This window comes from Corvus moneduloides, chromosome Z (genome assembly GCF_009650955.1).
Source record: "Corvus moneduloides isolate bCorMon1 chromosome Z, bCorMon1.pri, whole genome shotgun sequence".
NCBI lineage: Eukaryota > Metazoa > Chordata > Aves > Passeriformes > Corvidae > Corvus > Corvus moneduloides.
The window spans coordinates 74,648,484-74,709,431 of NC_045511.1; the positions used below are offsets into that span (position 1 = coordinate 74,648,484).

The 60,948-nt window shown below is 45.0% G+C and overlaps 1 protein-coding gene and 1 long non-coding RNA gene across 8 annotated transcripts in view; one reads left to right on the forward strand and one right to left on the reverse strand.

Moving 5' to 3' along the window:
- Positions 1–3,775, reverse strand: part of LOC116438571 — a 5,374-nt gene extending 1,599 nt beyond the window's left edge. For both annotated transcript variants that reach the window (XR_004237817.1, XR_004237816.1), the window contains exon 1: positions 104–3,775. This is a non-coding gene — a long non-coding RNA (uncharacterized LOC116438571). The remainder of the gene's footprint in view (positions 1–103) is intronic.
- Positions 3,776–27,333: 23,558 nt separating this feature from the next.
- MELK (maternal embryonic leucine zipper kinase) lies at positions 27,334–60,496 on the forward strand. Of its 6 annotated transcripts, none has more exons than XM_032097088.1 (18): positions 27,334–27,535; positions 27,854–27,955; positions 28,251–28,336; positions 28,759–28,875; positions 29,402–29,545; positions 31,061–31,129; positions 32,222–32,314; positions 33,384–33,482; positions 37,800–37,868; positions 38,411–38,509; positions 40,112–40,198; positions 41,569–41,697; positions 45,053–45,278; positions 46,948–47,041; positions 47,476–47,644; positions 52,077–52,180; positions 53,288–53,461; positions 58,576–60,494. In XM_032097088.1, exons 1-18 carry the CDS (start codon positions 27,448–27,450, stop codon positions 58,613–58,615), a joined length of 1,989 nt encoding a protein of 662 aa, XP_031952979.1. In that variant the 5' UTR covers positions 27,334–27,447; the 3' UTR covers positions 58,616–60,494. The 6 variants fall into 6 exon arrangements, with proteins under 6 accessions (XP_031952979.1, XP_031952981.1, XP_031952980.1 ...); XM_032097091.1 differs by having other exon boundaries at positions 27,528–27,586; positions 58,576–60,493; XM_032097090.1 differs by lacking the exon at positions 32,222–32,314 and having other exon boundaries at positions 58,576–60,495.
- Positions 60,497–60,948: the final 452 nt, after the last annotated feature.

The window sequence follows — 60,948 nt, forward strand, 5'->3', positions numbered from 1 at the left end:
ATAAATGTGGCTGCTGCGCTTATGGAAAAGCCTTAAGTGGCTCCCGAATAGACACCGTTTCCCACCGTGTCGCCTTCAAAACCCCCCCACCATAACTCCTAACCTGGTACTCCGCTCGCCCTCCCTCTCCCGGTCACGATCCTCGACTTCCGTAGCGGAAGCCTCAATCTCAGACACCATCTATGACATGGGGCAGATCCCTTTTTGGGCACAATGAACTTGCTGAAAAAATGTGAAGTACCCCACTCAACACAATCTGGAATGGCAGGAAGTTGCACTGCTCCTAAAAAAAAAGCACAGCACAAAACCAGAAATTATAAAAGCACCTTACCACTCCTAAACATGCAACCCAAATGAGTGAACTTAAATACTCCCTGTGTTCCATGGTATCTTCTTCCCGGTGTCTTCGAAGCCTCTGCTGCTTTAGATGCCAAAATAACCTGCTGAAAACAAGCTGAGATAAGCAGAAAGATCCCCATCACTGAAATGAGAGGAGAGCTCTTACCCCACTCAATCCCGGAGAGGGAATGACTCCCCTTGCAAAAGGCTGGGGTTAATATACCCCTGGCTGGGCCCACCTCTCGTTCCCATGATGCCCGGGGAAAAGGAAGGAGCCAAATACAGCAAGGTAGAAAAGCCCTCATAGGAGGTGCCACTGTTTGGCTCTTCTGACTTAAATTTGAGGTGAGTAAAGGGCTCGATAGAAAAGAAAACTCTTCAGGGAAATGACGCCGCTTTCTTTTTTTGCTTTTGCATCAAGCGAAAGAGCGGACAACCGGTAAGAAACAAAACTTTGTTGTAAAGGATTGGTTACGTAAGAAAGGGCATATAGATTCTTTGCAGCTTACTGATCTGAGGAGCTGGCTACGTGAGAACGGGCACATAGACCCTTGAAGTTAGCAGAGCAAGGTCTCACAGAACACTGCATCACACATTATGTGTAACAACTGAAGCTGCAGAATATCACATGTATCTTGCTCAATAACTGAACCACCATTGAGTCTTATTGCTGAGCTATGGGTTTATTTGCAGAGTTAGCAAGGATAGGTTTTGGCAGCAAAACAATAGACATCTGTGGTTAGAAGGCCAGAGAAAAAGGAGAACTGCTGACCACAGAAGGGGAACTATAGGAGGGGTTAGAGATCGGCTTAGATGACGTGAACCACTTAGAATGCGCCTTTTACGAATATGCATGAGCCTATTATTGATAGTATATAAGAAGTTCTGGTACAATCAATAAACGAATTCCTGTTGATCACTCATATTGAGCGTCTGGGTTTTCCCTCTATCACGACACTGTGTTTTGGGAATGCAGCTAGATAATTTGTTGTTAACTTGCTTAATTACTCCTTAGTGATTATTATGCACTACTCCACATGTGACTAAGTAGGGTGGAGAAGAATAGTAATTATATGAACAATGTAACTCTCCTTGGGACCTCTAATTAGGGCTATATACATTATAAATACAAATAAGAATTCTTAATACCCTCCTAGGTGCCATTAGGGTTACGTCCGTGCCAGGCTCGCTCCCATATGACGTTCAGTACCGGGGCTCAGGTAGGAGCGCCCTGAAATGCAGATTTAAATCCTTAAAATGCTCAAAAAGGGAGAGCTTCCTTCAACTGAACTCCTTAAAATGAGAGACCAGGCGGCAGTTGCCTCTGCTTGAACCAATACAATGGCAAATTAATGGCTTCTCCCCTTCAATTTAAGCCCCTAAACTATTGGGAAAAGAGGGGTTTTCCTCACTTTAAAATTCTCTGGTGCTGGAAAAAGGAGGATTTTTCCTCAATTCAAACCCTTAGAAAGGAGGGACATCTGGGCTTCCCCCTCAATTTAAACCTTACGATGATGAAAAAGGGGAAGATGAAAGGGACCTCGCGCACTGCCTCGCCCACTCGGATGCTGCCCCTTGGCACGAGAGCTTTTCCCTGGGCGTTTTCTTGAAGCGATGCTCTTTACCCGGGTGCATCTGGCCGCTCCTCGGCTCCTGCCAGGTTCCACGACCGTTGTTCCCGGAGCGTCTCTCAGGATGCCTCCATTGTCCCCTCTCGACCGGCAGCTCCCTGTGTAGGTGTGCCCGGGCAACCCTCTGAAAGTGACCTCCGGCAGGAGCCGCCCCCTCCTCATCCTCACCGCTCGCACCTGGGGCTGCTGCACCTCGGGGAGGGGGGATGAGGCGGAGAAAGGTCCTGCTGGTCGTTCCCTCCCCTACGCGGGCCGTCGTCCACCCCCGAAACACTGGGGTGCAGGGCTTTCTTTTTTGTGGAAAAGGACCGGCCTTCTCGTCCAGGTGCGCATGGCCAAAATTGGGATCCTGCCTCCAAAATTCCCTATATCCTAGGCTTGTACTTACTGAGGAAACTCCCCGCCGATCGCGATTACCGGTAATTGTTCTTCCGTAATAGTTACTGACTTGCGTTTCCTTTGAAGCGTTTGAAGCGTCTCTCGAGGGTGTCAAGGGTTTGGCCGGGTTGTTTACGGCCGATCTCGGTGGGCCCGGACCAAACCCAAGCGCCCCTGTCGCCGGTCCGCCCTGAATTTCAGTGACATATTGATATCGTTTATATATACTCCCTTTCCCTGCTCCTCGGTCTTTCCTTGTGCATCTGCACGGAGAGGGTTTACTCCGTCCTTCGATCCCACCCACAGCTCTCTGGCCCAAATGCTGATTCTCGCGGAGACGATCTAAGCAGAAAACTACTACTAGTGTTCGCTTTTAAAGTATAATTCTTATTGTACATCTGGCTGTACAATTAAAAAAAAGACATCTATTACTGCTCATTAGGGGAAAGCTTTTCAGAGGAGAAAATATCCATTTTGGTAGCACAGATCTCATTTTGACAATATTGCATTCTTGTGGGTTTGGGAATCTGAAAATTGGTATTTTTCAATTTGATATTTTGAAACGGGGTCATTTTCATATTTTGGAACTTGATATTCTGCTATTTTGAAATGGAATTAATTTGGTATTTTGGAACCTGGTATTCTGATATTTGGAAACTGGGTAACTGGTATTTTGGAACTTGGTAATTTGGAACTGGGTTACTTTGGTATTTTTGAACATATTCTGGGAATTTGAAACCGGGTTACTTTGCTACCTCTGAACGTGGTGTTCTGGTATTTTGAAACTGGGTTATTTTAATATTTTGGAACTTGGTGTTGTGGGCCCTCCTAGATAGCAGCTGAGGGAAGACACCGGGCTTTGGGAAGACGATCTCTTTTGGGACCATCTCTCAGGACCGGTCACAGCTTCCTTGGTCAGAGCTACTGACCCCTAACCAGCTGTCATAGGTACCCACCAATCTTTAGCCACTTTTGGCAAAGGAATCTTGTTTCAACACAAGATTGTGTTGGAACACAATATTCTACTTTAAAAATCCTACTTTAAAATTCTATTTTAAAATCCTACTTTACATTCCTCTGCAGTATGTATTTCTTTATATTTTTTGGTAACAAGGTTAATACTAGTGCGATACCATCTTGCATCACAAGTTAAACATACACACAATATCCACGGTTTACACTTCCCACAGTCTGAATCAGGACATTTGAGCTGTAGCTGAGGCATCAATTTTTGGCATCAGCACACAGGTTGGGATCGCTGTCTTTCTCAAGCCACGGTTTCACCCACTTCGCAGGAACCCAGCGTGATCCCATGTCTGTGGAAACACATGCATACCCCCTTCCCCAAGTTAGTAATTGCATCGGTCCTTCCCATTGCCATGTAGTCCCATTTTTTTCTCCATACTGTCTTGGTTTGAAAGACAGGTGTCTGCTAAGGAAGGCAGGAGCCTCCCTTGGAATGGCAAATGCAACTCCCCTTCCCTCTGAGTTATTACAATTTTGAAATTAAGGGGCTTTTAGGCAAAGATATGGGAAATAGGAATAACAGTTCTTTACTATGATATATCTATAGGTGTATAACAAGTCAAACAAACAACAATAACTATGGCAGTAACAGCAAACAATCACAAGCCCAGTGCCAGCCTTCTCGGCTGTCAGGCCCTTTCCCCTCGGGTGCAGTTTCACTCAGAGCCGGCACGGGCGCTGGCGGCTCCCGGTGAGCGGGGCAGGTGCAATGGTTCCCCCCCGACTGCAGGGGGCGCTCTGGAGCGAGCTCGGGGAGCACACGGCACTGGTGGCCTGGGATCCCAGGAAGGGATGGAACAAAAGCTTCACAAACCCCTGGGCAGCCGATCCCCGTGTCCGGCCGGACCCTCAGGAACAGCAGGCTGGAACAGCAGGGACAAGCACAAATCCCTGGTGGCAGACGAGATGTATCCAAACGGCAGAGCTGCGGTGGGAACCCTCCAGAGATCTCAGCAGGCAGGGTGAGCACGGCTACAATGCAGCGAAGGCTCGAAGCAATGGCGGGGGCAGGGCGGTCATGGCCCGGCTCCTAGCAGGGCAGGGAGGTGGGCTTGGGATCCCAGGGTTTCACTGGCAGAAGGAAAGCAACCAAAGAAGCAGCCTCCCTCTCCGTCCAAATGCCAGGGACTGACTGTCCACACACCCAGGTGAAACAAAAGAGTAGCAAGATGCACCTCTCCTCCACTGGCTAGGTCTTTTGTTTTTCTTAAGCACTCAGTAATTTGTTCCCCTAGCAACAAGTATGGGGAAAATTCCTTTAACAGAAAAAAACCCCAGAACTTCTAAAACCCCAACACATACTTTCCCGCTATCCCGTGGAATTTAATTTAAGTCCCCTTTTAGTCCTGCCCCATGTTTTACCCCAGGAGGAACAAGATTATCACTTGGGATATGTATATAATTCGTTACATAGACAGCTTTTTCCAAGCCGGCTTGGGGTGAAAGGGATAAATCTCCCCCTTTTTGTTTGTGAAGCAATTGCTTCAGGGTATGATGGATGTGTTCCACGATAGCTTGCCCTGTGGGAGAATGTGGAGTCCCAGTGATACAAACAATATCCCATAAATTGCAAAAGGTGGCAAAATTACAACTGGAATAATCCTGGCTGTTGTCAGTTTTCAAGGTACGTGGAACCCCAAGGGCGGCAACAGCCGTGCTTAAATATTTTAGAACATGTTTTTTGGTTTCTCCTGTTTATACAGTGGTCCATACTGCAAAAGAAAAACAGTCAACAGACACATGAATAAAATTGTCAGCCAAACTCTGGAAAATGCATTACATCTGTTTGCCATAATTCCAAGGGTCCAAGTCCTCTAGGATTCACTGCTGCTCCCAATGGATAATGAAGTTGTTGACACTGGAAGATGACACAAGAGCTCGTGCATCAGTCTGGGAAATGTGAAATTGTCGGTGCAGGACCTTTGCTGATTGATAAAAAAATTGATGCGACTGCTCTGCTTGTTGAAACTTATTTCCCGCAGGAGCAGCCCAGGCAGGAGAAACTAAGTAATCTGCTTGTGCATTGCCTCCAGCAAGGCTACCCTGTAACTTAGAATGACTATGAATATGAGTAACAAAATAAATCCAGTGTCTTTTTGATAAAGCAAAAAGCAACCAGTGAAAAAGAAAATATAGGTCATGGTTATTCAATTCCTTTAACAATGCATGTTCTAAGTGTTATGAATGCATTGTGATGTTCGCTTTTCGCATGTTACATAGTTGTTATGAATGTATTGTGATATTGGCTATTTTTTTCATGTCTCTTAATGTTATAAAAACTTTACCTAGGTTCTGTAATGTAATACATGATACAGAATGTCTACTGTTTATATAGTCAATTTAGAAAAGACAAGCAGAGAAAGTCTTCACATTCCTGGAGTATCTTATCAGAGAAGAAGAAAAACCAGAAACCAGAGAGAGAAGAATTTACGGAGGGAGCAGAGACGGAATGGAGCCAAGGAGGAAGATAAGGCTGATGGGATGATACACAGAAACTCCAAAGAATTTATGAATCATGCATGAGTTTGATGAATATGCAATAAGAGATGTACTTTTAAAGATGATCTTTTGGATGTAGAGGTGTGCCTTTGGATCTCTGCCAAAGCACCTGGCTGTAATACCCTTTTTTGCTGTTTTCTCCTAATGGTCCCTTTTATTAAACTTTTCTCTTAACATTTTACTAAGAGTGAACCTCATTTTTCACATAAGCGACAGGTTATTCCTACCACAAAAAGTGAATCACATAAAACATTAATTGGTTGATCATTCCATTTTTCAAATACGACTGCTGCTAACTCTAAGTACTGAGCAGAGTGGCCATTTGTTTCATGTAAAACTTCCTGTTTCCACTGCCCCTTCTCTCTCCAAACATAAGCAGCCTTTCCAGTTTTGCCACTGGCATCTGTGAAAATCGTTATTCCATGAAGCGGCTTAGAAGAACAAAGGGATTGTCCAAGGTTACAATGTAAGGTGTGCCCACAAGCATGTATTCTATCACCATCTTCATGAGCTGTTAAAACCAGATGGGGCAGTTCTCCCTGCCTCCTCCCTCAAGACTACGTCCTGTTAATGGCCCATCAGTGCCTTATCTCATGACTCATCATTCCACCGTGAGATGCTCCACCCAGAGGGAGAAACCAAGCATTCCATCCTGGATATAAACTGGGATTTTTGAAGACCACAGGCAGCTTTTCCCACTGGATTTCCAGAGGACAAGAGCTACATACCTACCACTGGACCTTCTGAGGAAGACCAGATCTTTCTACACAGGTTCATCACTTCAACAGAACCACATCCATTCACTTCAGGAGGACTGCAGCCACCACCTTATCGGACTGGTACTGCTACCCTGACTAACAGGGTCAGGTCGTATCTGACTCTCAGTTTAAATCAGTTTTTTCCCCGCCTTGTTTTATATATATATATAAGTAAGGAACTGTTATTCCTATTTCCCATATCTTTGCCTGAAAGCCCCTTGCTTTCAAAATTATAATAATTTGGAGGGAACGGGGGTTGCATCTGCCATTCCAAGGGAGGCTCCTGACTTCCTTAGCAGACACCTGTCTTTCAAACCAAGACAGGATTTTGAAATTATCTCAGTATTTGTTACAAATGTGAACATTTTATGTCCTGGCATATGAACACTGAGTCTGCCTGTAAACTCTAAAGTAGCAATTCGCAAGTCTCTGCAAATTGTCTTACCATCCAATTTAAATATACTCTAGTTGCTGGCACAATAACTTCTTCAGGCTCAGATCCAGGTATTTCTATTACCTGGTTTTGACTTCTCATTATAATATGAGCTAATAATTCCACACGTGTCATTATAGATTTCTTTGGTTGTGCTGGCAAAAAGATTCATTCCAATATACACAACAGATCTGGCTGCTGGGGCCATTGAAAAATAATTGCAAACACATGAGCTTTTTGGCTAAATACAGCTACTGCAATGTTGAGCTTTTGATGGGATACCCTTCCTTCTCGGACCAGGATAAGAGAGCAGAGAAGACTGCTGTTCTACTAAGTTCTTTATTTCATAGTCTCATAGCTTTCTTGAATGCAGAGTCCAAGAGGGTTACATGATAAGGCCAAGCAGCAACAGCAAACAGCAGGCTCCCACCGCAGTTTGAATACATCTCGTCTGCCACCAGGGATTTGTGCTTGTCCCTGCTGTTCCAGCCTGCTGTTCCTGAGGGTCCGGCCGGACACAGGGATCGGCTGCCCAGGGGTTTGTGAAGCTTTTGTTCCATCCCTTCCTGGGATCCCAGGCCACCAGTGCCGTGTGCTCCCCGAGCTCGCTCCAGAGCGCCCCCTGCAGTCGGGGGGGGGAACCATTGCACCTGCCCCGCTCACCGGGAGCCGCCAGCGCCCGTGCCGGCTCTGAGTGAAACTGCACCCGAGGGGAAAGGGCCTGACAGCCGAGAAGGCTGGCACTGGGCTTGTGATTGTTTGCTGTTACTGCCATAGTATTGTTGTTTGTTTGACTTGTTATACACCTATAGATATATCATAGTAAAGAACTGTTATTCCTATTTCCCATATCTTTGCCTAAAAGCCCCTTAATTTCAAAATTGTAATAACTCAGAGGGAAGGGGAGTTGCATTTGCCATTCCAAGGGAGGCTCCTGGCCTTCCTTAGCAAACACCTGTCTTTCAAACCAAGACAGGGATATTACCTAGAGACTCCCTGGGTCTATTCAGCCCTCTGATTAGTACCCACTGTTGATACTCCAGGCTGGCAGTGATGAGACTGAAATAAAGAGTACCAGGGCAATTAAAAGGGACTTCAGGGCACTGTGTTGACTGGTTGATAGGGCAGGAGCACAGATAGTGTTTTGCTCAGTCCCTTCGGTGGCAGAGACAAATGATGAAAGGAACAGGAGAGCCCACTTTATCAACAAGTGGCTCAAGGGTTGATGTCATCAGCAGAATTTTGGGTTCTCTGATCATGGGGCAATTTTCATGGCACCTAGCCTGCTGGAGCTAGACAGGCTCCATCTATCTGTTAAGGGCAAAAGGATTTTAACCCATTGTTATAAATATGAATAGAAAGTTGGCTTTTGTATCATGAGTTTGTTAATTGAATTATGAATTTATTGGGTTCATTTATAGGTTAATAAGGGTTTTGATTAGGCTGGAAGGTTATCGAGTTTATTGTAATGTCAGTTGACATTGTATGATGAGCATTGTTGTTTAATGGTGGGACTTATGTATTAAGGGGTTGATCACAGAAGTTTCTGGATTTTGCAGAAAGGGAGTGGTATGGGTGTCAATCACAATTAGCATAAGGGGAGAGAGTGGAAGACCCCATTGCACCATTACAAACCAATTAAAAGAACTCTGGATACAGACGAGCTAACCAGAATAGCCTAAGAGGGTGGAATCAAAGGAGGAGCCATAGTCAGCTCTGGGGTATAAAATGTATCTATCTCCCCAACTTTGTCGTGTGCCTCTGGCCACACCCGACCTGTGGCTAAGCACCTGGTGCTGCTCCTTTGCCTTGTAGTTTGGCGGATTGCCATCTTTTGGTCTCTAATTGTCCACAATTACTCTAATTAATAAATTTTCCTGTTTAAAATTTTAACTGGCAAGTTGTTTATTTCACCCATGAACTGGCAGAACTCATTGAGAGGGCTTTAAACTAGGTTTGAAGGGGGAAGAGGATACAACTGAGCTCTCCAGAAGCAAGCCCAAGGGTGGTAAGCCAGAGTCAGGGGTGAAATCAGCAGCCCAGCTGAAGTGCATGTATACTAATGCACGCAGCATGGGTAACAAAAAAGAAAAGCTGGAAGCCCAAGTGCAGCAGCAAAGCTACGATGTAGTCGCCATCACGGAAACATGGTGAGTTGACTTGCATAACTGGAGCGCTGCACTGGATGGCTACATGCTCTTCAGAAGAGACAGGAGAGGGAGAAGAGGGGTGGCCCTTTATATTAGGTAGGCTTTTGATGCCATGGAACTTGAAACTAATGACGATGAGGTTGAATGCCTATGGGTAAGAATTAAGGGGAAGGCCAACAAGGCTGACATCCTGCTAAGAGTCTGTTATCAACCACCGAACCAGGAAGAAGAGGTGGATAACTTATTCAACAAGCAGTTTGAGGATGTTTGAGGATCACCAGCCCTTGTTCTTGCAGGTGACTTTAACCTACCAGACATCTGCTGGGAACTTAACACAGCAGAGAAGTTGCAGTCCAGGAGGTTCTTAGATTGTGTGGAGGACACCTTCTTGTCACAGCTGCTGAGAGAGTCCACCAGGGGAGGGACTACACTAGACCTGCTGTTTGCAAATAGAGATGGGCTGGTGGGAGATGTGGTGGTTGCAGCCCATCTGGGGCATAGTGATCATGAAATTAGAGAGTTTTCAGTATTTGGTGAAATAAGGAGGAGCATCAATAAAACCTTCACACTAGATTTCTGAAGGGCAGACTTTGGCCTGTTCAGGAGACTTATTCGGAGAGTTCCTTGGGAAGCAGCCCTTAAAAACAAAGGAGTCCAGGAAGGGTGGGCATGCTTCAAAACAGAGATCTTGAGGGCACAGGAACAGACTGTCCCTGTGTGCCGAAAGATGAGTCAACGAGGCAAATGTCCAGCCTGGATGGGCAAGGAGCTTTTGAAGGAACTAAGGAATAAAAAGAGGATGCATCATCTTTGGAAGGAGGGCCAGGTATCTCAGGAGATATTTAACAGAGTTGTTAGGGCATGTAGAAAAAAAACTAGAGAGGCCAAAGCTCAGTTAGAACTTGATTTAGCAACTTTTGTGAGGGATAATAAAAAATGTTTTTACAAATATATGAATGGAAAAAGAAGGGTAAGAACAGCCTTGGTTCTCTACTGGATGCGGGAGGGAATTTAGTGACTGCAGATGGGGAGAAAGTGGAGGTGTTTAATGCCTTCTTTGCCTCGGTCTTTATTGGAAAGATGGTTTGTCCTCAGGACAACCATCTTCCTGGGCTGCTAGATGGTGTCAGGGAGCAGGATGGGCCCCCTGTTATCCAAGAGGAAGCAGTCAGAGAACTCCTGAGCTGCTTGGATGTTCATAAATCTATGGGACCAGATGGAATTCATCCCAGGGTGATGAAGGAGCTGGCAGATGAGCTTGCAAAGCTGCTCTCCATAGTTTACCAACAGTCCTGGCTCACTGCTGAGGTTCTAGATGACTGGAAGCTGGCCAATGTGACGCCCATTCACAAGAAGGGGAGGAAGGAGGATCCTGGAAATTATAGGTCAGAGTCAGTCTGACCTCGGTACCCAGTACGGTAATGGAACAGTTTATTTTGAGTGCCATCCCATAGCACCTACAGGATGGCCAGGAGATCAGACCCAGCCAGCATGCGTTTAGGAGGGGTAGGTTGTGTTTGACCAACCTGATCTCCTTTTATGACCATGTGAGCTGCCTGGTGGATGAGGGAAAGGCTGTGGATGCTATCTATTTGGACAGCCCTTTGACATGTCTCCCACAGTAAACTCCTGGAAAAGCTGGCAGCCCACAGCTTGGATAGGTGCACTCCTTGCTGGGTTAAGAACTGGCTGGATGGCTGGGCCAAGAGAGTGGTGGTGAACGGTGCTGCAGCCAGTTGGCAGCCAGTCACTAGTGGTGTCCCTCAGGGATCTGTGCTGGGGCCAGTTTTGTTTAATATTTTTATTGATGACATGGATGAGGGTATTGAGTCTACTATTAGTAAATTTGCAGATGACACTCGGCTAGGAGCATGTGTCAATCTATTGGAAGGTAGCAGGGTTCTTCAAAGAGACCTGCAAAGGTTGGATAGATGGGCAGTGTCCAATAAGATGAAGTTTAACAAGTCCAAGTGCCGAGTCCTGCATTTCGGCCACAATAACCTCCTGCAATGCTATAGGCTAGGGACAATGTGGCTGGCGAGTGCCCAGGCAGAAACGGACCCAGGGGTACTGGTCAACAGCTGATTGAACATGACCCAGCAGTGTGCCCTGGTGGCCAAGAAGGCCAACAGCATCCTGGCCTGCATCAGGAATAGTGTGGCCAGCAGGACCAGGGAAGTCATTGCTCCCCTGTACTTGGCACTGGTGAGACCATACCTCGATTACTGTGTCCAGTTCTGGGCCCTTCCGTTCAGGAAGGACATTGAGATGCTTGAACATGTCCAAAGGAGGGCAACAAGGCTAGTGAGGGGCTTGGAACACAAGCCCTATGAGGAACCACTGAGGCAGCTGGGGTTGTTTAGCCTGAAGAAGACTCACAGGTGACCTTACCACTCTCTACAACTCCCTGAAAGGTGGTTGTAGTCAGGTGGGGGTTGATCTCCCTTTCCAGGCAACAACTGACAGAACAAGAGGACACAGTCTTAAGCTGCACCAAGGGAAATTTAGGTTGGATGTTACAAAAAAGTTTTTACTGAAAGAGTGATAAAGTACTGGAATCATCTGCCCGGGAAGGTGGTGGAGTCACCATCCCTGGATGTGTTTAAAAAAGATTGGATATGGCACCCAGTGCCATGGTTTAGTTGAGGCAGTGTTACTGCTGCCATGATGATTTTTTGCCTTTTCTTTTATACACCTTTTATATACCCTTTTATATAGCTTTTATGTAGCCTCAGTGCTTTTAGCATGCATACTTGTAATTCCTTAAGTCTGATAACTTAGCATAGTCCTAATATTCCATTAATCCAGGAGACCAAACATCCCGGAGGCCTCGCAGTTGAGGCCAGAAAGTTCTATGCTATCCTGAGAAACCAAGGTCTTCTCTAGAACACATCCTGTAAACTAAGATAGGCCCATCCAGGGGGGAATTCCCTGGGATGGGGGGATATCACACTGTTCATTTAAGCTTCTCATTGGGGAATCTTTGATAGATATGATAATTTGCATGGTCTATAAATTGTATACGTGATCTATCATCTGTGTGCATTTTGGCGCATTCCACCTGGATGAAGTGGTGCACCTTAAGGATCCTTAAAATAAATACAGAGGTAAAAACCCCTTTTCCCTTAACTGTGTTTGGGTCTCAATTTAAAGACCAGGGAAAGGCAACATTAGGGCATGGGTTGAACTCAGTGATCTTGAAGATCTCTTCCAACCTGGAGATCCTGTGATTCAGGTTTAAGGGACTCTTGAAGGTGTGGAAGAGGGGTGTCATAGTGGAGGGTGGTGGTGACTGAACACGGACTTCGCCGGGTGCACGCAAAGCCAAATTTTATTGTACAAGGCATATCTTTATATACTGCTACAAACCAACAGTTCAGCAGCTAAAAACTTCAGCTTCTAGGGTTACATTTTTTACATCTCCAATGACTACAGATTACAATCTCCTCACCCAATCTCCCTTTAACTGTCCTACTCTTTGTCTCACCTCCTGCTCTTTGTCTTGCCTCTTGATCTTTGTCTCCCAAGGCCCCACATCAACCAAAGGCATTCTCCGTGGCACACTCTGAATCCCCATAGGGGGTTCCTTGGAGAAAGGCCAGATGGGTTGTGGGGTGGGGGCACAGGAGGGTGTATGGGCAGGCAAGTATTTGGGCTCACAGGCCCCTAGGAGCACCCTGGATGATTCAGGGGTGACAGGAGGTGGGAGATCCAGGGCTGGGTGACAGGAACTGATCAGATCCAGGTCTGGTTCTGGGCACTGGCATCATCTGAGGCTGGGTGATGGACACAGGAGTGTCTGGGGCTAGGTGAAAGAGTTGATCAGCTCCAGATCAAGCTGATGGCAACTGAAGGAGGGAATCACTTCACATTTTCTGCCCTTTTCCCCCCTCATGTTTCCAGCATTTCTCCCTTAATGTTTCTCAGACTAACAGCCTGGTGCAGTCTGTTACTGCCCCATCCATACCTGAGTGACACAGGAGGAGACAGCCCGTCTGCCAGCAATACAGGTGGCAGCACTCTGGCACACACAAGGGGCAGTGTACCTGTAAGCTGCCTCCTCCCCAGCAGCAGCTGCCAGCTGACTGCTTTCTGCCAGGGGCAGGAGAATGGCCATCACCATGGCCAGCAACAGCCACCTACTGCTTGGTCTCATTGCTCAGGGTACCCACAGTGAGCAGGGCACAGCCACAGGTGTTTGGAGCTTGAGGGTTGCACCACACCACCCTGAAGCCTATGTTGCAGGTCTGAAGGACGAGAGCCAGATCCCTGTGCATGACATCCCCCACAAGAACTACATGGGGAGCCAGAGACACAGCCAGCAGCCAGGAGAACAGTGGGACTGGGCACACAGCATGGCTACATCAGCTTCCCTGGGCAGAGATGCAGGGACATGGTGCTGGACAGAGAAGCGTTGTTAAGTGCAACTTCACCAGCAGGTCTCTGCTGCTGCACCACAAGACTGCAAAGGATCTGAGTGTTGTGTCCAAGACAGAGCCTTCGCAGGAACTGAATATGAAAATACTTTATGTCTGTGAATCCTTGCCCTGACAGCATGGAAATGGTTTCCAAAACCTCCTAGTTTTGCTACCTAATACAGTGAGTGGTTTGAAAGGAGTCTTAGCTGTCCAGAAACTCTTTTCCTTCTGTTTTAAGCAGTGTCCTCCAGAGTTTTTTGCAGAGTGCTCAGGGGTCTGTATTTATTTACTATTTATTTATTCATTTATTTGTTTATTTATTTAATTTTGTATTTCTTTTTTCATTCGCATTTCTTCCCCTCACATTTCCTGCCCTTTTTCTCCCCTCACATTTTTCACACTTTCCTCTTCACATTTCTTGCACTTTACCCCTCATTTTTCTCATACTGTCCTTTTCATTTTTCTCGTACTTTCCCATTAGTGTTTCTCATGCTTTCCCCTTAATTTTTCTCACACTCCCCCCTGACATTTCTTGCATTTCCCCCATCACATTTCCTTGCCCTTTTCTCTCCTCAGTTCCCCACTCTTTCCCCTCTCATGTTTCCAACACTGTCCTCTCACATTTGTCTCACATTGTTCCTCACAGTGGTACTCCTTTTCCTCCCTTTGCATTTCCAACCCTTTCCCCTTACATTTCTCAGACACTTCCCCTCATCTTTCTTTCCTGTGACACTTTGCATGCCACATTTCCTACCCTTTTCTCTCCTAAGGTTTCCTGCCCTTTTCCACCTCACATTTCCCACTCTTTTCCCTCTCTTTTCTCCCACTTTGCCCTTCACATTTCCTGCCCTTTTTTTCCTTCCTTTTTTATCCACTCACATTTCTCACTTCTTCCCTCATGTTTCTTTCATTTTGTATTTCATGTTTCCTTGCCCTTTCTTCTCCTCAGCTGTCCTGCTGTTTTCCCCCTCACATTGTCCACCATTTCCCTTCACCTTTCTCCCACTTTGCCTCTCACACTTCCTACCCTTTTTTCCCTCACGTTTCCTGCGCTCACGCTGTTGCGGCAGGGGCGGATGGTGAGGTGCCGCAACCTTCTGGAAGCGCCTCTGACAAAGGGAGCCGCTCAGCAGGCCACTTCTCACACACCCATGCGCACACACGCCAGATAGCTTATAATCCACAAAGAGGCCAATGACAAGGAGCAGGGAAGGGTCTTCGTGTGGGGTTCCACAAGGTAGTTTACTGCCACGCAGGTGAAGGGGTCCAGGGACGAAAACAAAGGAACAATGAAGGGTCCAAGGTTTAAATATGGGACTGGATAGAGGTGGAGAAAACACCAGGGACCAATGGTTGGGGGGTACAAGAGTGGAGTATAGACAGGGTTAAGGTAGGGGAGCCAGTAAGGCAGTAGCGAGGGAGGAGCAAGGGAACAAAAGCCAATGGGAGAACCAAATGCCTTTAGCAAGAAAAGGAGAACTTTCCAGAGGGAAGACATATAGGGTAAAAAGGGGGCAGGGAGGCCAACGGGCCAACCAGGAAAACAGATAATTATGTATATCAACATAATTAACATAATTAACGCAAAGCCTCATGGGAGAGACCCTTTTCTTTTGCCCTAACCTAATAGAACCCTAGGGCTCATCCATCCAGGGGGCCATTGTAGTTCCTCACCAGCCTCCACATCACGCCTCCCACACTTCTCGCCTCATGTTTCCCACATTTGTCCCCTCACACTTCTCAAAATTTTCCCCTCAAGTTTCTCAGACTTTCCTTGTCATGTTTCATGCCCTTTTCCTCTCCCATTTCCTGGCTATTTTTCTCCCCTCATGGTTCCTACACTTTCCCCCTCATGTTTCTCACACTTCCCCTCAAGTTTCTCACACTTTTTCCCCTCATGTTTCTCCCACTTTTCTCCTCACATTTCCAGGCCTTTTTGTCCTCTCAGATGTCTCACTCTTTTCTCCTCATGTTTCCTGCCCTTTTTTCCCCTCACGTTTTCTTGCCTTTTTACACTCCTGTGTCCTACCCTGTCCCACTCACACTTCCTGCCTTTTAAAATAACCGGCAGATGAGGTTACAAACTGCCTTGTGTTTCTTAATGTCTATAGAGCAAAGCTGCAATACTGCAGTAATAAACCTATTGTCTATTAATGGTCATCTGAACATATGCCCGCACTGCTCCAGGGCAGAGAGACACAGCGTCTCAGGCAGGACGTAGGTGGCCCTAGGGTTGTTCCGGGGACAGCAACTCTGGGAGGCTGAGGCTAGGGCAGGAGCGGCTGCAGGGAGCACTGGGAGGCACCACATCATTGGGATGGCATCCTGGCCACCATCTTGTGCCCAGCACCAGCTCCTGAGGCACAGCTCTCACACCAGTCCTGGTGGCTGTGGGTGGGGACACCCTTCCCAAGCAGGGCTGACATAAATACTCCAAAGGCATATTGCTTACAGTATCTCAACTGGGTCAAGAGAAACTGAGTCACATTGTTTAAATTTTACAAACCATAAAAAGGTTGCCTTAATCACCAAGGATAAAAGTTGCTCAACCAAGCCAGCAGGACATGAGACAATCCTTGAGTCCTGTTCTCAGATGACTTGTTGTGACAGCCTGATAATAAGAGAAAATCTTCAAAAAGTGCTTCATCATTATGTCTGCTTATCATAATCACTCTTGAACACCTGAAAACTATGTGCGGGATAGATTGTGTGTGAATACAAAAATGCCCTTAGCAAGAAATTTTCCTGCTTCTTTCTAAGCCCATGAGATACTTTTCTCTCTCACGAAGGTATTAGCAGAGTTCTATAAACTATGAACACCTGCGACCTTGCAGAGCTTTGTTTATGGTACAGTGGAAAAATATTTTGACAATGGATGTTCAGGATTTCTAGCCAATCAACCCAGGGGGTGGCTGATCCTTTGTACAATTAGACTATGAAGAAAAATGTCTATAAAAGAGTTTGTAAAATAATTAAATAAATCAATCTTGCTGCACAATTCCTGCCTGCTGGATCTCTCTCCTCTCCTCCCCATGGCTGCGGGATACAGTAATAATTGTGAGTGGCCCACCTTGAGGCCCATAAACAGGAAGGCAAAACTGGTGCAAAATGTGGAGGGGAAAGCGAAAGGCAGAACTGCTGACCTTTGCCTTAATCCGCCCCCCCCCCCCGCCCCCCGCCCCATCGCCTGCTGCATGATGCACTGAGGCCTCCTAGAGCTGACGCTGCCAGCTTGAGGAAACCCCCTCCACAATCCTGCATCCCTGAACTGAAATCACGAGAGAGTTGTGGAACCCGTACCCCTCCTCCTTTTTGTCCTGTGGTGAGAGCACCACCACGAGTGGACTGACCACGACCACCATGACCACGCCTGCATCTTGGCAGCCACATTCCAGCCAAGTTGCTCTAGAGATCGGAGAGAGCAGATAAGATGCTTCAAATAGTAGAAAAAAAAAGGCAAAACCTGCTTCACTGCCCCCACCCCATCTCAGCAGCAACGTAGTAAACAGTGTGGTGGTGACCTATCCTATGCCTTTAAAGTAACCTTAGCTAACTTTTCTCTACTTCTCTCTTTCTTGCTCTGCCTCTCTTATTGTTACATAAAAAGATAGCAATTTTTTGGCATCAACATTTCATCTCATTTGGTTTTAATCATATTTTTTGGGAATGTTGTGAGTCTTCAAAGTTCTTTCCATTTTATACATAGAGACTTAGTTTTCTTCCCTCTTCTGGGTTTAAACTGATTCGTAACACTCGTGACAAAGAAAGGAGAAAGTAAGGTGGGGCTACTCCCCAAACAATCTCCTATGGGGAGAAATGAGATAGAATTGGGTTGTGAGCTGTAAAACCTGCCTGCAGAGGCACATGGCGGCACAAAGGAGCACATGGCAGCACGCAGAGAGGCTTGTCTCCACCAGACCCTGGGGGGAGGAGGTGTCACACAGCAGACCACTATGGAGAGCAGCCTGCCAGGAGCTGACAGATGGGTGAAGAGCAAGTGATCATCCCATAGAAAGAAATGTGTTGCTGATATGGCAACACAGGATAGGTCATGTAGTGCGGATTACCATATAAAGAAATACTGTGCCTTAGAAAAGTGTATAAAACCAGCTCATTCCTTTGAATAAACTATTCCAATTCCCTGCCGGTCTGGGTCTGTGATTCAATTGCTGACAATCTCCAGAGACTCCCTTGAGACCATTGTCCAAATTCCATGTGCATGCTCCACTGTAAGGTGTACACCTCTGCATATGTAAATGGCTTCTGACAAGGGGAGAGGAATTCTGGGAATTTGGATGAGTATGTATGCTTTGTATAGATAGTGATAATTCTGGAATCTTGCGTGTGTTGTATGCATTAGGAGAGCGGTCCCTCACACATCTGACACCAAATAAAAGTAATGTCTGCTTCCTAACACTGAAATTACAGTGTTAAAGGGTTTTATTCTTCCTGACATTTCAGTGACATGGCAGGCACTCCTTCTCATGTTTTGCTTTCCCAGACTGGGATTTGGAAATGTTTCCTCTTTCCTCTGTTACACTGCTTCTTTCTTGTACATAACATGAGTTGCTGTCTCACTAATTTTCCTCTAAGAAATGCGAATAAGAGGGTTCAGATGAGCATCCAAATGTTCTCTTGGTATCACCCTGCAGACATTCCAAGCCTCAGGCAGCAGACACAGTGAGGTGGGGAAGGCCCACTTGTTGGGGGGCTCCAAGGTGGGAAGCTTACACTATGGCAGGAGCTGATTCTTGAATGTTTGCTGTGACATTTGACAGCCTCTCCATCTGATCCAGCCTGGGGATCCCTGGGGAAAACTCGCCAGTCAGGGCTGCTGCTGCTGCGCCTGGCACAGGCTCTGCATCTCCTGGACAAGGTCGTGAGGGTTGTAGAGCCACAGGGCCACCATGGGTAACCCCTCTGGAGCTTCCCAGCCAGGGCCTGTACATGTGGTAAAGTAAGATGGAAAACACCTCGTGGGTCAAGATAGTTTTATAAAAGAAATGCAAAGGTCACATGTGCAAAGGAAAGCACTGCAAAAAGGGCCGAAGGGCCATGTGTGACTGACAGGAATGACTGATGTCCCTGTGGGTCCCAATACTCTTCAGACTCCCTCCAGCCCCACAGAGAACGCTGTGGACATGGGAGACAAGGGTGTGAAAAATGAGGTTCACTGTTTGTAAAATTTAAAAAAAGTTTAATAAAAGGGACCATTAGGAGACAACAGCAAAAAGGGTATTACAGCCAGGTGCTTTGGCAAAGAGCCAAAGGCACACCTCTACATCCAAAAGATTGTCCTTAAAAGTACATCTCTTATTGCATATTCATCAAACTCATGCATGATTCATAAATTCTTTGGAGTTTCTGTGTATCATCCCATCAGCCTTATTTCCCTCTTTGGCTCCACTATGTCTTTGCTCCCTCCATCAATTCTTCTCTCTGGTTTCTGGTTTTCTTCTTCTGTGATAAGATACTCCAGGAATGTGAAGACTTTCTCTGCCTATCTTTTCTAAATTGACTACATAAACAATAGACATTCTATATCATGTATTACATTACAGAACCTAGGTAAAGTTTTTCTAACATTATGTAACATGCGAAAAGCCAACATCACAATACATTCATAACAAGGGGGATGTCTGGAACATGGGGATTGGGAGTCCGGGTGGGTCCCTATGAGGACTGTCCTGGGGTGATGTTATGAGGCTGCTTTATTCCTTAACTGTCCGCTTAATGCCCAAGGCTGCTGTATCTCTCAGATGGACGTGGGGGGCGGGGCTGGAGCTGCAGGACCCCGGGTATGGGTCAGTTCAATGGGTCTGTCCAATGGCTCTGGCTCCAACAGCCTCCACTGTGCTCTGGAGCGAGTGCACTGGGGATGCTGCACTGCTCCTTTGGTGGTTTTTCGTTCCCGCTAGCTTGGAAAAAAGTTTTGTGGGTTTTTTTCTTTCCTCCCCCTGGCCTCCCTACCTTTCTTCCCTTCTCTCCAGCCTGGGGAGCCTGCAGGGTGGCCCCAGCGGGCCCACGGGGTGGCCCCAGCTGGTCCAAACCCCAAGGAGGGCCAAACTGGTGAGCAAAGTGACATAGAAATCCACCACCTTCGCCTGCTGCAAGGAGGAGGACTGGCGCTGGAGAAGCAATAGGTTTTTCCATCTGTTCTCCAGTTTCGCCTGCTATGAGGAGGAGGACCGGAGAACTGACAGGGTTTTTTTTTTCCATCTGCCCTTCTCCAGGCTCTTTTTCCTTTTTTTTCCCTGTTTTGTTCTATGTTAATAAAGTTTGTTTTTTTCACTTTCACCTGCTGTTATCAATTTGTCTCATTGGTGGAGGAAAGGGGGAGGCCCTTTCCCTTTGGAGGAGGTGCTCATTCCAGAGTGTTTCCTCCTAAAATTTTGTCTCCAAAACCAAGACAGAGGACACAGGGACAAAGGGGAAAGGTGGGTCCCCATGGAGACATAGAACTGGGGGGGCTGGTGGGTCCTCATGACAATGCAGCGACAAGGATGGCTGGTGGATCCCCATGGGGACATGGAATTGGAGGCAGAAGGGCGGGACTCCTGGGTGAGGAACAGGGCCCCCAGCCACTGGGAGGCCTCAGCTCACAGAACTTTCTGGAATGTCACAACCATGGCTACAAGCCCCGTTCTGAGGCACAAAGAAGCAGAAGAGCAGGATGCCTGGGTGATGGGCACACGTATCTTGGTGTGTCTTTCAGCTGCATTGGGGTGTTACGGAGCTCAGGAATACCTGAGCATCAGCTCCAAGCCTCATCAAGACCTGGAAGCCCACAGCAGGCAACCAGGTGAGGAGGGACCGGTGCAAGGAGCTTCTGAGGGAGATTTAAACAGCTCTATGAAGCGTGAGTGACGCAGAGTGAGGCGGAGTGGATAACCCAGGGAATGGCATGGAATGGCAGTGAGGGCATGGCATGCCAGTTTGCACAGCAGTTCATCCAGGCAGGGCAGGCAGTGGGGCAAACAGGAAGGACTCTGATCATCTGAGAGCAGCCAACAGAGTCAGCAAACAGGCTCAGTAGCTGGTAAGGAAGAGCCTTGAAGAGATCCTTTCATCCCCAGTCTTATTAGCGTTCTAGTGTAAGTTTCCTCAGTTATGGTATTGACACACCATAGAGCTCAATCCTCTGTAGGTTCCTTCCAACTCAGAATATTTTGTGATTCTGCATGTCACAGGTGCCACATGGGGATGGATGGCATCAGGGGTTGCAATGGGGCCAGGGGAGATCTGATGGGGGACAAGAGGGACCCTATGGGACTGGAAGGGGCTGTAAGAGGCTTCAAAGTCTGTATGTGGCTGAGGGTGGGCTTTAAGAAATGTGTGGTGCCAGCCGAGACTGGGGGCACACAGTAGACATGGGAAGCCATATGAGAGCAAGGGGACATATGGGGGAGGCAGCAATAGCCTTTAGGCCTACTGTGTCCCCTGGCATCACCATGTCCCCCATGTCTCTGACCCCATCAAGGCCATTCCCTTGTTCACCTTCATTTTCAGGAGTGTGACTCCACAGTGGTCCATCATCAACCAGTGGGAACTCAGCCACCAGGCCAGGTGGTGGGTATCCTCCCCGTGCCACCCCCCAGCAGCCATCACCTAAAATCTGTTTAGGTGCTATGGGGAAGGACAAAGGTTTAGAAGGAGCAGGTAGGGAAGAGCATGGGAGGTGTCCCAAAATGGGTGTTGTGGGGGTCCCTGGGTGGGTACGGGACTTGGTGGGTGGAAGGAGTGCTGGACTGGGGGCGTCCCCAGGTTGGGCAGCGGGTGTGTCCGAGGTTTCTCCCCCAGTGCATGCAGTGTTGGGTGCATTGGGTGCCACTCCATGGACTGTGGAGTGGGGGACATCATTCTGCCCATGAAGAGTGAGGGCATCATTCAGAACACTAGATACTTGTGAGGTTTCTGGTGCTGAGGATGCTGGGACATTTGGAGTGCCTGGGAACTGGGGGCTGGATGCTTGGAGGGTCCCGAGCTGGGTGATGGGAGCTGACGGTCCTGATGGGAACAGAAAGGAGCTGCAGGGTCCAGGGTTGGGTGATGGGAGCTGGGGGGTCTGGGGCTGTGGTAGGGTCCAGAGCTGGTGATAGGACCTGGAGCGGGAGGTTCACTGTTGGGGTTTTAGGAGTTCTCCTTTGTTGCCAGAGTGGCTGGAGAGCCGCAAGGTCCAAGTGCAGCTTTGAACTCATGGTGGGCCAGCTCCGAAGTCTAACATCTCCCTCCAACCTATGGCGAGCTCCCATGGCCCTTTGTGGTTCTATGTAAATTGTCAGTTTCTGGTTGGCCCATTGGCTCTCCACCCCTTTTTATGTATATATCCTATAATATGTATGTCCCCTGTTTAATATGTGTCATTTCCAGAATGTTCTCTGTTCTTCGATGCTTCATTGGCTCCCTGTTCCCTTGTCCCTCCCCTCTCCTTCCCTATTGGATTTTGGGTTGTCACTCTGAACCTCCTCCGCCTCCTTGACCCTCACCTGATTGGCTTATGCTGCCCTACCCACCCATTGTACCTCCCCCTATAAAACCCCTGGACCCTCCAATGTCTTGGTCTTTTTGTCCCTGGACCCTCCACTGAATAAATCTGCTGGAACCCATACAAAAGGCCCCTCTCAACTCCTTTATCCACAGTTGACATCCTGGATTTCTGCTTGTTTGTGTGATCGTGCCTTTCACTGCGCAGGCAGTTGTGGGTGTTTGTGTGAGGGCTCCGCAGCCCGCCCTGGTGTCTTCTACAGGCAATCGGCATCTCTGAGATTGCCGGCTTCCCTGCAGATGCTCGGGGAGATGCAGCACTGGTCCTTGGGCCGACACAGCGGGCTGTGTCACTCCTTTTGTTTACTTTTTCTCTTAAAGAATTTTCCCCATACATGTTGCCAGGGGGACAAATAACTGAGTACTTAAGAGAGACAAAAGACCTGGCCACAGTATGAGGGGTCCAACTGGCTACTCTCTTTCACCTGGAGTTTTCTCGTGGAGGGCAGGGATGCTGTGAGATTTGAACTGGGAAAAAGGGCTCTTACTCTCCTGGCGTTCGGAGGGGGAGGGCTGCCGTTGTTGTGGAGAGAGTTCGTCGCCGCTGCAGGTTTCTGCTTTCTGCTGCCTTCCTTCTACAGTGAGCGGAGTTTGCTCGCTGGAGCGGCTGTTACACTGGGACCCTAACACCCCACCTCAGTAAAAGAGGGACTTTTTCACCATCTGCTCGGGTGTCTCAGGGAAAACCCTGGGATCCCAAGCCTGCCTTTTCCTGCCCCACTGGGAGCCGGGCAGCTGCCCTGCCCCTGCCATTTCTTTGCCGGTGCTTCGAGCCTTCGCTACACTATAGCTCCACACGCCCTGCCTGCTGAGACCTTCCAGGGTTCCCGCTGCAGCTCCAGAGTTTGATACATCTCATCTGCCACCCAGGATTTGTGCTCGTCCCTGCTGTTCCAGCCTGCTGTTCCTGAGGGTCCTGCTGGGGCACCCAGATCGGTTGCCCAGGGGGTTTGTGAAGCCTTTTGCCCATCCCTTCCTGGGATCCCAAGCCGCCACTACCCCGTGCTACACTACCCCGTAGCTTGCTCTGGAGCACCCCCTGCAGCTGCAGGGAAACCATTGCATGTGCTGTGCTCACCGGAAGCCCTGGCCAGCTGCGACCTTAACTGCACCAAAGGGGAAAGTGCCTGAGAGCTGAGAAGGCTGTCACTGGGTTCCTGGTTCTGTTTGTTGTTACTGCCATAGTTATTGTTTATTTGCCCTGTTATACATACATATATATAAGTAAAGGACTGTTATTCCTATTCCTTATATATTTGCCTGAAAGCTCCTTAATTTCAAAATCATCATAATTTGAAGGGAAGGTGGTTACATTTTCCATTTTGAGGGAGGCTCCTGTCTTCCTTGACAGACACCTGTCTTTCAAACCAAGACATTCACATTTTATGCCCTTTTTTCACTCACGTTTCCTGACCTTTTCCCCTCATACTCCCCACAATTTTCCCGTTTCTCACAATTTTCTCCTCATGTGTCCCAGCCTTTCCCCCCTATATTTTCTTGGCCTTTTCTTTCCTCATATTTATCACACTTTTCTCCTCCTGTTTTCTGCCCTTTTCTTCCTTCACATTTCCTTTCCTTTTTTACCTCACGTTTCCTGTCCTTTTCCTCTCACATCTCCCCACCTTTTAAATAACTGACAAAGTTAAAAACTGGCTTCTGTATCTTTGTGTGTACAGACTGGGCATCATGGAGCTGTCTGGGGGCTCTGCTGCTGGCCAAGGCAGCCACTTCCATCCCATGCTTCCACTTGCCCACAGGTGGACCTGAGGCAGACACAGGTGAACCACAGGCAGATGTGGGCAGCACTGCGAGGCAGCCAGAGTCAGGTTTCTTCCCTCCCTCTGTGGGGACAGGGTGCCAGGCCTTCCCTGCCCAGAGAGCTCACAGGACACTGGGAACATCACACTGATGTACAGAGACTGGGGGAGATAAGGCTGAACATCTTCCCACCCCCAGGAACTGCTGACAGGCAGGCAGGAGGCACAGGCAGGAGGCAGGGGCAAGGGCCACAGTCAGGCAGCCTCTCTCCTCAGCTTCTCTTGCAGATGAACAGCCTGGTGCACAGTGTGTCACTGCCCCATCCATACCTGAGTGACTCACGAAGAGACAGTCCATCTGCCAGCAATACAGGCAGCAGCACTCCGGTACACACAAGCTGCCTCCTCTCCAGCAGCAGCTGCCAGCTGACTGCTTTCTGCCAGGGGCAGGAGAATGGCCATCACCATGGCCAGCAACAGCCACCTACTGCTTGGTCTCATTGCTCAGGGTACCCACAGTGAGCAGGGCACAGCCACAGGTGTTTGGAGCTTGAGCGTTGCACCACACCACCCTGAAGCCTATGTTGCAGGTCTGAAGGACGAGAGCCAGATCCCTGTGCATGACATCCCCCACAAGAACTACATGGGGAGCCAGAGACACAGCCAGCAGCCAGGAGAACAGTGGGACTGGGCACACAGCATGGCTACATCAGCTTCCCTGGGCAGAGATGCAGGGACATGGTGCTGGACAGAGAAGCGTTGTTAAGTGCAACTTCACCAGCAGGTCTCTGCTGCTGCACCACAAGACTGCAAAGGATCTGAGTGTTGTGTCGAAGACAGAACCTTCGCAGGAACTGAACATGAAAAGCCCCGCTTGGGAAAGCCAGACAAATTTTCCAGGATTTTGAGAAAAATCATTAGTCATCAGAGGATGCTGGAGTTTCTGGGAGCAAATTTTCCAAACAATTGTGCCACCTTATATGAGGAGGAGAAAGAGTGGAAAGATGATGGATACCAAGAGCTGTGCCAAGGGAAGACATCAAGGACAAGGAGCTGTCCCAAAATGAAGACAAGAGAGACCAAGAACTGGCTGAAAGGGAGGACAACAATGTCTCAAGATGAATACAGGAGAGATGAAGAGCTGTTCCAGTGGGAAAATTACAGTGATAAAGAGCTGTCATAATGGGAAGACAACAATGACAAAGACACGTCCCAAGGGGAAGATGGGAATGACAGAGAGATGTCCCAAGGGGAATACAGGAGAGATGAAGACCTCTCCAAAAAGGAAGAGAACAATGACAAAAGAGTTACCCAACAGGAAGACAACAAAGCTCGCATATTTTTTCGGCAGATTGTTTCAGCAATTGCTTATGTGCACAGTCAGGGATATGCCCACAGGGATCTCAAACCAGTAAGTTTGAACAGGAGTCAGATTTGCACAAATACTGATGAAGACCCACTTTTATATGTCTGAATGGAGCTGGTGTGAGTTGTGTCTTCTCTGTTCTCCTGTACTTAGAGGTCTTTAGCTAACATTTGCTCAAAGTGTTATTTCTGCTTATTGCTTTGTACCTCAACTGAGCTGGATGAAGCTGTATCTGAGGAAGGAGCTTCCTCTGGAAGAGATGTAGAATAGTGCATGTCCCAGTAGGAAAATGACAAAGAGGTCTCCTACAGGAAAGACAATGTCCCAACAGGAACCGGAGAGAGACCACGAGCTGTCTCAAGGGGAAAACCGGATAGACCAAGACCTGTCCCAAGGGGAAAACAGCAATGATAAAGAGCTCTCCCAAGGGGAAGATGACAGTGAAAAAAATTGTCTCATGGACAAGACAAAAAAGACCAAGAGCTTGTCCCAATGGGAAGATGATGTCAGCTACAACATCTAGGACAACTCCTTGGGCCCAGTGAACAATGAGGACCCTCACACTGCTTCCCAGAGGAGGCCTAGCTGTCTCAGCAGCATGGGCACAGAGGCAGCAGGAGAGGCAGCTGGTGACCTGAGCATTTCTTGCTCCAGTGGGTGCCACAGCCTCTGAGACAGCTCTGACCACAGGTCCCGAGGAAGGGGAGCACCATGCACCTCTTGCTGAGGCACAAGAGGTGGCAATAACAACACCTTCTCTGGCCTTCAGTGTGCAGGTGAGAGCTGCAGGGGCAGAGAGCCAGGCAGCTGCCCTGCACAGCCCCTGCTACTCACTCAGTCCTTCACCTTGCCTGTTGAAAGCCCATGCCTACAGCAGGCAGTGGGCAGGGACAAGGGAGGTATCAGACCTGTTAGTGCCGAAGACCAAGGATGGAACCTTTGCCAAGGAGAAAGAAGAGTGGAATGACCACATCAACCAAGACCTGTCCCTAGAGGAAGTCTATAGTATCCAGTGCTAGTACCAATGGGAAGATGAAAGTGACAAATAGCTGTCCCAAGAGAACAAAGATCATGTACTTCTACAGAAAAGGGGCTCTCTGATCCTGCCCCTTGAGAGGCACAGGTATTTGGCCTGCACAGCCAGTCCACACCTTGCCTTGCCAAATGGACACATATGCCCTCAGCAAGCAGTGGGCTCTTCGCAACGGCCATCCTGCTTCAGGAGGGTATTCCAGGCTCTGCACGGTGGCACAGGCATGGACAGAGGATTAGTGCCCTGTTGCCAGCACCAGGCTGGTCCCCAGAGCTGGCCCTGAGCCTGTGCAGAGTCCTAAGGGAGCAACACAGGGTGGTTTTGCTGTGGACATTTTGATAAAAGCTGATTATTTTGCAACCCAATCTCCCCCCCATGTTTCTTGCCCTTCTCCCCTCACATTTCTTGCACTTTCCCCATACAGTTCCCTTGCCCTTTTTTTCTCCTCAGATGTCCTGTCCTTTTACCCCTATATTTCCGACATTTCCCGCCCCCATGTTTCCCACTTTTCCCTCTAGTTTCTCACACTTTCCCCCTCACGTTTCCTGCCCTTTCTCCCCTCATGTTTTCTTCCCTTTTTTCACTCATGTGTCCTGCCCTGTCCCCCTCACATTTCCTGCCTCTTTAAAAAACTGGCAGACGGGGGTACAAACTGACTTGTGTTTCTTCGCGTGTACAGAGCAAAGCTGCAATACTGCAGTAATGAACCTATTGTCTATTAGGGGTCATCTAAACATATACCTCAGAATGGAGACTCTCGCCTGCCCCGCGCCAGAAACACGCCGTGCCTCGGGCAGGATGGGGTGGTACTGAGAATGGCAGCCACGGGCGGCCGGGCCTTTGGCGAGAAAGCCTGACGGGAGCGCTGGAAGGCACCACCTCCTCGGAGCAACGACCTCGGCCGCCATCTTGTGCGTGGCGCCAGCCCCTGCAGCGCCGACTCCGCTCCGGTCCCGACGGCTGCGCCTAGGTACGCGCTTTCTGGGAAAGGCAGACGCTCTTTTCTGTCTCCGTACGGCCTGGTCTCGGCCGAGGCCACCCGCGTTAGCAACCAGCCGGCAGCGCAGACCTTCCCACTGTGGCAGCACCGCTTCCCCATCTCCCTCCCTCCCGGCATGCCAGTCCCTTCACGCCTGTTCCGGTTCGGCGGCGCGCGGAGATTGGCTTTTCGATCCCGGCGGCCGGAAGCGGGACATTTGAACGGTAACGGTCTCTCTAGGCTGCTCTACTGTTTGGTCGCTGCCTCGGGACGGGGTAACACTCGGGGGGGCTCCTGGCGGCAGCGCCCGAAGGAACGGGGTGGGACTTGGGGGCCACCTGGCCGTAGCGCCCCAGGGAATGGGATGGGACTCGAGGGTCTTCTGGCCGCTGCGATTCGGGACCGCGGCTCTCCCGCGCCTATCGCCGGGCAGCCGTGCCTGGCCCGTGAGAACAGTAGCCGCTCCGCCCTCCCCGGGGGCTGCAGCTGAGTCCTTTCCTGTGCCCGAAAGCATGAGCGCGATCTGCGGTCTCCCCTTCCAGGTGCTGAGAAGAGCTGCCCGCGTCCTGCGGGTCGCAGAATGGCCGGAGGTGACTATGAGGAAATTCTCAAGTACTATGAATTACACGGAACAGTCGGTACAGGTGGGCTCAGTCTGTGAATGCAAACAAGTGTGTGTGATGTGTCCGCTCACCTCAGTGTTTATCTGAGAGATTAACTGTTACTTCAGAATCTGTGGGTCATGTTTTGTCGGTGTAATTTTGCGGGGCAGAACTGTGGAAATGTAAATGGAATGTGGTGGCAGCAATTGCTTCTTCCTCTAGAAAAGATGCTACATGCTGTGCATATGGTATTTGCTTCAGAGCGACTGAGATCGTCGTCAGGATGAGAAAGTTGGTCACCATGCAGAGCTTTATATGTCTCTGTTTCAAATTCTAGGTGGGTTTGCAAAGGTAAAACTTGCGCGACATCGTCTCACTGGTGAAAAAGTTGCAATAAAAATCATGGACAAGCTTGCTTTACAGGTAATCCAAAAGATACTTCAGAGTTGGTAACATGCTGTTCCTGTGGCGTTCTCAGGAACATGGGTACGACCTGTCACTGTGGGCTAGCGGTAGATGCTGTAGATTTGAAATAATTTTAATGGCACCACAAATCCTGTGCCCTCATGTGGAGAGGGCAATGTTCTCTGGCTGTAAAACTGAGGCAGTTACAGCTTTAAATATTAAATAACTAAATAAACTACTGTAAGTCAAACGGAATGCTGATGAGAATAGTAGCTATTGTACATCTGCCCCTTTGAGTTTTACTGTGTGAGGAGGGCAGGTGAGCAGTGATAGAGCTGGTGCTGGTTTGAGTTTGAGCAGTTCTGATGTGCAGGCTTACTGTGATATACAGGCTGTCAAACTAATTGGCAATTCCATACCTTGCTATTGTGATCTTTTAGGATGACTTGCCTCGTGTTAAATTAGAAATTGATGCCATGAAGGACTTGAGTCACCAGCACATTTGTCGGTTGTATCATGTGATTGAGACACCCAAGAAAATATTCATGGTTTTAGAGGTAAGGAATGGTGTTTCTGCTGTGGCAAAGATCTCTGGGTTTAGTCACAGCAGTAGATGGTAGCAGAGTCCAAATGAAACAATTCTTAGAAAATTATCTCAATGGTGAGATAATTGTGTCCAAGATGCCATAGTTTAGAAATGAAGCTGACAATGTGTTCTGTCTCATAAAAGCCATTTTTTACTGTTTGCAATAAGCAAACTGACTTTAATTCCCACCTCACACTCCAAAAATAGCACTAGCAGAATATATGGAACCTGAGAAGTGCCACTGAGTTGTCACCTTTGGGCAGTTTCTGTCGCCTGTGATGGCAGTGTGATATGGCTGTGGCAAGCACTGGGAAAGAGTTGAGCTCTTGGGCTTGTTGGATCTGTTGCACACTGGCCTGGGGCATGCCTGGTTGCTGCTGGAATAAAGCAGAGGGAAGGAAAGAGAAGAGTGCCTTCTTGCTATCCAGTGCCCTTGTTCATGTTTAGATACCCTGACTGTATCCCAAATGTATTCTTTTTTTCCTGCTTTCATGCAGTACTGTCCTGGAGGAGAGCTGTTTGATTACATCATTTCTAAGGACCACCTTTCCGAGGAAGAAGCTCGCATATTTTTTCGGCAGATTGTTTCAGCAATTGCTTATGTGCACAGTCAGGGATATGCCCACAGGGATCTCAAACCAGTAAGTTTGAACAGGAGTCAGATTTGCACAAATACTGATGAAGACCCACTTTTATATGTCTGAATGGAGCTGGTGTGAGTTGTGTCTTCTCTGTTCTCCTGTACTTAGAGGTCTTTAGCTAACATTTGCTCAAAGTGTTATTTCTACTTATTGCTTTGTACCTCAACTGAGCTGGATGAAGCTGTATCTGAGGAAGGAGCTTCCTCTGGAAGTGATGTAGAATAGTGCACTCCAGCTGAGAGTGGAGCAGACACGGATTTGACTTTGGCTGTTGGTTAGGCATTTTTACTATCCTCTTTATTCCAGCTTATACCCAAGGGGAGTTGTTACGGTTTCTCTCTGTTGTGCAAGCTGTTCTGTTCTGACAGCCAAAGGAAAATGTGACTCCCACAACATAAACAAGTGAGAACTGGGCAGGGGGAGAGATGTACCACTGATCCTGTGGCTTTACTGTCACCACAGGAATTAAGTGTGGGCTTAGGGAATGGAAGCACTGAGACCATTTCTCCTAGAAGGGGTTAGAAGTTTGCATGTTCAGAGACACTGATAACTGAGAAAAGCATATCCTTAGGGTACAGGCATTTTACTAGACAGCTCATGAAATCCTTGTCTCCAAAGGACTTCTCCCCAAGCAAAGCCTTCTGTGTACCTCTTGGAAGGATTTGGATTGTAGCTGGAGACCTGATGGATTCATAGGATTGTGAGATAGCTTGGTTGGGAAGTGACTTCTAGTGGCTTCTGCTTTTATCTCCTGTTTAAAACACTTCACACCAAACTTCTTCATCTAGTCACATCTTGGACCTCTTGCTAGGATGAGGCAGCATAATGTTGCTGGGAAACCTGTTAAGCTCTTCACTTCCTTTTTTATGAGAAAGGCTTTTTCTTAGTACCGGTCTGAATGTCTCCTGATCCTTACTGACTGTCATCATCCCACCATGTGCTTCTATGGAGGGTCTGACTCTATGCCCCCTTCATAAGAATTCAAAGGCTGCCATGAGGTCTTCACTGAAGCTTTATCACCTACAGGCTGAACAACCATCTCTCCCTCAGTCTCTCCTCATGGAACAAGTGCTCCAGCACCCCGGACAGGCTGGTGTCCATCCACAGAGCTTACCTCAGTTTTGTGTCTTTCCTGTGCTAGAGGGTGGGCAGAAACTTTATGGGCTGTTCTCACTGTGCTGAACAGAGGGCAGCTGGCTTCTCCCACTTTGCCAGCTCTGCTTCTTTTCACACCACCTGGGATATCACTGGCTGCCTTTTCTACCAGGGCAGGCTGCTGCCTCACAGTTTTTGCTTTCTGTCTAGCAGCCCCCCAGGCCTTTCTGAGCAGGTAGGAGCTTGTATTCCCCACTTGGAATATCAGATATATTCATTAGCAACAGGTCAAAATCTCCAGGGGAGAATGTTAGGTAAATTCTGGCTGGTAATGGCAAGAAGAAATAACATGTAAGAAAATATGGTTTCTTGGATACTTGGTGTTATGGAAAAATTCATTACCACTTTCTCTTTTACTAGGAAAATTTACTGATTGATGAGGAACATAATCTGAAGCTGATAGACTTTGGACTTTGTGCAAAGCCAAAGGTAAGGGTGTCAGTTGCTCTCGTAGAGCAGAGCTAAATCAGCTACAGTGCGTACATAAGAATTTCAGGCGTGACTTCAGGGTGCAGTGCAGAGCCTTGCCCTGATTTTGAACTGTTTGTGTAGTTATTGTCCCACTGCTAATTGCTTGGTAGGCCTTTAAGAGTGTGAGACAGTTTTGCATTTTCTGAGCAGAATATCAGATTTTGTCCTCTTACACTTCATCTTTCAGATTGCCTTGTGTGTAGAGTACCTACTCCCACAAAGGCTTGCACTGTAAAGATGATGTTGGTGTCCATTTTTCCCCAATAACTTTCAATGGCATGTGTCATTTTCATAAGATTTGTCCATGTGTAGAGATTGTGGATCAAATCCAATAGATTCCCCTTACCTTTACAAAACCCCTGGGTCCACATGGTTGTACTGAGTTGTTTACCAAGTTTAAAGTTGGTTTCTAGATTACTGCTCTGTTTGTCGTCTTCACATATGAGATGGGTGCTGGTAAGAAGGAATTTGATGGGAAGAAGGTCTTACTGATCCAAAGTCCTCAGATTGTTTTAGCTGAGTCAAGTTAAAGCACCTTGCAGGAAATCAGGAGTATTAGACTACCATCTTGTTGGTACAATGTTATCTCACTCTGATCTGCTTAGAACAAAGCCCAGGCTAAGGAATAACATGTTTTTAATAAGGAAGCATTTTTGTGGTTCTTCATGAAGTTATTGCATTAAATATTTATATAAATATCCAACCAGCCTCGTGCCCAGTAGCTCTTGGATTACTGATTCCCAAGTTCCATCTGTTCTCTTTGTGGTCACAAAGGGAAGTATGCCTATCAAAGGAGGAGCTGCAGAAAAGGCTGCTGGGATAACATGTGAAGGAGCAGCTTGGCATCTGAACATTTATGGGATTCTCCTGGTCTTGGACAGTTTTTTGCCTAGTGAAGCCATATATTATACCAAAGCAAAATATTAGGTGACTGTATATACACAGCACTGGAAAATGAAGCCTCTGAGGTCTTTAATATGTTGTTGCTAGAAGTCACTATATGTGTTAGAGCCAATGCTGCTGTGTCATCAGTTTTCTGTCTTGTTCTAGCGTGGCCTTGATTACCATCTGAACACCTGCTGTGGAAGCCCAGCTTATGCAGCACCAGAGCTGATTCAGGGCAAAGCATACATTGGCTCAGAGGTAGATGTCACAATTGTGGGTTAGGGTGGTTTTTTTCCTGCCCACCATGTATTTAAAGGTGGTAGGATTCAGATATACTCCCTTAGTGTCTTTCTTCAATGTCACATTGCCTCAGTGGCTCTCAGAAGCTGTGTGACTGAGAGCAGTCACAGCCTGGAATATATCTTGACCACAGATTCTGCACCTGGTTTCTTCATCCCTGACTAATCCTTCACTGTCCCCAGGTGTTGCTCTGCAAAAGATAACTTAAATTCCTTCCTTCTACTATGTTATTCCAAGCAGCAATTTGTTCTGTTAATTTTCCAAGTCTTACTGCAAATTTCTGTGCAGTCTCAATATCTCGTGTACTTTGCCTTTGAAATTCTGTATAAAAACCTGCTCTTTGTACTGTGCAGTGTAGGAAAATTAGAGAGAAGAAAAACTGGGGCATTTTTCCAACTTTGATTCCATGTCTAGAAGATTCTACATGCCCTTGTCAATCCATTCAAAATGGTGCAATTGCAATCTCCTCAAACTTCCCAACTGTCTGTGCTGTTGGATAGTCAGTCTTTTCTCCTTTACCTCCTTTGCACCACTCTCTCTGGCCTCTAACTCTTGCTTTCTTTTTGTTTTCCACAAAGTCAGTGCTTCTCAAACCTCCTTTATCCTATGACTGAAGTGGGAGTTGCAGTATGAGGCACGTAGGCCTTGTCATGTCTATACTGATAAGAACCAGTGGGGCTTTAAAGCTGATTGTAACTGTACTGACAGCTGTCATAATCACTAATACTTTTGAGTACAAAATCCCTTCTGATGAGTTTGATTTCCTTTTTTTCAGCGAAATCCTTGTAGGTTGAAAGTAATGCAGCAATTTGGCAACCTAAGGAGAGGGTAATGGTTTTACTACTGCTCTAGTCTGAGTGAATTGAAAATTGTATGCTTTCACTTGGACTGTAAGAGTTTTCTGTCCAGAGTTAAGGAGCCTACTTTCCAAGAGTTGCATGTGGGCTTTGCCAAAGGAGATAATGTTATCTGTCTCTAAGCCGTTTTAGACAGATGAGCCTTGTGAACTCTCACTTTTATTTTTTAGGCAGATATTTGGAGTATGGGAGTACTGCTGTATGCTCTGCTGTGTGGCTTTCTCCCCTTTGATGATGATAATGTCATGGCTGTCTACAGGAAGATCATGGTAGGTATTGATGGTACTAGAATACACAAGGAACAGGAATCACTAAGCATTATGGGAGATTTTTGCTTTCTGATGCCAGAATCTACTGAGCTGTGCCTTGAGCAAAAAGGCTTATCTGCTGAATTTTGTTATGCTTTGCCACTCTTTTGATAAGTATTTTGTGGATTTGTTTCTGTTTTCCCTCAGCCTGTGCAGTACTCTAGCTTGGTCCTATGATACAGTAGAAAACTGAGTTTCAGAAGAAGCATTTTCTTGCTAGTGGGCTGGACTTTTATATTGGAGTGTTTATCTGTCTTCTCCCTGTATTGTATGGATTAACTAAAAGTACTCTTAAATGTCAGCCATTCTCATGTCTAGGAAAAGCAGGATTCCGCATCTGCTATTATGCTTTCCCCTCCCAAAAGGAGTTGAATAAATAGTAAATAGTATAATTAAGTTACTGGTTCTTTCCCTGTAAACTCCTCTTGATTTGGCTAAACAGTGATGTTCCTCATCACACATGCACCTCTGCCAGCCACTTCTGAGCTGCCATAAAAATCTATGTAAGTAAAGCTTGCTCTGGTAAAGTGAGTGGGATGATGAACAACAGTGTAGAGTAAGGGCTTTGGATTCCTCTACCTCATTTTCCTTTCACCAAGAGTCTGATATGTCTGAAAAAACACCAAAAAACCCCTCCTTGAGAATATTCAAGGACTACTTTGGCAGGAGGCAACTGACACTGGTTTGCACAGGGAGTGTTTTCAGGGTGTATAACAGTCTGAGCTCTATAAAGCACCTGGTCTTTTCATCAAAGAGTGTGGATTTTTAATCTGGAATTGGAGTACACGTGAGTACCTTGACAGAAAATCTATAGGAAGCTTAGTTTGAGTTGTTGGAGAGAACTTCAAAAAATTAAAAAAAGGGAACAAACCAAAAAAGCGAAGACTATTGTCATAGGTTAGCAAGCATAGTCCTGGAAGGGACATCCTTGCTAAGGGGTGTTACAGTTTCCTCTGGGACCTGATAGAACCTATCAGCTGGCCAGTTTGAATATGGACAATTCTCTAAGCCACTTAAAGTTGTGACCACCTCTGTGATACACACTTAAGAATAGACAAACTCCCCCCCCCCAGGCTCTCTCTCGTTTCCAGCGCTGGGACAGGTGGCTGCGGGGCCCGAGCGGGGCCCAGTGGGCCCGGCCCAGGCCCTGCTCGGGCCGGGCTGGGCTGGGTCACAGCTCCAGGATGACCCCCGCAGCAGGGCTGTGGGCAGCCAGAGCGGCTCGGAACCGCCCCCCCCCCCCCGCCCCCCCTTTCCACCTTTCCACTGCGGCCAAGATTTCAGGGAAAGCCAGGGAAAGCACCTCTGTTGGCAGAGGTCAGGTGACCAACAGCGATAAGCCACACAGCCGCAAGGCCGAGGTGAGATTAACCCTTTTATTGCTGTGAAGAGCTGAAAACCTGAGGGAAGAGAAAGAGAGGAGATGCTTAAAGCTGAAATTCTGTTGTGAAGCTATGATATATCAGAGTATCCCGTTGTAATTTCATGAAGATATGGGGGGTGGAGTGTTCAACTCGTGAGCAAAAGCACCTGCGCCGAGATAGGCAGATGCTGACGCAGCTGTAATTTTATGAGAAGTTTGGACAGGGAGAGATGGACCAGATGAGGACTTTTGCTCCAAATGGGAAAGGAGAAAACCTCAGTTCCTAGAGATGCTCCCAGAGATAGTCCTAACGATGAAGATGAGGAAGACCCTTTGCTCCCAGGGAAGGAGAAGGGCCTCTGTTTTTTGTTTCTGAACAGCTCAACCTTAAAATTGTACCCCAAAAAACTTTAAGAGTGGACCCTCAAAAGCAGTTGCGGGAAAAGCTGCAAGTCGGGGGAAGGTACTCACATACAAACAGAGAGACCTCTTCCTAGATGGACTGAACAATATTTGGAAGTGAGCGGCTGGGTCGTTGTGATACTGTTTTCATAGCATGAGCAAAAAGAGACTTCTCTTTCTAAATGGACTGAACAAGGTTATTATGGAAGCGGTAAACAGACTGAACATCTTAAGGGTTGTCTTTTTACCTTGTCAGTGGAAGAAGGGAGGAAGGTGGGGGGAGGAGGAGAGTTCTGAAGGTGGTATAATTTTTTTTTTTTCCCTCTTTTAGGTCTGCTAATAAACTTCTTTATATTCTTTCAAGTTTGGTGCCTGCTTTGCACTTCTCCTACTTCTTATCTCACAGAAGATAAACAGTAATGAGTATTTCAGACCAAACCACTACAACTATCTAATCCAAAGAGATTGTGTAAAGGTGCGAATGTTCAGATAAAATGCCTTTAAAATTACATGACTTCCCTACTCATATAGTCATAGAATATCTTGAGCTGGAAGGGAGCAATAAGGATCATCAAGTCCAACTCCCTGCTCTTTGCAAGACTACCTAAACTAAACTATATGATTAGAAGTGTTGTCCAAATAACGCAGGCAAGCACTTACGGTTTCTCAGTAAAACTGCTATGAAGTGGAAAGAGCTGGGTTGTCAGTAGACTTGAGCTGCCTTTCCTTCTCTGCTTGTGGTGTGAACTGTGTTGTCTACCCAGAAGCTCAGTGTACATTGAGAACGTATCCACTTATAAGCATGCTGTCATAGGATGACAAAACCCTTTCTGCTGCACATTACACCAAGATGCAGAACCTGCTAAATGATCCAACTGCTTAAGGCATTCATTGAGCAGAGAAGTCAGATGTGAAATGGAGACCTTAATTAAGAATATCAAAGATGATTCTGCGTACAGTTGTCCAACATGGACGGGAACTATGAATTGAGTTGTTTGGAGTGACACAATATTTGCCAGTGGAATGTATTGAAGTGAGCTTGAAACAACAAATGAGGTTTTAAACCTTAGTCTGGGAGTAGTCAAAACCCAATCATGTTGCAGGTGTTAAGATGCGTGCTTGCTATTTCCACTCTGAATTTGTTTTAATTTTATGTGGTTGTGAATTGAAAATTGTTTGAAATGAGGACACCCACTATTGTGGAATTAAATGTCACACATTTTAAACCCTGAAATTTATTGTAGTCTCATCTCAAACCTGTTGCTCAAATCAACAAAAAGTCAAAATCTGCTGCTTGAATCTAATTAAGATCCTATGACTTACATGCAGTGTTAATTCCCTGGAATGTTCAACGTCTCTTCACTTGTGAATACTTAAATCAGTGTCTTGACTTTTTGGCCGAAAAATTAAGCTGTGATGTAACTTCTGTTAAAAAAAATGTGCTTCTGGTATGACGTTATGCACCTGGTAGATATCACAACCTATGTACCATCCAGTACTGCCTACAGTACAATAGATGAGAATTTCTTTTTGTTATGTCATGTTCTGTAGCAATATACTAAAAACAAAATGTAGATTACCCGTGTTACTTAGTTTCATAGTAAAGTTGTGTTGTAAAACAGCTTGCAGAACTACTCATGAATAACTTACTAGTAGTGTCTGTAAAGATGTAACAAATTCTTTAATCTGTGATGTCAAAGCAATACATGCTGTGCTTAGAAATGTAGCCGCATATAACACCAACTATTTTGTTATTAATGCATTTATCTGTAGAAAGAAAACTGCCATTACAAAATGATAGCTATGTTATTTGACAATGACTTTTTACTACTTTTTTTTTTTCTCAATTTTTGTTGAGAAATAAATGATTTTTGGTGGTGAATTTGGTTTTCAGCTACTGTTACACCTCACATCTGGGAGCTGTTTTCAATTTTCTTCTGATCAAAAATTAAATAAAAACCAACAGTAAATAATTATATTGAAAGAAATCTCACTTGCTAGATCTGTAAGTTTTTTCCTGTCTACTGTATGAGATCAAAAGTTTAGTGTTAGATGTCACGTATTCAAAAAACAGTATCTTAATACTGAGGGTGGTGTACTTTTAGTGTCTGAAAAGTAGTGATTGCAGTGAATCTTCACGTTTTCAAAGTGCTAATATCAGTCATTCATACTCCAGTATGTTTGCACTTCTACAACTTCAGTTCTGAGTTGATATGATGAACCAAGGCAATAGAGGAAGGAGCAGATTAGCTGCAAAAGTGGGTGGAGATGCAAGTGTCACACAAGCAGATTGGATGAAAACTGCAACTGGTGATTCAAACATGACATTTTCCTAACTAATGCTGCTGGGTTTTAGTACTGCCATGACATTTATGCAAGTCACTCTTAAAGCTAAATTCACATGTTCCTGCTGGTTTTTTTTTTAACAAAGTGTAGATGGCACTATTGTCCAAGCAATTTGGTAGCTCCTTTTGAGGTTCAGTGTTAGCTCTAAATCCTCTTCTTTTTTGCAGAGAGGAAAATACAGTATTCCAAAGTGGCTCTCTCCTAGTAGTACACTGCTCCTTGACCAAATGCTGCAGGTAAAGGTATTATTTCTATTCAATAGATGTATAAAGTACTGTTGCATTGGTTCAAAACATTACATCAATGAAATATTTTAAAAACATTCTGTGTTTAAATAAGAAGTTTAATTATTACAAATTTTGGAAGAAAAGATTAATATGCCCTTCAGCTGAAAAATCTTTGAGAAAAATGTTTGATTACAAAAATAATTAAGCAAAGTTGAAATGATTTAACAAAGTCTTCAAACAGCATGTGTTTGGTTGTTCTTGATGTGCTATAAAAACAAGAGCTGTTTTGTAGTGCAAATATACATTTGAGCTACACCTAAGGCATCTAGCCAATGCTGCATATCCCTGGGAGATCTATCCTAACGGTAGGTTCTATAACTGCTCTTCACAGCTAAGATCTTTGAGCGTGAGCTTCCTTTTGGTGAAGCTCTGAAACAGTACTGGTTTCTTGTTTTGTCCCTAACCCTCCTAACATTTTGTGTAGAAGATGAATTGTTTCTTCACTTTTTCTCCACAATTTAAGTATCACTTTGATTTTTATTGCCCACCAGGTTGACCCAAAGAAGCGGATTACAGTCCAACACCTGTTAAGTCACCCTTGGCTCATGCAAGGTTTTTCTGATGCTGTTCAGTGGCAAAGTAAATACCCAGTAAGTACTCTGGTCAGATGAATACTAAAGCATTTCATATAGTATTTGCTGGCTTACTACCATCCTCATAGTGCATGGTATGAAATTATTTGTTCCAAGGTGAACTTCGCGATGGCTGTGGTCTTTTTCTGATTCTTTTAGCTGTCAAAATATTATTACTTGCTCTTGATTTCTCTTGAGAAGAAATTTAAAATGTGCTTTCATTATATTCTGCAGCTGAATCCGCAGAATAACAGAATTCTCATCAAAACATGAAGTACTTCCACGTATGAATGACCAGCTCCTTCTCTAGTCTGCTTTAGCAATACTTCATGTAATGTGCTGTCTCGGTTTTGGAGACAAAACTTCAGGAGGAAACACTCCAGAGAGAGTGTCTCCTCCAAAGGGAAAAGGGCCTCCCCTTTTCCTCCACCAGTAAGACAAGTGGGTCACAGCAAGGGAAAGTGGAAAAAACCAAACTGTTTATTAACACCGAACAAAAACAGGGTAGAACAGGGGAAAAACCCCTCAAAATACAACAAATTCCCAGAGAGAGAACAGAGACATGGGCTCGGACCAGCCGGGGTCACCCCACAGGCCCACCGGGGCCAATGTGCAGGCGAGGAGGGAAGGGAGGCAGTGAAGTAAGGGGGGAAGGTATATTTCCTTTCCACGGGACTCCTGGTTTGATATATGCGTGTTGCAGGATCCCCACTGCAACAGGAAGGGAAGGGAAAAAGAACAAAAAAACCAACAGAACCTTTTTCCCGCTAGCTGGAACAGAAGAGAAACCCAAAGAGCAGCACAGCACTCCCGGCACACTCATCCCGAGCCCCTGGAGTCCCCAGTCCCAGCCATCAAACGTTCAACTGACCTGCACCAGGGTCCCATGGCCCCTCCCCACAGGTCCATCTTAAAGGCACAGTGCCCCTGGGCATTAAGCGGACGGTTAAGGAATAAAGCGGCTTCATAACATCACCTCAAGGCACCTCAGGATGCTAGATGTGTTTATGTTTTATCTTGTATGCAGTCCTCAATGAAAATTTGAATAAAAATTCAAATTTCATTGAAAGAATATTCATCCTGTCACTCTATCACTTGTTTTCTTGTGTGAGAGACAAAGGCAGTGTGGAGAGGAAAAAATCCAAAATAATCTGGCTGTCAGCAGAAAGTGCTGAGAAGTTCATGCATGTTGACAACCAATGCTTCCCATTGCCACCAGATGCCACTGTTATTCTAGGTAAAGAACAGTTTGACTGTGCTCGCACCATCAGTGCCAGCTGGCTCTCATAGAGATGGGCATGGCTCGTAGCTTTGGGTATTTATAGACAGATGAAAGCATAGCTTCCATTCTAGTAAAAATCTTAGCTGCTTTTGGATGGCTTATTTGAATTCATAAGCTCTCACCTGTGAGGAGGCAGGCTGTGAAGTTGTTGAAGTATGACTTCTTCAGTCTGCTTCCTACAATGTTTAGCTGTGATGCTAAACATTTGAAATACAAGGTCTAAAATCATCGTTGATGATTTACTCAGCCCACTGGGTTTCACAACAGTGTCACTGTCAGATATGGATTATGGGGCAACTTGAAAACCTCACACTTCAATAGCCATTGTGTTCTTGCAGCTGGAACATCTTGATGAGGACTGTGTAAGAGAGCTTTCTGTGTTTCATGAGCAGAGCAGGGAGACCATATTGCAATTAATAACAGAGGTAAGAAGTGTATGTGAGTAATTTACAGCAATTAAATACAGTAATAGAGTAAATAAGTTTACTGCTATCAGACCAATACGTATCTATTCTAAGTATGATATTTTACATACATTTCAGATTTAAGGAGCCCCTGCAGAACTCTAGAATCTGGCTGTAGCTTGTAACTACAGGCTACTGGTTCAGAAGTTCAAATTTGTTTATTTCTTTTTCTCCTTTAATTGCGATCTTCATGTTTCCTAAATCTTACTGTTATTTCTCACTACGGTAAAATCCTTCTGAATCTCTGAAAGTCAGAATAGACTTGTAGAAAGTTATAGTTGAACAACAGATACCATTTGCTGGGTTAAGTCTTTGCTTTGAAATGGTTCAATAAAGAGTAGAAAAAGAAAAAAAGATAAAAATATTAGAGCAACACCCAGGCAGTCTGCAAAATACAGGGTTTTTTTGAGTTACTATTCAGAGATTTTTAAAAATAGTGAGTATGTTTAGTAATTTTTGACTACAAATGACAAAAGTTGAACTGAGTACTTCTAGAAGAATTGTGCAAATGTTAGCAATAACATTGCAGGCTGCAGAAAAGACTTAAAGCAGGATGTGAACCCCATCTTTTACCTGAATCTGAAAATTCTTCCTTAAAATTGAATTTTCCGCTTCTTTGTACTTGTTAGCAGTGACAATAGTTTTGGGTTTTTTTAAACACTTGGGTTTTCCACATAACTGTAGCAGAAACAGACTTTTAAAATGAGTGTGATACTTATGATAGATTTGTGGAGTTAATTCTCCTTGTTCTTCAGTTATAGCAAATAATCAGAATAATCTGTCTACAGAGGGAAAAATCCTTCCAAATGGGTTTGTGATATTTGCAAAATGCTTTACTGGAAGACCTCTAATCCCTCATAAGTTATTCAAACTAACTGTGCTATGCTGCAAACCCATCAGAAGTGGTGTCTCTGTTCCTCACACATACAGAGTTGCTGAAAATCATGCAAAAAGTTGGCACTTGGGGAAGAATGGGCAGGAGTTACTTCCAACAAGTATGTACTCTGGCTGAAGTATTGAATAAGCTGAATTATTAGGTTTGCATTCACTTCAGGAGATAGATCCTTATTCCAGCATTTCCATGCTACTGCATGAACTACAAACTAACTTGGAAAGAACAACCAACCTAGTGCCTTTTTCTTGATCTCAGACACATAATACAAATCACTTGAAGTCTGAAACTACACTTATGGGTAATGATGGTTGCATATCAGGTAGAAAAGCTTGTAAAGACATAGAAATTTTCAGAAGGCTGAGCTTGACTTGTACTTGCAATGTTTCCAAAGAGGAGATTAAAATACAAAATACTTTATTTCTTCCTGATCCCACAGTGGAAATATGACCACATGTCAGCAACATACCTCTTGCTTCTATCCAAGAAGGCTCGTGGCAAGCGTATTCGTTTAAGGTTTCCATGTCTAACAGGGCATGCCAGTACCATGATGTCGACAGGCCTTGAGGTAAGCTTGAGTTCAGCAGGACAGCTTCTTGCTTAAAATCCTGCTCTGCATTGACAAAGCTCTGCCTGGAGAAACATTCTGGTGCTCTAAACATCAGGAAGAGAAAATGACCCTGAGTTTAGCTCAGCTGGTTAGAGTATGGTGCTAGTAACGCCAAGGTGGTCTTGATCCTCATATGGCCCGTTCACTTAAGAGTTGGACTTGGTGATCTTGGAGGGTCCCTTCCAACTCAGAATATTCTGTGATGTATGCAGTCAGCCACAGTCTTGGTCATTAAACAGTTCGATCTTCTCATTAACATGATTTAGCAAGCTGGGCTGCTTCTATGGATTGGCTTTACTGGAATAGCCATCCGGGAGGGTATGATGCATCAGGTGCTGCAAAGAATCCCTCCTTGTTAATGGGCTCAAATCCCCTGTTCTCTGGCCTGGGTGATCATTCCAGACCTTGTTCTGCAATGATTAACTGCACTCTGTATTTGTCTTTATGTATTTTTGTACCTTGTGGGTTGCATTTAGTAAGGAAAATCTTTTGATACATCATGGTATGTTACCTGGGCGGTATGCTCTGAGACAACATGGGCACTATGTGAGCTGGTGGTCAAAGCAGAGGGAGTCATCCCTTTCTCATCTGTTTCACTTGAAAACAGAATCCTAGGGAGGACTCTGTTTACTTTGAGTAAAGAAATGTGTTGCTGCTGTTTTTCTGATTATTTGAATTCTGAAGCAGTTTTGTATATCTTGGGGGAATTTCTATTCCTGTAGTTTGGTAGCAATAGGGCCCTTCAGAACATGGCTAAAGTTGCTAAACTCCTTGCAATGTTGGATATAAATATGCAGCTATATGTGACATCAGTGATACTAGTCTATTCAACAAATTCCAAAGCATTCAGTGGAATTGCAGACTCGTGTTAGCTGTTCCCCCTTGAGACAAAACATCTGTGAAATGGTCTGAGTGTCCTGCTTTCTGTGTAGAGGAAAGCACTCAGAATAAATACTTAATGTATTTGATTTAGTTGCTTGTAAATCTTTTCAGTTCACCCATACAGTGTTTTTGAGATGAGAATTCTAGGGTTACTAGAGCTGCATAATAGACCATGAATCGTAAGTGTTCCTGAATATGCATAATGTGATTTCCATGATCGTGGCGATTAGCTTTCTTCACGCTGATGACTAAGGTGGAGGTTGACTAGCTTCAGTTGTGCTGATACTGTGAAGCTACTTCATCTCTAGTGATGTCCAAGGTAAATTGGCAAATGCTAATTAACATACGCGTTATGCCTTCCCAGGTGATGGTGAAATTCATGTCTATGCAATACGGCAATCCACTGGTCCTTCTGCAGTTCTCAGGACACATTTAAGTTGCCTGCGTGTAGCTACTGGGTGAATATCAACTGAATTTGCTGAAACACACAGTTAGCAAAGCTCTCTAATTGGACCTGGTCTAAGGTGAAGACAACCAAACAACAGAACTTTTAACTTATCCATTTCTGAATTTGGCACAATCTTCTACATAATACTGCTTGTTTTCAAGCAGTTTGATGTAGAAGCATATTGCCAAATATTCACGATGCCATGATTACATCTAGAACACAGTAGCCAAGGTGTCCTGATCGTGCATACATGTTTAATGGAATGTGATTTCAACTACAGTATCAGGCTCCTAGCTTCTTGTAGTTAGCAACCCTCTGGTAAGGGCTTTTGAGTAAGGCATCATAGAAGCCTCTGGCAGCTTATCAGAGAGCTCTCTATTCCAGTAGTAATGAGAGATCTGTTCATTGTGATATCCTCGATACGGGGCAGCAGAAACTTACCTGCCCGCAGAACACAGGTTACTAAAATGTCATTCCAGCTTCCTAAAACGGTATCCATTCCAGCCAAAGACAGACAATTTAAAATGACTATGTATAGTTTCACTGAAATTGTATGAAATAAATCCTTGGAAACAGTTTCCTGTAAATAACAGAAGGTGTTAGAAACTAAGGATGCTTTGATATATATCTGCTTGTATGTGGTCTGAACCGTGAAGGTTAGCAACCTTGGCTGAAGTTACAAATACATTGATTTAATAAATGACAACTTTTGAGGGGACAGAGCTAGCCAGATGAGGGGTTCCAAATGCAAGTTCCAATTAGTGTTGTGGATTCAGTAGTCGTATATTTTGGATATATGTGTTTACCTTTATCCAGTCCCTCTGGACATTACTCCATTCTTCTCTTGGATTCTTTCCAGATTATTAGGGCTTTTTGTAGAAAGAGGTTGTGGTCCAAGCCTTGAATTCAAACGTGGGTATTTCTGTGAGTTGCTTCTCTTCTTGACGCAGGTCAAGAAAGATGATTTGGCAGTGGTGCTTTGAGAATAGTTACACATCTGCTTTTGATACAAATGACAAATCAACAACAATATTAAAAGTCGTATGATAAAACTTAGGTCACCGTCAATTGGAACTTCCATTGTTAGCAACTTAGAAAGAAATTAGATTTAGACTTTAATGGCAGTCTTTTCTGACAAAATCTTATTTTTAAATGTGCAGTGGAATCTCAACTGAATATTTCTTTTCAGTCTGAAAAAACTGTGGTGTGTGAAGATATGCTAGACTGTAGCGAAGTACCATGTGCATTTGTATTAATGGAATTTACAGATACAGCTTCACTGTTTGAAGAATCTCTGTTAGAAGAAGTCACTATAAATACTCATGGAATGAAGCAGGTGTTTAATACAGTGTTCTTAATCCAAAAGATCTTATTCTCATTGTACATAAAAATTATTGTATATGTAAGTGTTTGGTAGACCCTAGCCTAGTGGAGTTACAAACTGAGTAAAGAAGTGTTTTAAATATATAGCTGAACATACATTGTGCCTTCCTCTAGCTGTAGGTAATTTGACTAAAACTTGAGCTTTGAGCATCTGGAAAATGAGTAAATAAGGATTTTAAAACCAACAGGAAAAAATAAGGTGCAACAAACAAGGTCTCAGACCTAGGCTAGAGCTGGACAAATATCTGAAGAAGTGCAACCTGTCTGTATTGGACAAGAAAATCAAATGAAGCAATTAAAATTTAACAATTAAGCCAAATGAAAATTCCTAGCTGTGCTTAGGTGAGCTGGTGATTAATAGTCTTAAATATGCAAGCTAAGGAATTTAGAAGAACAGGTAAAGAAGTGGCAAATTACTTGCAAACCTTGTGAGCAAATTATAGTGGGAATCAGAAATATTGAAGAGTTTTTAACTATTGCTCTATAGTCAAGCATTGTATGGTATTTTTAACCTTCAGAATTTCCTTGTCTGTAACGTTCCTGAATGTGATCAGAATACATCAAGGGATAACTTTTTTCTTTTCTTTACATCTCTTACAGCATTCGAGGCCTGATGCCCAACTGGAGGATACAGAATTCACAGTGTCAACTCCAGTGACAAGAAAAGTGGCATCAAAGAAGCATAAAAACAAAGAGAATGTTGAGACAGTGTCAGCTTTCAGAAATGAAATGCCCTTTGCACTTCCTACTCCAAAGACTCCTTTTGCAAAGAGTCAGATTGAGACGCAGGTACAAGCTGTTCCCCTTAGGGCACCTGCTTTCAAAGGTATGTAGAATGTAACTAATGAAATCTAAGAACAAATATGTTGCTTTGGAATCACTGAAACTCAAGTATGAGCACGATACTTGTTCATCCAATACATCTGTTTCGGGAACACTAAACTTTTTTTTGCCCTATGTACCACTCTGGTTCTTCTAGTACATCTGGTGGGGTGCTGCGAGAGTTTTAACCATCCATTAGGGAATGTTACTGGTGTGTTACTTACAGGAGTCATTGCTGCTCTCAATTATCATATGTGAACTCCTTTTGGTACACCCTAACATGGAGCAAAGCATGGAGTGTTCTTAAAGCTTGCACCTGGTTCCAGTTTTCCATGAAGGTTGAGATTACAGTTTCCTCAACACTGTTTTTCCTTTGTGATTACCTTGAATGAAAATAAAAGCATACTTTTAGTTAAATCTGCTTTAACTGCTGCTTCTAAGAGAAATCTAACTTTTGGATTTCTTAAGGTTGCATATCAGCATTTTCACAGGAACAGTCTAGTGTAGCAGTGAAAATGCTTCTGTTAACAATATGTAGGTCTTGCAGCTGTGCAACAGACCACAGAAATCTGTCTAAATTATGTCAGCTTTTCTGAGTTACCAGAAATTTCTGTAATCAGCCTGTCTAGTCGTGTACATATCCCATATGTACATTACCATTTGCTTCAATGATTACCATAAAAGTTTTGGTGTTGATACTACAAATTCTAACTCTGTCCTTCAAATGCCAAGGGCTCCTTGCAACAGGAGACTCTTTAGTTTCAGGTACTGAGGAGCATTGTTCAGGAACAGTAAGTCTTTGCAGGCTTCAAGGAATAAGGGATCTTGAACATACTGCTGTTTAATGAGATCATTCATAAAGAATAGCAATACAAAGACTAGTTTATGAGTTTGCCTTCGGATTGTATATGATAACTTGTAACATCTGATGTCTGTGTATATTTAGAAACAGAAGAGATACTGCTTGAAATGGGAAATGTAGAAACACTTTCAGCTCATTTATTCAGTGACATTTCTGAGGATTTAACAAAGAAAGCTAGTTCTTTGATGCCTTGAAAGATCTTTGATTCAGGAAATAAGAAAGTGGGAGTATCCACTGGAAATTTTGAGGTTGTTTGTCTGGAGTCAGGTGCAATTCTGTAGAGAGCTGAAACTTTGAACATTGAAGTTGGGTTTAATTGTGACAACTTTTTTGCTGACTGTTTCACTTGGTGCTGTCTCCTGCACCTTTAAAACCATGCTCTGCAGCCACTTTTTAGGCTGCTGTGTAGCATGAACATTGTGTATTCAACATGACTATATAAACTTACACACTTCACATAAGGGAATTGGATCAGTGAAGAATACAACTACTCGATGCAGTGGATTGCTCAGTATTTATTCATGGACAGTGGCAGAGCAAGAAAGCAATTCTAATCCTCAAATTTCTAATATTGAACTGCATTGGTTACTCTTAAGGTTTGACTTGTAGAGCCCTGGGGAAATCAGTCACTGTTTTAATTTGTAGAGTAGAGGTAGTATTAAAAACATATTTTATAATTCCCAAAATATAGACCTGAGATAGAAAAGGGGGTCTGGTGTTAGAAATAAATTCTTAATAATGAGACATCGTCACTGAAGAAAATCCTTTTATGCAAAGACATACCTGGTTTGGCTTGGATGTTTTCTTTCAGAGAGTCCGTTCACTGCAGTCACCCCAATTAAGAAACTCACAAACCCAACAAATGCAGATGAATTGGCAGCAGCTGAGATTCTTCCCGAAAGAAGGTAAGTGTCCAGTTATTTGTGTACATTCCTGATTTAGAGCAGGACTACCTTAATCCATATGCTGCCTGAGAAGCCTTGTTACAATAGCAAGCTGCTGTTCCTATTCTCTTGGTGAAAACCTTTCTAAAACCTCTTTTTACAGTCACTAGAAAACAATGAAGCTAGAGAAAAGTTTTAAAACTATGTAACTCAATATCACCTATTTTTAATAATGTAGCTGCCTTCTTATTCCCGATCTCCAAAGGACTTCCATTTCTAGATACATCTCTATGTTTGAACTTCAACAGACTTTCAAACAGAAACTTCTATAATACATTGCACTTGATTTCGTTTTCTTTGTTCTGCCATGTCTGGTAATATTTTAGTGACATCTCTGAAATAATTAGTTTTTAACACTGAGGGAAAAATAATAGATTAATTTGTTCATGTAACAGGTGTCAGTCAGTGGAATTAGATCTCAACCTTGCACTTGTGGATAGCAGCCAAAAGAAGAGAAAAGCCAAAATACTTGGAAGTCTTGAAAGAGGCCTAGATAAAGTGATCACAATGCTTACACCAAGCAAGAAGAAACGATGCACTAGACACTGTCCAAGGAAACTTAAGGTATGGTTGCTGCAAAGGTCTTACATAAGAACAAGTATTATTATAATATTAAGTAATTATATTTATTATATATTAATAATTATGTTGCAATAATTTATTATTAACATCCAGTACCTTCAGAAATGGTTTTGTGAAAGCTTCTGTGACCTGTCTTGCCTGAATTCTACAGTAAAGTGTTCCTACAGCATCGCTGATAGCAGGACAGTGCTCCAGTTATCACATTCAGTTATCTGTTAGTCCGAGTTCGGGCAACAGATCCAAGGAGGAGTTTGGCCATTGCTGCTTATAGCCCATCTAAACCAAATGTGAAGGAAGCAGCATGGTTTTAAAGGAGCCCTACCTGACAGTTTTAAATTATGTTATTTCTATAGAGATCCCCCAATAAAAACCTGGCTTCTTTCTACTGGAGAAAAGGCTACTATCTGCACGAAGTGCACACAGGTTGATGGCCTCTTGTGACAAGCGGCTGAATAATAAGATACAGCTAACAGGCTGTGCATTTTTTAGAGGGGCTGAAATGAAAATAATCATGGCTTTGGGACCCTCCACCTACAATGGATACCACTGAGCAGGAGACACCTTGAGCCCTTGTGACCCACAAAGGCAGTGCTCCAATTCAACTTCCACACTCCAACAGTCAGACCAAAACCAGATATGATGCTTTAAAGGTTTTAGATGTCTACAGGCAAGGTTACCATAAAAGGAACCACTGAGTACTTGCAATGGGTGACTCTCTGTTAAAGGGCACTGAGACACCCATCTGCTGGCCTGATAGTCACAAGAACTTTGCTGCCTACCAGGTGCTAGGATCTATGATGTTGCTGAGAGGGTACCCCAACTTCTCAAGAGCACGGACTACTACCTCCTACTACCTTATCATGTGGGTTAACCAATGATGCTGCAAGCCAAACAACAGACAGGATCAAGGAAGACTATTAACACCTGGTGAGGCAGGTGGAAAACATTGGTGCCCAAGTCATCTTCTCATTGTTAGAGAAAAGGGGACAGCCAGAAGCAGATGCATAGTGCAGATCAACATCTGTCTTCATGGCTGGTGCCATTGAGAAGGCTTTGCCTTTTATAACAATGGGTTGTACTTTAATGATTGTAGCCTGTTAAACAGAGATGGGATGGATCCACCTGTCTAAAGCAGGCAAGAAAATCTTTGGCAGCCCCTTGGCCAGTTTGGAGAGACAGACTTTAAACTGAAGGACTTGGGAGTGGGATTCAAAATGCTTGTGCCATTGCTTCCTCCTGGTGATTAAGTGACACCAACCAGTGCAGATGTTCCTTGGCTACCTCTCAAGATGAGGATCAAAGGGCAGACCACACTGAGGGTATGTATGGCTGTGGTTATTGCTCTTACACCCCTTCTGTGCAACCCAGTTGCTTGATTATCTCTATGAAGTGCCTGGACACATACATGCACAGCATGGGCAATAAACAAGAACTAGAAATCTATGTATGGTCACAGGGCCATGATCTCATTGTAATGACAGAGCATGGTGGAATAGATCATGTGACTGAAATGTTGTCATGGATCGCCAGGTCAGTATGATGAGGTAGTGGAGTTGCTCATTATGTGAGAGACCAACTGTAACGTACTGAGCTCTACCCAGGGTCAGGTGAATGAATTGAGAGTTTATAGGTGAGAATTTAAGGGAAAGTTTTAAATAGGTGACGCTGTTGTGCGTGTTTACTATAGTCAACTTTATCAGGAGGAGGAAGTTGATGAACCTTTCTGTGGACAGATGGAAGTAGCCTTGTGGTCACAGGTCCTATTTCTCCTGGGGGACTTCAACCACCCCGATATTTCTTGGAGGGACAACATGACACAGCACACACAGTCCAGGAAATTCCTGCAGATTACTGAAGATAACTTTTTGACGCAAGTGGTGGAAGAACCAACAAGGCAAGGTGTGTTGCTGGACCTTGTAACTAACAAACCAGGAGGGACTGAGTGAGGATGTGAAGGCTGTAGTGACCTTCACTGTAGTGACCATGAGATAATGGAACATGGGATCTGTGTGCAGGAAGCAGAGTGGTAAAAGCACTAGAATCCCAAACTTTTAGAGAGTTAACTTCAACTTCTTCAAAGATCTACTTAGAGGAATCCCATGGGATGGGGCTCTAGAAGAGAAGGGAGTCCAAGAGAGCAGGTCAATATTCAGGCATCACTTCCTCCAAGCTCAAATCCATCATATCCCTGTGATAAAGAAATTAGGCAAAGGGGGCAGGAGATATGCATGAATTAGCAGGGACCTTCTAGCAAACCTCAAATGGAAGAAAGAAATGTAAAAGATGTGAAAAAAGGGACAGGCCATATGGGAGGACTAGGAACATTGTCAGAATACGGAGGAATATGAGTAGAAAGGTTAAGGCCCACTTGGAATTGAGTCTGGCAAGGGATACCAATGAAAACAAGAAGGCATTCTACAAGTACATCAGCAGCAAATATAAGATTAGGGAAAACGTGGGGATGCTGTTGAATCAGATGGGTGTCCTAGCAATGAAAGACACAGAGGAGGCAGAATTACTGAATGCCTTCTTTGCCTCAGTCTTGAAGCTGGGGGTCTGGGTGATCCACCTGGAGGCTGTCATTCAAGTGGGAACTTGATAGGCTGGAAAGTTGGGCAGAGAGAAACCCTAATGAAGTTCAACAAGGGCAAGTACAGGTCCTGCACCAGGGGAGGAATAACCCCAAGTACCAGAACAGATTGGGAATGACCTACAAGAGACCAGCTCTGTGGAGAAGGACATGGGGGTACTGGTGAATGACAAGTTCACTGTGAGCTGACAGAGTGCCCCTAGGGGCCAGAAGGGCCAGTGGGATCCTGGAGTGCATCAGGAAGAGTACAGCCAACAGGTCAGGGAGGGGATCCTGCCCCTCTGGCCTGGCCAGGTGAGGCTACATCTGGAATGCTGTGTTCAGTTCTGGGCTCCATACTTCCAGAAAGACAATGAGTTGCTGTAGAGGGTCCAGCAGAGGACATAAAGATGGTAAGAGGCTGGAGCATCTCTTATGAGGAGAGACTGGGAGCTGAGCCTGTTTAGTCTAAAGAAGAGAAGACTTAGAGGGGATCTCATCAATCCATAGAAATACCTCAAAGGGTTGTCAAAGGATGGTGCCAGACTCTCTTCAATGGTGTCCTGTGACAGGATGAGAAGCAATGTCCATAAAATAAACCACAAGAAGTTCTACCTCAACATGAGGAAGAACTTCTTTACATTGAGGGTGGCAGCGCACTGAGAGAAACTGCCCAGGGTGGTCATGGAATCTCCGTCTCCGGAGGCATTCCAAGTTCACCTGGACACATTTCTATGTCACCTGCTCTAGGGGACCCCTGGCAAGGGGATTGGTTTGCATGATCTCCAGAGGTGCCTTCCAACCCTAGTGATTCTGTAATTCTGTATACATCACTCAAATGCAACTTATATACTTCAGAAGCTATACAAGGAAAAATTTGTACTTGAATCTGTAGGCAACATGTTTGAAAAATGTAATTACCATGAAAGAGGGCAGGTTGTTTACCAAGGCATAAGCGATTGTGTAGAAGCCAGTGATGTGTCCCTTCAGCTAACTGGCTGCTGGGATAACTACTACATACTGAGAGCTGTCTGTCAGTCATACAAGTTCAGGACACGATGTTGGTCAGGTTTGTTGTACAAACCTGACCAGCCAGTCAGACAGGAGTGTAGACTGTGCAAATAGTCCAGGAACCTGAGCAACTGGAAGCTGGCTATTCTGTCACTAAATGCCTTTAGCCTCCGCCCTCAGTTTCTCTTGACTATAGTATATGCAAAATTTCTGAGGCATGTCTAGAGACACTGGATTACAGTACAGCAAGACAGTGTTACAGCAGGTATGTCAGGGAATTGCATACATTTAAATCTGAATAAGGACCACAAGAACCACTCTTCTACTGACTTTGCATCCTCAACCTATGTTCATTTTTCAAGCTGTTTTTCAGTCTTGTCTTCTCTTGGCTGCTTCTGTGACTTCAGAAACCAGACAGGACATGTTGGCATGTTAAAATTGTCATACACTTTCTCCCGCTACCTCTGGGCATCTGCTAGTTGTTCAAGAGGTCACTTAGTGCACAAGACTGTTATATGAAGTACTAGGTGACTGAAAGCCCCTGTAACAGTAAATTTAAAAGTAGTAAGTAACCTCTTTTCTTTATACATGAAAAGTTGCATGGTGCTATGCCCGTTCCTTGGTATCAGAAGTACTCTGTCTCAGCTTAAGGCCATTTCCCAACTCGAGCATACAGCAGGGTGATAGTTTGGGGATGTTGAAGCATTTGTCATTATGGTTAGCTGTTCTGAAACTTCCTTAGTGAAAACTTTTTACAATGTCTCAGTTTTAAAAGAGATATTTTTTTTATTATTATTATTCCTTAAATTGTTTTAACAAGCTGACTACTTTTAGGCACACTGTAACATTACCACCACTCATCTACTGAATCCAGATGAACTGTTGAATGAAATAATCATTGTTCTTTCAAAGAAGCATGTGGAATATGTTCAGAAGGGGTAAGTGTGAAATGTGATGACTTCAACTCGTATTTGACTAAATGGTCACTAGTCCAGTCCTTTAAATGTCAATTATTTAAACTTAGTTTCTTGACCCCACTGTAAAATAATCTTTATTGAAATAATCTTTATAGAAAGTGTACAAAATGAAAGTGTTCAGAAATGAATGTGTACAATAAAACCTGCTCACACAGTGCAAAACTATGTTAAGTGTGTTCTACCAGAGCTCTTTCACCAACAGGTGTAAACCAATAGTAGTAGGGTAACTCTTAGGAAAATTTTAAATACAAAAAGTTGTTTTAGTTATAGTCACATGACCAAATGGGATAATTTTGGAAAATAGCGTGGATATCTTTTAGCTCTCGTTCTTGGCAGTTAAAAACATTAGCCTTTAGACAAGAAGTCAGTGCATTTTAAAAGGTGTGCAGAAGCCACACACCTTTTTGTGGATTATTTGAATTTGTACAGTTTACTAGCTAAACTAAGCTACTGATAGGTTAGATTGGTTCTTATTTTTGATCAAACTGAATGACTATTTTCTGAACTCCCAATGCATGAAATAACCATTGTGCTCACTTTTCAATATGCATTTTTGCAAGTTCTTGAGTATTTCAGTGACGGGTCTTGGTAGAACATCAGAGTATACATCAACGTCTGATGTATTTCCAAACTCATAATCTGGAAGGATGCTGGATTGCACAGTAGCACCTGCTCCCATTGTAATAATTCAAACTCTGCATTCAGTTTTTCCTATTTTCACACCAGCTGAGCTGTAACCAGCACAGATGAGAGTTATCTTGTCTAGGAAAAACATGGGAAATTTCCATCAATCCAGCTCTGAGGATGGGGGTCTTTGGCTAGCAGAAGTTCCTGTGGTGCAGTAGGACATTGGTGCTCCATATTGGTTCTAGGGCATAATCATAAATATAGTGCCCTGAAACTACAGTATTCACAAAGCTCTCAGGTGACTAAACTGTGGATTGTTTCACAGTATTCTGAACAGCAATGGGGTATTTTCTTTAATGTGCTTTTATTAATTTAAAATTGCATTACAAAACAAATATGAAATGGTTCAATGAGTATTCTGTTTTCCCTTCTGTTTTACAGTTATACCCTGAAATGTCAAACACTGTCAGATTTTGGTAAAGTAACTATGGAGTTTGAGTTAGAAGTGTGTCGGCTCACTAAGCCTGAAGCAGTGGGTATCCGACGACAACGACTTAAAGGTGACGCCTGGGTTTACAAGAGACTGATGGAAGACATCTTATCTAGCTGTCAACTGTGAGTGGCAGTCTTTTATCACGATGTTTTAGAAAGGTCTTTTCAGAGAAGTAATTCTTTGTCACAGTCACAGCTATATGTGAAAAATCTGTCATCTTGGGTTTTTAACCAGCCCTCTTTGTACGTATTCCTTCTGTACGCTTCCTTTAATATTAGGTTTGTAATAAATGTTCTGCAACTTTTCTGAAGCGAAATTCTGTAAGCTGTTCCCTTGCTTGCATATTTTTCACGTATCTGGGTTAAAAAAGTACTGGTGTTTATGTGCTGAAGCTCATTGTGGGATGTCTTCAGTTATCAAGTGCATGGTGCACAGTAATAATCATTTGCATAATTCTCTTCCTGTCGCTGCTTAAGTAGGATTTATTGAGATCATTAACTAAGTCACAGCTGTGGTTCCCAGAGTTACACTATATGCTCAGTGTTGTACAAAATAGGATGGGCTTCAATAAATGTGAAGTCAAGAGAGCTAGAATTTAAACCGATCCCATATAAACCATTGCGCTATCTCATTATGAAGCCTCAGTGATGCTTAACAAGCCTGTGCACTTTCTGATGCTCTTGTGTTAACGTGATATGAGGATCTCTGAAGAACACCACCACCTTTGAACTGTTGCGAATGGAGAAGACATTTGTAACCCAACTGTCTACAAGGAATTCAGTGACACATTTAAGAGAACTGAAGCACCAGAAATAAATAAAACTTGAAATATGCAGAATGAGCGAGAACATCTAAGAGTTGGTTGGGGGGTTGCAACCATACCTTAAAAGTGGTGCATATCTCCCTATGCTCGTGCTGGGTGTCGTGTGGAGTGTTTATTTCTGTCTTTAGTTGTGCTACAGCAGGAACCATACCAGGCTAAGCCCAAGCAATAGCAGTGGGAAGACACATGTTGAAGCCTTTCTCTAGGCAAAGACATCCAATAACACCTGGACAAGTTGATGGTGTGCTGCAGCTTTTTCTTAAACTGGAGTTAACTGCCATATGCTGCTTGTAAACACCATGTTATTGCCCCTTAACTAAAGTCTATGGCACATCCACCCAAGGGTTGGGTGGATGAGAGAGCTGAGTATTGCTGGAAGCTTGCAGTGACAGACATGAGATATGGCTGCTAATGAAAGCTGGCTGCTTACTCTCTGTGACGATTACCACAGGAACTGGAGGGTTATTTTGTCTGTATCAAGATAGAGGCATCCATCCATTTTTTTTCCAGAGCCAAGTTGTCTCTTTGCTTTGCATAGACAGGTAAGGGAACAGGAACATTTTTAGCGGGTTTCAAGAAAAAGTAGATATGGTTGCAAGGAGGGAGAGCAGAGAACTGCTGCTCCTTGAAACGTTTCTGGTCAAGAACCTTTCAGATGCAGAAGGAACTAGTAGGAAAAGCAGGACAGCATGAACAATGACACAAACCCACCTGAGAGATGGTAAGAGAGGTAGTAACGAGAGCCAGGGGTGGTTAGTCACAGTAATTGATAAGAGGGTGTGGAACGTGGTCATGTTCACTTTGGAAAGGTTATCTAATCAAGGACCTTGTGAAATGGGATACTAGGGAAAAGTGGGAAAGTCAGAAATTAAAATGGAGGGATGCAAATCTGACAGGCAGTCCTGTGAGAAGAGTAGGACTTGATGATTATGAGTCCCTTCAACTTGACACATTTTATGATTCTAGTCTGTGACAGAAGGACTTCAAAACAACCCTGTCAGTCACAGCAAGTGCAGGGGCTCTGGGAATCTGCATCAAAATGGAAGTTTGCACTTGGTAAGGCTGGAATCTTGAGAGTCTGGGGTGTTGAGAGTGCTGGTGCGATGGTGCCAGCTGATGGGGCAATGCACAGGGGTCTCAGCCTGCTGCTGGCTATATCCCCCCCAACCCAGGTGTGTATATATATTCCCCAGCAAATGAGAAGCTTTCCCCAGCAAATAAGCAAGTAAGCAGGAGGCCTCAGGTCTGGGCAGGGGTGTCACACAGGCAGAGAGGGTGGGTGCTGGTTTTGAGGGGGACACAGAAGCCTGGAGTGTGCCCATGGGCCAGTGTGCAAGTGGTACATGCTTGCAGTGAGCACCAAGCTGGACCAGACGGTGAGCAGGGGACCCATATGGGGTCAGTGGGCTAGGGTCCAGAATAGGTTTCTGGGGTACCATTGACTATGCCTTGCTGTAGTAGGTAACTATGCTTTTGACATCCATTAACTGCTAGTACTGAAGTGTAAATGGTGATGCCCATACCAGCGCAGGAGATCTCATATGCAGTGTGTGACTGACACATGAATTAAAGATTTGTCTTGCTGAAAGCATAGCTAACTTATTTTTCTAATAAATTGGTACTTAAAACTTCATATCAGCACTTAAATACTTCTAGTATTCCCAGTTGCAACATAACACTCCTGTTCCAGTTTGGCCAAATCTAGAAATACATCCTCTGAGAGAAGGCAGGCTACAACCACCCCTCCCCCACCAGGTTCGGGAAAAAAAAAATTTTCCTCGAAGGAAAGTGAAAGAGATAAAAACTATTTATTTAACAAACACACAGGAAAAGGAATAATGATGCTAAATAATAAAACCTTTCGCTCTGCTGAAAGAAACCTAGGAAAATTTCAGAGTCCTTCTGTAGATCTCTCCCCCTCCTTGGAGCTGGGATGGCGTGGTGAGCCCAACTCCAGGGCCAAGGCCTCGGTGGAAATTCCTCCCAATGTATTCTGATGTTGAAACAGTCCAGCAGAGAGAAAAGGAAAAAAAATGAAGTCCCAGGAAAACAAAAGTTCAACTCTCTGGAGGAAAAGGAGCTGAGGAAAAAAAACTGCCGAAAGCTGGCTGGAAAGGAAAGCAAGCCGGGTGCTTCCCTTCCTTCTCGCTCTCCTCCCGCAGTTGAAAAAAAAAAGTCTCTATCTCTGGGTGACTTTGAACAAGCTGCAAAGTGCTTTGAAAAAGTTTTGCTCAGTTTTTCCTCCCCCCTCTCAGGCTCAGTTTAAAGGCATAGAAAGGCACAAAAATTAATTTCTGGGCATAGGGCAGCGATATGGGATACACATCATGAAGTCACTCCAAGACAACTCCTTTTTGGTTTCTGCGTGCTGAAATTTGAGCCTGCTACATATCAGATATCAGCTGGAAATCAGCTAAAAGTGTCGGTGGAGTAGCTGAGGGTTGTAGCTGATTTGACTCCAGGGTGCTGCAGTATCATGTGATCTCTGATTTTCCTTGCTTTCTCATTTCAATACAAACTTCTCCCCAAGAATTTGGCTTCTGCCCAGAATTTGATCAGAATGAAATAAGGTAGAAGATGGAAGGGCTGATAGAAGGGGGCATATTGATAGCATGACGTTTTAAATCACCAATCACAATCATTAAGCCCAAGGGCTGCAGAATTGAAACATTACTTTGCATTCCTTGAGTTTTACATTCAGGAATAACTACAGAAGTATCCTGGAAAACCCAAACTGCCACTGCTTAAAAGCACATTCTCTGTGTGTAACTATCTTCTCCCTATGGTGACAAAACTGATGTTGTGAACAGACAAGAAGTAATTAGGATGTCTTGTTCATTCTTTTAAAGCTAAAGATCACTGATATGATTCACATTGTCTTACAAGGTCTGATGTGTGAAAAAAGGTTCTTCATAGGCTACTGTCCTGAATTTTTTTACTAATATTCCTTGCTGTGAATGCATAACATTTGGTGATAGGAATTAGAAAACAGGCAAGAAACAAGAATCATGTGTGCCTTTTTTTTTTTTTTTCCACCAAACTGCTGCTACTCTATCAGTAATTTCTTTTACTCACATCGCTGGAAATCTATTTCAGCTGACCTCATGTGGAACTCAAACGCAAAATCAAGGATTAACAGATAAAGGAGCTATGTGAATCTCACAAGCAGCGGTCCTCCCAAAACTGCTGTGGTGTGGGACATTCTTCCACGGGGTGCAGTCCTCCAAGGACAGGCTGCTCCAGTTTGGAAGCAGGGGCCTCCTCTCCACCAGGTCTCCCACAGCATCACAGCCTCCTCTGGCATTGGCACCTCCCCCACAGGCTGCGGTGGATTTCTGCATCATCCATGGATCTCCATGGGCTGCAGGGGTACAACCTGCTTCACCATGGTCATCACTACAGTCTGCAGAGGAATCTCAGCTCCAGCACCTGGAGCACCTCCTCCCCCTCCTTCTCCACTGACCTTGGTGTGTCCATGTTCTTTCCCTCACATGTTCTCACCTCCTCTTCTCTAGCTGGAATTAAAACTGCGCCACCACCTTTGGTTTTGATTTCTTAAATAGGTAAACACAGAGGCATTACCATCATCTCTAATTGGCCCACCCTTGGCCAGCAGCATGTCCATCTTCAGAGCCATCAAGGACTGGCTCTGCCAGACATGGTGGAAGCTTCTAGCAGCTTCTCACAGAAGCTACGGCCCCCCACTACCAAAAACCAGGCCATGCAAAACCAACACAGGGGAGAAGGAAGAACGGAGGGACAGCATTTGTCTTCTTGAGTCATGGTTAGGCATGAAGGAGTCCTGCTGTCCTGGGTTTGGCGGAGCACCTTCCTCCCCATGGAAAGTGGGGAATTAATTCCTTGATTTACTTTGCTTGTGTGCTTTATCTTCACCTGTTAAACTGTACTGATCTCAAGCCAAGGGTTTTAACTATGACCCTTCCATTTCTTTCCCCCCTCTCACTGAGAGGGAGTGAGCAAGTGGCTGCGTGAGGCTGAGTTGTCAGCTGAGATGAAATCATGATAATTGTCCATGGACGTTGTCTTGGCGTTACCATTAAGCTTAAGTCTTATCTCTTCATGATACTACCATTTGTCCAAGTATATGTGTAATTACAACTTACCAGTGTATGATCTTTAAGACTGAATTCACCAAACTTTGGGGCCTTATCTTGATTCTCCATTTCATCATCCTGGTGTTGAGGTGATCTTGGTTCATCTTCCTTTAAAAGCAGGTGATCAAGTGGTCCCTATTCTTCTAAGTCCCTGTATGGACTTCATGCAATGGCAACACTCTTTGTTCCCTTTCTACCATAACTATTGCTCCTAGTACTTTGTGCTATGGATATTCATGTTCTTTCTGCTGCACATATTCTCAGTTCCTCCTTTCTGTTCCTATCCAATCATCTTCAGGTTTGGGTCCATCATGACAAGAAAGACACCTGTCTGTTGATGAGGCAGCATCAGTGGCAACTGAGGTAAGTCTAGGGGTGAGAGTTAGAATCAGCTCTAGAATCAGGGGGTTCCTGAGATTGGGGATACCTGAGCAGCAGCCCCCAGCCCCATCCAAACCTGGAAACCCTTGGCAGCCAACCAGCAAGGGAGATTTAAATGGCTCTAGGGAGTGTGAATGACCCAGAACCAGCAGAACAGGCATGAGCAAATGGGGTTGTGGCATGTCAATTTCTACGGACGAGGTGAGCAGAAGGGCTGCTCTTCAGCTGTCTGGGAACAGCCAATAGAGGCAGGAAATAGACCAAGTAGTTGGTGAAGGATGCAAAGAGATCTTTTTAGCACCAGTCTTAATGTATCCTTTCTCAGGTATAGTTTTGGCATGCCCCTTGTAGCTGCTGGAGTCACTGCACCAGCCATATCAGAGGCCTCCAGCCAGCCAGACCTACTGATGCTAAATGCAGCTCTCCACATCTCAGGTTATCAGGAGTGCTGGATGCCTCTCTGTGAGGCTGAGGCTGACAACCATTCCTTTTTTGGGTGTGCTGTTGTCGATGTGCTGCATCACCAGGTGAAGAAATGAGGGGAGGTGAATATACAGTATTCAAGAGAATGAGAGAGTAATGAATTCTCAGAGGTGCTACAGTGTCAGGAGTCTTCAACTTCATTGTAGTAGAGAGCCAGATGGTTTCAGAATGCTGTCACATAGCTAGTCAATGATCTGTTGAACAGGAGAGCTGGAAGCTGATCACTGCCTGATCTAGGAGAAAAGCTCCTCCTCCTGAAAACATGACGAGGACAAGTAGGACTGGCACTTTTTACAATGGGTAGGAAGGCCTGGAACCAGAAAGACAGTCAACTGATGAGGTGGATGAAGGAACTTCTGGCATGGAGGGGCCAACTAGGGCAATACAATCTACCTCTGTGTCACATCCTCATTTGTTAAGAGGAAAAGAAGAATAGTTCTCATGACTCCCTTCTAAGGGGAACAGAGGGTTCGATATGGAAACTAGACTCAATTTACAGGAAAGTGTACTGTTTTCCAGAGGCTCAAGTAAGGGACATTACTAGAAAACCCTCCAGTCTACTAAGGCTCTCTGATTATTATCAGTTACTGGTTCTTCAAATCAGCAATGATGAGACAACAAAGAGAAGTCTGAGGGCAGTTAAAAGGGATTTCAGGACCTAGGGATAATTGGTGGAAGAGCAGGACCAGAGGTAGTGTTTTCCACGGACCTTCCAGTACCAAGGAATAATACTCAGAGAAACAATATTCAAAGGAACAGGCATATCATCAGATCAACACTGGGCTTTGGGGCTGAAGTCATTAGAATAATGTTGATTTTTTGACCATGGGATGTCTGTTCAACACGTGGTCTTCTGACACCTGATGGGATGCACCTTCAGAGGGGAAAAAGGTTTCTAGCATAGGAACTAGGAGGACTTGTTGATAGAGCTTTAAACTAGTTTGGAAGGGGGAAAGTGTGGGGTATGCCCAGCCCCTGCCCTGGAGGGATCTCTGCTGAGATAAGAGATTTCGCAATTGCCCAGCAGGACTCCCTGGAAAGGCAACCACTTTGGTCACGTCGAGAAAAGACAGACCCACAATCCTTTAGGAGACACTATGCAGATTTCTTCGTAACCCATTGGCCTGTACCCATCCCAGATCCTCTGTAATCCATTGGTCCTTTACTGATCCCCTGTATCACTATAAAAGCAAGCCCTCTGGGCCCCTGTGGCTCAGAGAGGGTTCTCGTCCCTGGCTCTCCCCTTTGCCGGAGGGCACCCACAAAAAAGCTACCTCTGTGTGGAACCAGCCACACGAGCCTTCTCGTCTCTCTCTCTGGTCTGGCTTGGCCTGGAGGGTGCCTTGCAGAGCTGAGCTGGAATCACGAGCTGATAATCACTAAAGACCTGACAGTCTCTGCAAGGGTCCTCCTGCCAGCAGCTGAGGGAAGACACTGGGCCTCGGGAAGGCGATTCCTTTCGGGACCAGCAGCTCTGACCCCGGACCGGTCACCTCTTCCTGGGTCAGAGCCGCTGACCCCCATCACCAGCTGTAATATGAAAGGGACAAAACTGGGCTGGGTAGTGAGAGGCAGTGGGGTGATGCACCTAAACTTGAGGAACTGAGTGCTGGTGGGAGGTGTTGGCTACAACAAACCACACCTGAAGTGTTTCTGTTCCAACACACACAGCATGAGGAAGAAACGAGGAGCTTGGATCCTTGGCCCAGTCCAGGTGATTTGACATCACTGGCATAAGTAAAACCTTACTGGGATGAGTCCTGTGATTGAAGTGCCCTATTGAACAATTACAGACTCTTTAAGAAGA

Excerpts from the sequence above, each read along its gene's own strand:
- MELK (XM_032097088.1), top strand. The coding sequence starts at position 27,448 with ATGCCAGTCCCTTCACGCCTGTTCCGGTTCGGCGGCGCGCGGAGATTG. Across the intron at positions 32,315-33,383 it reads AAGCATACATTGGCTCAGAG|GCAGATATTTGGAGTATGGG; the intron begins GTAGATGTCACA and ends TTTATTTTTTAG. Across the intron at positions 38,510-40,111 it reads AGTGGCAAAGTAAATACCCA|CTGGAACATCTTGATGAGGA; the intron begins GTAAGTACTCTG and ends GTGTTCTTGCAG.